Source organism: Dipteris shenzhenensis, chromosome 28, assembly GCF_047967505.1.
Source record: "Dipteris shenzhenensis isolate YYH24624 ecotype China chromosome 28, Dip_SZ_1.0, whole genome shotgun sequence".
In the NCBI taxonomy this organism is placed as follows: Eukaryota; Viridiplantae; Streptophyta; class Polypodiopsida; order Gleicheniales; family Dipteridaceae; genus Dipteris; species Dipteris shenzhenensis.
In genome coordinates, this window is record NC_141623.1 from 50,112,491 (window position 1) to 50,184,579 (window position 72,089).

Sequence of the window (72,089 nt, forward strand, 5' to 3'; positions counted from 1 at the left end):
GGGCAGTGTGTTGTTGGTTTAGATGACATTGATTTTAGTATGTACCATCCTCGAGGTGTCCAGCGTCACTTCGTGTATTATTGCTTGAGTCGTTTTCTACATCCGTGGTGGCAAAGAGTTACACAACGTTCTTTGTGGCGCTTCTTGCTGAGTGATGATGAGATCGGGCAATTTGTCGAGTAAGTTTGTGTTTGGTTTGTTTTATGGTTTTTGTTTTGTTGTTTTTTGTTTGTACTGATTGCTTTGTGGCAGGTACAATGAGTGGCTAAGCAAGAACTATAGTATTTCTTTGATGCGATACCAGAAGATGGATTTTCATCCTCCTGTTCGTGTTCACGAGGTGGATGTTGCAGTTGTCTTAGCATATGCCTGTGATTGAAGATGGTTGTGCAAACTTGAAGTACCTGCTTCTTCAGTGCAAAGAGAACTTTCGTTCGCATGTATTTTGTTTGCAGTTATTTTGTTTTTTCTATAGTTTTTGAATTGTCTTATATGTTATTTGGGTTTATTGTGTAGGTTGGTTCAACACTAATCGTGTGTGAGAAAATGCTGAGTAAGCTTGTAAAGTCAATGCTTGCTTCTGTTGTTCACTTGTCTGCTGGTGAGAGGATGAATCTGTGCGAGCATCTACTGTTACACGATTAAGCCTTTGTCAGGTTCCCGAGGAGGTTGGGCAGCTTGTTACTGGTCATCGTCAAGCTTCATCTTACATGAAGTATGATAAGAGTAATAGAATTAGAGTTGCTGCTGCGCAAGGAATTATTCTAATGTGCTAACTGAGAGTGTGAAGAAGTTCAGCGAAAAGGTTAATGGTGTTACTGTTTGTGGCGATGTTGGTAGTGGTCAAGATGTTATAATTTCAGGTAATTGTGTAATTTTGTTTTGTACTTTTATTTGTTGTTCGGGTGTTTTGTTTTATGTTAATGTTTCTTTGTTTTTTGCAGGTTTGAGTGTTGGTTGTGATCTAGTTGGTGGATCTATTGTGCCTTCTGTTGCGATTGCTTTTGGTGCAAGTTATTTTATACACTAGATTGTTTTTATAGTGTGAATATAGTTTGATGTTTGCTAGCAGCCCTCACTAAAAGCTAAGATTAATTCCTATTTTTTTTGTCTGTTTGTTGTGCAGTTGATCTGTCTGGTGGTGGAGTTCAGGATATTTTAAAGGATTGTCGTGGGGTAATTGCTACTTGTGGAGTTGAGGATTTGTCGAAGGAGTTGTTACTGGTGGCGGTGTTGCTAGTGGAGGCGGAGTTGGTGATGGTGCTTCTGTGAAGTTTGATGATGCTCTGAAGGTCAAGAGTTGTGGCGCTGGAGTTGATGCTGGTTTATCGCCGAAGAAATGTGTTGCTTCTGGTCTTGAAGACCCTGTGGTTGATTATGGATCTTTGTATGGTGGGGATGATGATGCATGGATATTTGAGGAGCTTACTCATTGGTCGCTAGTTGCTTGTGGTGCGTTGGGGTTGAAATATCATGGTGGAGATGCTCTGTGGCAATTATATGGGGCGCAGTTTTTAAGAACTACTGCATGTAGTTCATCAATAAGAGTTGATGTGTTCGTGGAGTGTGGAGCTTCTGCTGATGTCCGATGCATTTTCTTTCATAGTACCTGCTAATGTCTGAAGCGTGGAGCTTCTGCTGATGTTCGGGGAGCGTGTAGTTTCTATTCTTATGCTTATCCCGATTTTTGTGATTGGCATATTTTAAATGTTTTTCGGCAGTTAGTTTTTGTCGACGGAGTAGACTGTTGGCATATTTTTGCGGCATTGTAATGTTACCGGCTCGTCTGGTTTTTTTGTATATAGAACTTTATGGAATAAAATTTTAGTATTTTTGCCTTTGTTGGCATTATTTTGTAATTTTTATATGGCGTGTTAATTTTATGTGTCTAATTCTTATTGGTTTATTTTTCATTTAATAGTAGTTTTTAATTTACGTGGAATGCGTCATAATTTTGCCAGTCAATTGTTGTGGGGCATATTACGGTTCTGAAGATTTATTAATCGGACAGCTAGGATTGATCTTCCGTCGACCCTGGCCATTGACGGCAGAGCTGGGGGTTACGTTGACCTTGCCGGCAGTGATTTCTCTTGCAAAATGGCCACTTGCTATCCTAGAATGTGCTTCCTCTAATGCATCTAGGAACTCATCATCTCATATATGGAGACGCATAATACTATATTCTCCCATGACTATATAGATATCCACGACAATCAGTTGGTATGGTGCTTCATCCTTGATGATTTTTTATGCATTTTCCTTGTAAAGGGCTTTATATTTGGGTATACCATTGGCCAAGAAATGACCAATTCCCTCTATTCATTTGTGTATCAAATCAATAAGCAATAGTAGGCATCTAGAAGATTATCATCGACACTCATTGGTGGCTCTCTGTTGGAGATCTGAAGACATAATCTACCAAGATGTGGGTCTTGCCCTTGCAATTGGCAATACTGACGTAAAATTCCAATAATATTAACATCCACCATCTTGTGATGCACCCTATCATGCATGACTTGTTTACTAGGTATAGAAGATCTACAAAGAATTCAAATTTGTTTGCCAAACAAGTAGTGGCAAAACTTCTTGACAGTGTAAGCCATCACTAGGCCTTCTCGCTCCATAGTCATATAATTCATTTTGCATCATTGAGTTAATGACTTGCAAAATAGACTAGATAACCCAAATCATACTCACTTGGTTGCACCAATACACATCCTATTGCAATCTTTGAGGCATCAATGTGGACATGAAATATCAAATCCTAGTTCAATGCCCTTAAAATTGGTGCTAGTGCCAATGCAAGTTTAAGGGTTTCAAAGGCAATCTAGCACTCCTATGTCCATATAAAATCTAACAAAGCCTTGTACAAGGGATGAGTGATCTCTTCATAGCAAAATATAAATATTCTATAGTAGCCCATGTTCCTAATAAAGTGTTGTACACCCATTGGGTTAATGGGTGGTTGTAGCTCCAAAATGAGCTTGATCTTATCATAATCCATGGAGATCCCATTCTTGGACACAACATGCCCCAAGATCACTAACCCAAAATTGGCATTTGAGGGGGTTTAGGGATATTCAGTACAATCAACATCTTGCAAAAACTAGTCTTAGGTATTGAAGATGCTCATCCACTTTGAATGAATGCAAAGGTCATCCAAGAAGACATCTAAGAAGTCCCCTAGATATTCTTTAAAAGTTGTACTTATCAATTGTTGAAATGCAGTTGCAACATTGGTGAGCCAAAAAGGCATAACCTTGAATGTATATATTCCCCATTCGGTGGTAAATGCCATTTTGTGGTAGTCTTCCACTGTAATAATGACCAAATTGTAGCCAAAGAATCCATCAAGGAAACTATATGCTTCCATTCCAGCCACTCTTTCTAATACATGCTCAGTAAATAGTAGTGGTGGGTAGTGAATTGTGATAATGACAAGTGGCAACATTAACATTTTAAAGGTCTATGCATACTCAAATTATGCCATTATTTTTAATTATGATCAATGTTGGAGATACCCAGTCCCTATGTTAATATCACTATTGGAGATCAATATTGGAGATGCCCACTCCATATGTTCAATCTCATAAATGAATCCTACTTCGATTAGCTTTTGAATTTCTTCTTTCATGATTGTGGCATACTTAGTTTTCATGAGATATGTCCTCTATCGGGGACTAGTTTTACATTGTCTACCATTGGAATGGTGTGTTTCATTACTTTAGTGGCACACCCTTCATATTAGAGTATTTGCAAGCAAAAAATTCCTTATATTCACAAAGGAGTGGGATTAATTATCCCTCTTGTTCAGGCATAAGGTCGTCAGTGATGTAGACTACTTTAGGGCCTTCATTATCTCTTCATAGATTCTCCTCTTTGACCTTGGCAAGGACATAAAAACCTTGATGGTTACCTTCTATTATTAGCCTTTTGGCTTGATCAAAGAGTATCTTGTATCCTTAAATTGTGTATGCCTTGAAGTGTGGAGGGACTTGGTGTAGATCATCTTATGCCATCCTCATCATCTTCCAAGTTCTCTTTGGTAGCTATTTATTTGGTGGGAGCCCACTTGTTTTTTGCTCTAGTGATCTTGGCTTTTGGAGGTGGATCTTTTTTCCACTTTGAGGATCCTAGGGTACCATGACTCAGCTTAGTCTAGAGTCCCATTCAAGGAAAATTTATATGAGCATTGGTGGCCTCGACATACCTAAGCCAATGTAGGTTTGACTAGCCTAATTTATTAATTTGCACCTTCAAAACATTTGGTCATCTACCACCTTTGGGTCTGATGGCTCTTGAGTTGCTATCTGACCATTCATCCAATCAGAGAGGTCTCTCCAAAGAGTAGAGTTTCCTCTGAATAATGTAGCAATGGGCATTTTTACTTTGGTTGATAGGAATGCAGCCAATCTCGCCACGTTGTGGGGTTGTGTGATCGTTTCAAAGCTAGTTAACTGTGGCTCTTCAAATCCATAAAAGGAGATGTTGTCCTCTTCTTTTAATTAGTTCTAGGTAGGGTCTTACTTGGACATCTTATGCCTTAGCAGTGATACTCCTACCGATGAACTCAATGCACCTTTCTCTTCTACCCTTTCAAGCACATTTAAGGTCTTAGAGGCTCTATTGGATATGGTGCATAAGATGGCTAGTGTCAACTCCTTTACCAGCTTTGAGCCATTGTTTGAATTTCTTGGCACTCATGTACCGATTGTTGTGCCTTATCAAGGTGTTGTTTCTCCATGAGAGGATTGGGATACTCACCATGTCCCTTCAGCATTGTGGCCTAATTTTGACCCATGGGTCTTCTTGTATCTTTGAGCTCCACATGCGGGTGGATAGATCATCCCATCATTTAAGGACATGGTGCTCGAGGAGGTGGATGTTGACATAATAAAAGTGTCCTCATCTCAACCTCTTTGGATGATCACCTTATCGTGACATTTTCTCACTTTCATAGCACTTCTTTTCATGGCTACCCAATCTATAACATGCTAGGCTTATCTTTTTTCTAGTGCTTATGGAGTTTCCTACCAAAATCTTTGGCATGGGCCCTCATGATGGCATTCAAGGATACCAAATATGCTTGGCCTCTTTCAATTCTTAGCAAATTAAGACTAGCCTTATGATCAATGGCAAGTACAAGTGGCCTTGACATTGGAAAATCCTTGTAGAGGTGATCCACTCTACAGCCAGAGAGCACGATGGTGCAGTTATGTTGGAAGAAGTTGCGGCAAGGACAAATCCTTCAAGAAATGAGATCCTTGGCATTTTTAACAACCAACAGGTTGATTAGTCTACCCCTTGTATAGAGACTCATTGTCCCTATTAGGACCTTGACATGTATAGCACTGAATGGGTGATCTTCTTATCAAGGTATTCATATCTCTAGCCTTTTGATAGATAGGGGACATTTGGTATATTGGAATATGCTGATTGTCTTGCATGACATAATGACTTATAAATTGGATTGATTAACATCATTATCATATTGGGAATAGTCACTTCCACTGAGGGTAGGATCAAAACTCTTCCTAATCATTGGGTAGTCCTAACACTTGGTTTATAGGAGTGATTCATGGTGGAGGTTGTTGAGGTCCTAATATTGATAGGGATAACAAAAGTCTTTGAGCCATAAATTGCACTTAGTTGGTAGGTGTGGCTCCTTGTATTTCTCATTGTCCCTAGTTGGATGGATTAGGTGGTGCAAGGGAAGGTCAGTTGTAACCTTGGTTGGCACATGGGCTAGGGAATTACCTTGGGGTAATGGTATTGTGAAGTATCATGATTTCCCCAGCATGCACAATGGGCACAATATAGTGTCTACCTAGCCCTAATACGGGGGCCATCATTAGTGGGGTGGTTCCCTGCATAAATTCCACACCACGCATTATCACACCATAGAAATAGCTAAGGGTTAGTGGGATCTTCCTTCATTGCTCCCCCCCTTCCATAGTTGGCTCAATTGGTTTATTAGGTTGGAAGCCAATTCTTCCATGTTCATTCACTTAGAGGGCACAGTTGCCTCTTTAGCTTCATCTAGATTGGTGGCCTTCAAGGTTTGTGACACATCACATAACATGGATGAAGATTCTTCCCCTTAATCTTTCTCCTTCATATTATCGCTTTGGCGTACTGTAGTTTTGCTATACAGCTCAAACAATGTGGGATTCATTGTAAATAAATGGTCATGCAACTTAGAATCCCATCAACCTATGAGGAAGCATGGCAAAAATTGTGTGTCACTCATTCTCTTATGAGTTTTTCATTGTGAGTTTAGGTCCTTTATCCTAGCAATGTAGTCATGAAGGGATTTAGTCTCCTTTTATTTAAGTGTGTATAGATGATTAATTGGGCACCATTTGGGTCCACTAGGGGCAAACCAATCTACAATTGACTTCTGCAATGTGTCCCAATTAATTTTCTCCTCCAGATTTAGAGCCATGTGTTGGGGTAAAGGGCAGTGTGCCCACCCACTTGTACAGTGCCCATGTATACTCATATATATATGATAGAGGAATAAGCTGGAGTAGCTTTTGCTCCACCACTTTTTGGTGTCTCCTTATCTCTTCCTGAGTGCTCCCTTCTTCCCCCTCAACTGGTATCAGAGCCCACGGTGTTCAATCTACGAGGAGCTCTCTGAGCTTGGTAATGGAGCTGTCAGGAGGCTGATGGCCGTAGAGCACGAGCATGGAAGGAGCTATTTGTTGGCGATGAGTGGTGGCTATGGCGATGGCGGAGCTCGTGGCGATGGTGTTGGAGTTGCCGTGAGTAGTCCGTTGTGGGAGGAGGCTTATGCTCAATGAGCTACTTGGCTCATGGGACTTCGCTTGGCTTGTGAGCCCATTCGTGGCGATTGTGAGTCATGGTTGCTTTCAACGTGCCAAAAATGAGATGGTGTTGGACGATGCAAGCTGCATGGAGAGAAGAGTTGACGATGCCGAGGAGCCATTGTAGAGCTGTTTGCTCTATTGAGTCACCATCTTGAACGTGGCTGGGCCGAGAGGGCGCTTGGAGCATGTATTCCTGTGGAGGCTTCACATTGATGAAGCTGGAGCTGCCTCAGTCTTTGGAAGATGTTCCAGTCTTGGCATAGTTCTTTGCCATTGTCTCTAGCTCATCTGGGAGCTGTTGGGGAGCCTCTGGATTGCATGATTGATGCAGTTGAATGCTTGGGGGATAGCCGGTGTTGCATTTGAGGTCTTGGAGCTGAGCATTGGCTGATTTTGGTCTCTTTGCGGGACATTTTGTAGAAGTACGCCTTGTGGACATGTGTGGGATATGTGCTTGTGCACTATGCAGCTTCTTTTGGTTGCAGTTGAGCTTTGTTAGCTCGTGTTTTCCCGTGCATTTGGGTCCTTGTACGGACATACTCTGGTGCATCTTAGTCCTTGTAAACATTCCGTTACATTTAGTCAGTGGGTTGCATATCTTTTTTGCAGATACATCACTTTGGCAGTGGCAGTGACACATGCTTTGACAGTGGTACATGCCTGGTTGAGATGCATTGACAGTTTGTTGGATGCATGGTTATTTGCCTATGTTGGATACATACAGTGGTACGGTGATGTATTGAGATCCTGTCAGATTAGCATCATTTGGAGCACATTTTGGGGCTGTTTTGCCAGTGCTTTTGGGCTATTTAATTGCTGATCTATGAGCATTCTTGGGGCTGATTTGGTTGGGCATTGTACTTGCCATTTTGCTGGTGTTGCAGTTGACATACTGGGTGATCTGCTGGATGTATTTTGACCATTTTTGGGGCTGTTTTTTGCCGGAGCAGATGAGTGCTGTAAAGGGCAGCAAACATTCAAAGAAGCTGCTGTTGCTGTTTTGATGACAAAACAGTCATTTTCAGGACTGAATATCTCTTTCCTGGTGCGGAATTGCACTTTGTGCCGAACTGGAAAGTTGTAGTTCACAGAAAATACTACAACTTTGCTTTTGGAAGCAAGTTGATCCGGTATAAGCTGCATGAGTTACAGCCTCTGCAAGACCACAAAAAGTTGCAGTCTGCTGTCTATTTGTGACCAATGTGCAAGAAGCTGTTTTTCAGGTGAGAATATCTGAGAATCCAGAAGGATTTGGCTCTTAAGGTCAACTGAGAAGTTGTAGATCTTTCTACCAGATACAACTTTGCTGTTTACAGCTTTGGCATCCGATCTTTCAGTGAAAAGATATCGCTGTTCAAAAACAGGGACAGCGTGTTATTTTGCCCAAAGTGGCTGTGAGGTATTGTTGTAGGAATTTCTCTTGCACAACAGTGAATTGGGAACTCATAGTAAATTACAGAAAGTGATTGGAATCTCACTTCAGTCCAAGGGCATTATTGGCATTTTGGCAAGTCACTTTGGCACATTTGGCAAGTGGTGAATGCTTGATTTTGTTGCCAAACAATTGCGCGCTTGAGGTGATGCATTGGTGATGCAGTAAATGCCATTTCGATGCATTATGGATTTGCATTGGTGGATGCTGCACTGATGTTTATGGATAGTTGAGCTGAGCTCCTATTTCCATTGGTGTTGAGCAGGCATTGCTCATTTGGTTCAGTGCATTTCTTACTTGGATTGCTAGGCATTGGCAGGTTACTGGGCTGCATACATACTTGTTTATGCCTCTTTATGGCTGAGTGCTTTTGAGCATTGGATCAGCCAATTTATTTGAAGACCTGATTGGTCTGGACAACACTATATTTTTTGGTCATTTGGGTTGCCTATTGCACTATACTGCTCTTTTTTGGTTGTGACCTATTGTGCCACAGATATGGCATCTACAGCTGGTAGTGCCCTCTTTGATATTGAGAGGTTGGATGGTTCAAACTTCCAGTATTGGAAAGAGCAGATTTATGATGTGTTAGTGCAGAAGAGGCAGCATAAGCCCATTCAATGCAAAGGTGTCAAGCCTAATAGCATTAAACAGAGTGATTGGGATGACATGGATGAGCAAGCATGCTCTATCATTCAGTCATCACTCTCAAAGTCAGTCTACTTGCAGGTACAGGATGGTGTACAGGGTGTAGATTGCCATGCATATGAGTTCTATACTCGTATATGCCGGATGTATGACCATGATAGTGTTATGTTACAGCATGATGGGCTGAAATGTATTGATGGGCTGAATTATCACTCCAAAGGTAGATCTATTGGTAGAAACAGGTCATGTTCAAGGGGGAATTCCAGGAGCAAGTCTAGCTCTCGGACTTGTGTTAGATGTTTCTATTGTGGAAAGTATGGCCACATGAAAAAGTATTGCTGGAAATGGCTGAGAAAATACAAGAAGAAGAGCAAGGTTAAGAATGACATGAAGAAGGAGAAGAAGCATGTTGAGCTTCAAGGCGTGGATGCCAGGGTTTCCACTGACAGTAGCAGTGATGAAGGCATTCTTTTGTCTATGTCTGACACCTCCTTCTTGGCCACTGATGTACCCATTCTCGGCGATTGGATGTTAGATCCATGTGCTTCATGTCATATGACCCCTCATAGGTCATGGTTCAGTGCATATCAGGAATGCATTGTGGAGAGTGGTTTGATGGGCATTGATCATTCTATGGATGTCTATGGTTATGGCGATATCCACCTTGTTATGCCTAGTGGCTCTATTCTTGTTCTACAGAGGGTTAGACATATACCAAGACTTGCTACGAGCAAGATCAGTACTGGACAGTTGGTTGAGGCAGGTTATCATGTCTCTTTGGGTGATCATGCATGGAAGATTGCTAGAGGCAATCTGGTTATGGCTAGGGGATCACGGGTTGGATTCTCTTATGCATTGCATGTATCAGGTGTCCAGGATAAGATGCTTATGATTAGTAAGCAGCCATCAGCTAGTTTATGGTATGCCAGACTTGGACATATGTCTACTGCAGGTATGGAAGCCCTTACAACATTGAGATATATTCCTGTTATGGATGTCTCTCAAATTTTATGTCATGATTGTGATGATGGTCAGCAGTCAGGATCCTCCTTTGTGAGGAAGACAGTTAGTGAGAGGTATCTTGAGCCATTGCAGTTGGTTCATAGTGCAGTTTGTGGGCCTATGCCTACTGTTTCACTGGGTGGCGCCTCTTACTTTGTGACATTTATTGATGCTGCTACAAAGTACATATGGGTATATCCGATTCGGCAGAAGCATGATGTATATGATACATTTCAGCGCTTCTTGGGTAATGCTAAAAATCAGTCAAGAAAGAAGCTATTGAGCTTGATGACTGATGGTGATGCAGAGTTTACCTCTCCTAGATTTCAGCATCTATGTGATACACTTGGTATCAGGAGGGTGTTGACCACTCCTCATCTTTTTGCTCACGATGCCTTGGCAGAAGGCATAAATCGGATTCTATTGGACAGGATTGGTAGCATGCTACGGTATGCAAGTCTTACCGAATGCTATTGGGCTGAGGCATGTAAGACAGCTGCATACTTGCTTAACAGGTCACCCAGGAGATCTCTGAATGGTAGAGTGCCATTTGACTTCTTGACAGGCAGGGCACCATGTTATGAGCATTTACGTGTGTTTGGTTGCGAGGCTTATGCTCATGGTTCTCGATTGAGGAGGTGTATCTTTCTTGGATACAGTGAGTCCAGTAGGGACTACAGGTTATGGGATTCTTCAACTAGAGAGTTGATACGCAGCCATAATGTCTATTTTAGAGAGGATGCTATGTTTGGACAACCCAGGACTATGGATCGTAGGAGAGTGGTGTTCCAGGAGGGTGTAAGTGCACTGATACCTCCGAATTCTATTCAGGGACAGCCCATATCCATTGGAGTGGGAGGTTTTTCCCATGGTGAGCAGGTTATAAAGTTGGGACAGCCACGATTACTTCCTGATTTTGGTCAGAGACGGTCAGATGTCTCTAGTATTCCACAGGTTTATAGTCCTATGGAGATTGTTGATGCATCTTCTATGGACAGTTACAGTTTACTCCCAGGATGCGGAGTGCCTCTTGCAGATGAGGATGAGGCTATGCATGGTGAGGAGGATACCTTGGCTAATGATGCCCGGTATGATCCATTGGCTGGTTATGCCAGGACAAATGTGGTTTCTGCAGTTATTGACTCGGGTCATATTGCGCATGGGCAGGAATCATTGATATGTTTACTTCGTAAGTGCCTCCATGGCCAGAAGCAATCCCCTCGAGCTTGGCTTCATAGGTTTGATACCGTTATGAGAGCTCAGGATGTGATGCGCAGTGAGACAGGTTATGGTCTCAGTATTCAGGAGGTCGCTATCCTTCTGAAATTACTTGCCATATGGTTCCTTATGGACAGGGATGCTTTGCAGTGGGAGCTGCATGGTCTTGATGATGTTTCTCAGATACTTGGTTGTTTCAGTATGGAGAGGGGGAAGTTACTGAGTACTCCATTGCTTGTATTGGCTCCATACTTGAAACACAGTAGGTTTGACGATCACAGATCAGTTGAGCAGCAAGTTATGGTTGATATGGCAGTCATAGTACTTCATGCATCCATGACTGTGTTGAGACTTGGTTCTCACATGTTTGCCATTGGGGCTACACTTCCGGTTCTTGCTTCTGCTGCAATGGGAGTTGGTAGCATGATTATGGTAGATTTTGGCAGTAGGGAAGCAGTTGTGGACATCAGGTCCTTATGCTTCCAGGAGCAGCATGCAGGTGATGCAGGTTGGGTAGACCAGCAGAGGTCTATTGTAGGGCATGTGCTTATGGTCACAGGTGGTACAGAGACATTTTCTTTACACAGTGATAGTTCAAGTGCTATGGACTTAGCACAGGAGCACGTGGTGGTGAGAGTTCACTCTCCCAGTGAGATCTGGCATGAGATCTTGGTTGACAGGCATCTACAGCTTGTCATTTTCTATCCTGCAAACCTGATGTCTGCTAGCAGCTTATCCTCTATGCACTTTGCACATTGTAAAGTGCCGATGGGCATAGGATGATGGTGTGGTCATCTTGTTTTTCAGCCTATGGCTGATTGTATTATATGTGTACTATACTCCCTTAAAGGCACACTGCCTTTAAGTGGGAGGTTGTTGGGGTAAAGGGCAGTGTGCCCACCCACTTGTACAGTGCCCATGTATACTCATATATATATGATAGAGGAATAAGCTGGAGTAGCTTTTGCTCCACCACTTTTTGGTGTCTCCTTATCTCTTCCTGAGTGCTCCCTTCTTCCCCCTCACCATGAACCATTGTCTAGCCTTGACATCTAGTCTTAAACCAAAGGCATTGACCTTTTCTACGTCTCCAATATCATCAAAAATCTCAAAACTTTGTTCAAATCTTTCCACATGGGATACTGGATCTCCTTCACCTAAGAATTTTGTGATTAGCTTGGAGATTATGACTGCTTTACTCCTTCAAGGATTAGTCTCCCTTCCAATAAATGTTGGAGGCATGGCCCCCTTCCTAGTGCTTGCATTGAGAGTCTCATAGCCTCATGTGAAACTACCATCTATGTGGCTAGAGGATTTAGAGGAAAGGGCAACCTTGCTCCATACATTGGCAGTCAAATAGCAAGGTTCCTAGAGTTAGGCAGTTGAGAAAATGTGGGGTTTGTAGAACACGACCCACTGTGAGCATCGACATTGTACTTTAAGTCTGGTTAGGCCTACTTGGGATTGCATCAGAGGTCCCCTAAGAATCAGCATATTTACAATGATCATAGCTCTATAACGAGCAACCGATGGGGATAGGAAGTGCCTTCCATACCTCCTATCCAAGTTGGATATGGTGGGGCTTGGGACATTGGGAATCTGGGCCATGGGTTTTCTAGTGGCTTATTCAGGTCATCCATTTTCCCCACTTGGACCTGTGGTTGCTAGTCGTGATATTTTGGGGTCAAATGCACAATTAAATAGAGGTTCCTTTAAAGAAATGCTCTTTCTATTTCAGATTACTCATCGATAAGGTGGGGAATGGTGTGCTATGAATATCTTCCAACACAGATGAACCTTTGGCTCTATCAGTACTTTGATTGCCTTGCAAAGGGATTTGCCATATCAGCTTGTTCAATCAACCCAAATGTTCCCATCATATTTGAAAAGGTCTCTCATATGCAAATTATGTAGTGGAAGAAGTTGGAGACTGAGAACAAATTGAGATAGAGTTAGGAGCAATTAAGACTCCAACATTTGGGTTCTCACCCACTTCTTTGTCAAAGCTCATGGATTTCCTGGAGCTGGATATATCAACTTGGGATGGTTTGTGCATGGAGTGTGAGCTCAAGACTAGATTTTTGGAGTGGACCAATGCAAAGCTAGGTAGGTAGCTAGACAATATGTTATCTAAAGAAATATCCTCAGGTTCAAGCTCTCTAGCAAGAACTCTACCAAACCTAAGGTGAATGTATGTAAAGGGATGTATGTGAACGACCCAGATAGGCCCATGAGTCAAAATATATCAAAGTGTAGTTCCCCGTCTAATGCAGCCCGTGGGCGCTAAATTAGATGCTAAGTCCTTGGTCACGAAAATAGCAAACTCAGTGCACTAAATTGAGCTTATTTTAATAGGTGTCAAATTAGATCTTAATTCGATGTGGGATCCAATTATTAGTTCTTGATATTACAAGTGGTCCTTTTCTAGATTTTTGATGCTTAATTTAGTGATTACACTGATCCTAGCAATTCTTAGAAGCACTTAGATGCAAGTTCTTTCTCAAGTGAATGTTTCAATTAGATTTAGACAAATGACCTGACTTTCAATTCACCTTGGTATTGCAGTAACCCACTGTGGCACTAAATTAATCGTAAATGAGTGGGTGTTGGATCAAACTTTAACTCCTAGGTCATTGAATTAACCTCTAACTACGAGATCATTGAATTATCTCCTAATTTATGGTGGTTAACTTTTTCAATTGATGAGCCATCAAATTAAATGTGCCAGCTAGTAGTACGTAGATGTGTAAGAGCTAATTTAGTGCACTAAATTAGCTAATCCAATGGGCATTAAATCAGACCTTAATCTCGTGGGGGCTACGTTGCATAGCTTGTTGATGGAAGTTTGGTGATTCTCTTTAAAAAAATTGGCTTTGTGTAGAATTTTTTGGGCCTAGGTGGTGCTACACTACCTACTCTACCTAAATTAGAAAAGAAACAACATAAAACAACTCATTTACAAGCACAATGGGGGGTTTTTTCAAAATGTGATAGTCTTGTTATTCAAACCACTTTGAAATTTACAAGTAGCATCACTTTAAGTTTTTGATTGATTTTCACAATATCAATGCCTTAGTAATCATTGTAGCTACCTTTTTCTATGATTTGATAACTAAAAAACACTTCAAAATCACTCGAAATTGCTTAAAAACTCTTGCAAACACCTCTTTTCACTCACATACCTCCTATACTCTAGTTGTTCATAAGCTACTAAGCATTGGACAATTGGTAGATAATGAGAGAAGCAAATGCGCACAAAAATGTACCTTAAAACTCCTCGGCAATGTTGCCAAAAATGTGTGGTCCTCAATGGTGACTCACATATCGTGAGGATCTTGAACAAATGTTGTTGGAGTGCTCCACTCCAAGCTACCCTATAAGAGAAGCAATGCATGTAGATGCCATCCACAAATGTCACCTTTGTGGATATTGGGTTGTTGTTTAGTTGTGATTCCCTTAGAAGGAAATGGGATGTGGAGAGGGAAGTATAGGGAATGAGAAGGGGAGGGGGGATGGGATGAGAAGTGATGAAGGGGTAGAGAGTGGCAATCACAAGAGGGAAGAGAAGGAAATAAGGACACACCTCATGATGGAGAAGAGAGATTGTATTCGATAAACTTTTACATATATCAACAACTGAAGACCAAAGTCAATGTTCTTCACTTTTATACATGCCACCTTTTGAATAGAGGGGAACCCTATTCTCTTTTCCTACTCTCTACACTCCTACTCCTAGTTTTAACAACATTCTTGGGCCTAATCACTCTAAGGTAAAATCTTAATGCTATATATGTATGCAAATACATCAAAATATACCAAAATGTGGTGGTGTTAACCCCAAAAAGGTTAACACACACTCAAGGACAATACAAGATTTACGCCTCTCCAATTGGTGTAAGGACTTAAAGTAGTGATCCCACTGAATTTGTCATACCAAGCCTATGCATAGCAATCCAAGAATGCATGGGAGACCACGAGCCCCTCCAAGGAAGTCTATGTTGATCAATGGAGATAAGCTGAATAGCCTACCATGCCATGATAGCAAAATAACAAAGAAGAAAAGCATGGTTTGATAGAAACCTCAAAGATAAAGGAATTAAAAAGAATGACCTAGTTCTACTCTATAATGACAATGTCCACAAGGGCTAGCTCAAATATCTAAGTCAAGGGCCTTACATAGTCAAAAACATGAATCCTATTGGAGTTGTGCTACTAGAAACCCTTGATCAAGTCTAGTTCACCTCACCAATCAATGAGAGTATACTATAGCACTATTACATCAACACACAAGCAAACTAAAGCATTGCTAGATTAACATGGAAGGCATCCCAACAATTGCATATGATATGTATGGCTTGGTGATAGTCAAATAGATCAAGTTGCCAATGAGCTGTATGTACTATAGAGGATCTGAAGCTGGAGAATTGTCAAGTGGTGACAACTTGATATTGCATACCATAGGAGTAGGGAGTGGCTTGTAGTCATGTAGCTGAAACTGTTTAAGTACCTTTTAAGTGTACCTTCCCTGAGAAAGTGTGATGCCTGTGTCATCTCTCCATATTTCTATAACAAGAAAGTCATGGAGTTATCCCATAGCCTTCATGTCAAACTCTGAGGTGAGCTGACTCTTTGTTTATGAGATGAGATGTCCATTGGAGTCGGTGATGATCAAGTCATCAACATAGAGCACTACAAGAAGGATGTCTTCTGTAGTCTTTCTGATTTAAAGAGATGGATCTGAATTTGATGGCTGAAAACCAGATGTCAAAAAGTGATGATGAATCCTTGCATTCCATGAATGAGGAACTTTTTCATACCATAAAGTGATTTTTGCAACTTGCGGACCTTTTATTCCATCCCGGCGGTAATAGCATATCCTGGAGGTTGTATCATGTAGATTTCCTCATCTAGAAAACCATTGAGGAAGGCATTCTTCACATCCATCTAGTGGATGGGCCAATCAAAGTGAGCTACAAGAGCTATGGCTGTCTTGACAGTAGTCATCTTTGCAACTGGTCCAAAGGTCTCGTCATAATCTATACCATACTCTTGGGTGTATCCCTTGACTACCAACCTAGCCTTATATCTGTCAACCTCACCAGCTGTGTTGAGTTTGACTTTGTAAACCCATTTGCATCTTATGGGATTCTTCTCTGCTAGAAGATCTGTCAAGGTCTAAGTCTAGTCTTTGAGAAGAGCATTGTACTCTTCATCCATTGCATGTTGCCACTCAGGGACTTGCATTGCATCTTTGAAGGAGGTTGGCTCATCAAACTCCATCACTTTGGCCATGAATGCATAGTTTCTTGTAGGTCCACCTCTCATGTGTCTTTTGATCATGAGCAGATCTTCTGAGATTGGAAGTGGAACTTTCAAAATCTCGATGGTGACTGTGGTAGTTGTTGTATCCACTATGTCAAGAACCTTTTCTTTGCCTTTACTCTAAGTGGTCACTTTGGACTACATACTATCTGTCTCTTTGGCCAAAGAATTATGATATATCATTGGCACTGCTGGTTGAGGTGGAGTAGAAACTATAGTCGAACTGTCAAAGTATGATGAAGCCTCATCAATGATAACATCCCTAGGTATAATCAACTGAACTGCTTGGCCAGATCATAGAGTTGATACCCCTCCAACTCTGCAACATATCCAAGAAAAACACACTTGATTGATTTGACATCAAGTTTAGTCCTAAGTGTGTCAAGAACATGATCATAAGAAAGAGATCCAAATACTCTCAAGTGACCAATAGAGGACATAGTTCCTGTGAATGCCTCTTCTATTGTTATGTCTTGCAATGAAGCAGTGGGATTGATGTTCATCAAGTACACAGTTGTGTCACATGCCTTAGCCCAATACTATCTTGGAACGTTCAGGCTCATTGAGCATGCATCTAGATGACTCTTCAATCACCCTGTTCTTTTGTTCATCAACCTCATTTTGTTGAGGGGTATACATGCATGTGAACTGACATGTGATTCCATGCTGTCTGCAAATTTAGGCATTGAACTCTATGGACTTGCTAGTTTGCTTTTCTACCAAGGCTTTGAAGTCTTTGAAAGTGTTAAATGCATCAGACTTCTATTTCAGTAAGTAGATCCAAGTCTTCTGTGAGTAATCAACGATGAAGGTCATGAAGTACAAAGCCTTGCCGAGAGACAGTATCATAGTTGGACCCCATAGATCTGAATGAATGATCTGAAGAACATCGGTACTTTGAATCGAAGATGTTGGAAAGGGATGTCTGAGTTGCTTACACATGCAACAAGCCTCACATACATATTTTTGTAAGTACAACTATGGAAGCCCCTGTACCATGTTTGTCTTTTTTAGGGCTACAAGGCTTCTGAAGTTGAGGTGACCATACCTCTTGGGCCATAATGTACTCAAATAAGCATCCTAATTCTTCTCATGATGAGCTATTATGGCTCTCTAGATCGGAATGGCATAATGTACTCAAATAAGCATCCTAATTCTGATGATGAGCTATTAGGGTGCTCGGGATCCGAATGGCAGAAGAAATCTTCAACATTCTTCCAATCTTGACACCCTCAGCAATGATGGATTTAGGACTCTTGAACTCTCTCATGGTGCATCCATACTTGTTGAAGATGACTTCCATATAAATCTCAATCATCTGTCCAATAGAGAGAAGGTTATGTGCCATTGTGGGGACATAGAATGCATTTCCATTGCCCTGCGGTGCCTGCATTACTATGTAAGGCTATGCGGCCACCGACGATCCCTTCGATTTTGTGGGGTGTGTCATCCCCCATCACGACATTCTCTCTTGGGTTTCGGTTGTGGGACGAAGATCAGAGAACCATTCTTTCTCATGTGTCATGTGGTTGTTTGCACCAGACTCAAACCACCATGTGTCCTCATCTTTCTGTGTCTAAGATGTAGACTGCCATATGAGAACTTTGTGTTGATAGTCCTGAGAGTTGTCTACATCATAGGCACTTGATGAGGGTTGTGAGACCTATTTCACTAGACCACATTGGATAAATCCCTTTGTTTCTTTCTACATTCTGGCTCCCAATGGCTTGGAATGCCACAATAGTTGCAACTTCCCTCATGTCTAGGAATACTTCCTTGATTTCCTCCTCTTCTAGAGTTACCTCTACCCGGTCTGGGATCCATGTCCCCCTCTGAGATGGAGGACCCTTACTTTGAGTTGATGAAGATGGAGACTGTCTGCCATGGTACTGACCTCTGCCTTGATTGCTAGAGCATACAAAATTCTTGCCTTTTCCTCACCTCCTCTTACTGTGAAGGCTGTATCATGATTCTTCGAATCTGTTTTGAGACCACGTCTCAATTGCTCCTACATGAGCATGTCTAACATGAGTTGAAATGTTGGAGGTGCATCTCGAGTGACTAATGCAGTAACAACCTACCCATAATTTGATCCAAGTCCATTGATGGCAAACTTGACTAGTCTTTCTTGTTTGACCTCGTGTCCAAGTGATGTGAGCTGAGTAAGAAGTCAGCAGGACCTGATTTATTTGGAAGCTTTGCATTGTTGTTCAGTTGATTCTCTAGCAAGAGAATACAAGACATGTTCTTGGCATTGTACCTCTTTTGCAAGGCCTTCCAAGCAAGAGCAAGTAAGGTCTGCCCATGAAGAAGAGGGATCATCATATCCTTCACATTGAAGTTGATGATATTCAAGGCACTTTGAGCCTTGGTATCCCACTCTTTTTGTTGCTTTGTGAGCTCTAGTTGTTGATCTTCCATAAGAGGAGTTGCCAAAGTCATCTTGGGTCTCTTTTCATCTTCCATGACTATGTCCCACAAGTTCTTTAGCTGAAAAATGTTCAGCATTTTGAACTTCCAATTGACATAGTTATTATCAATCATTGTGCACCAAGAATCAAAACTTGTATACAAATAGCAACAAAGTGCCGGTGATAGCCAGAGGCTTTACAAGGCTTGAAGAAGTGGTGCAGAATCGAATGCCAAAATAGTCAACTAGTGACTTTACAAGGTGGCATGTGAGTGCAAAGATGCAACTATCTTGAATCGATAAACCAAAGTGCCAAGTGACTCAACAAGAGTGAATCTTCCCTTTGTCAAAGAATCCTCAAAGAATAGAACAAGTATCAAAATGTGAGGTGAATTCCGACGATAGGTGTCGTAGGGACCATGGGACCAACCAATAGTGACAACACAACACCACATTTTAAATCATACAACATAATCAACATTTTCAACAATTGTTAGAACTATTTGCTAGTATGGTGTCAAAAGAGCAAAAATGTAATGGAAAGGCAAATGATTCCATCACTCCAAACAAGGTGGCAGCCAGTAGAGATAAAGTCTCAAGACAAGAAAGGAGCTGCAATAAAATAAAAGACATTACCATTTGTATGGCCAAGAGTCTCCATGCTTGACATGTCAGTAGATGCATGCACATTCTTACTGTCCAAGGGATTAGAAGTATTGCTTGTGAAGTTTCAATCCCTCTTACCTACACCTATATGATAGAATACCTCACTCAATTCATGACATTATATCAAATTAGAGAGTTGAAGGTAGATAAATATGTCATAGTGATACATAATCAAAAGCCGACATATCCACCTAAGCATATCAATAGTGTAGAATGCCTTAAATTTGCAGACTTACTATGCAAAGTCCAATGAGGAAGCATGGTAGGAATTGTGCATCATTGATCCTCTCATGAGGCTCACAGCAAGAGTTCAAGTGTTCAATTCTAGCTATATAATTTCGAAGAGACTCAGTGTCTTTCTACTTGACCTCATATAGCTCATTGATAGGGCTCCATTTGGGACCGCTGGTGGCAAACCCCACTATAAAGGACTATCTGAGCATATCCCAGTTAATTTTCTCTTCAGGGTTCAATGCCCTATACCACTAGCCTACCTTGCCATCAAGGCTTAGTTCGGATGCATTGACCTTATCCAAGTCACCTATATCCCCCAAGGTCTCTCAAATTTACTTGAACCTCTCAATGTGGGACACTGGATCTCCTTCACCTAGGAATTTAGTAATAAGCATGGAGATGGTGACTAGTTTGCTCCTTGAAGAGTTGGTATCCCTTCTAATGCAAGTGTTGGTGGCACAACCCCCCTGGATAGTGCTTGCACTAGGATCTTCATAGCCTCATCAATGAGCACCATTTGTAGCACAAGAGGATTCTTTGGTGGGTAGGCACGGTGGTGGCACTAGAGGTGGATTATAAAAAGTTAGTGCCATACAAACATAGCATTGATCAGTTCTAGAAAACTCAGCCCTGGAACTGGCATTCACAGTGAGCTTGGCCTTGCTTGCTACACCAGTGATGGCTGAGGCATAGGCATACTCACATTAGGTATCAGTCTATAGGGTGTGTTTGTCGAGTAGGGAGTGTCTTCTGGGCCACCTATCCAAGTTGGGTACAAAGGGGGGTGGGGATCCATTGTTCATGGCAGTGTGTTCCCCCCAAAATCTATTTGTTCATTTCTTTGTGCCAGAGAATTTAATGGATGATTGCTAGTAAACCTTGGCTCGAAGATTCCAGTGAAGGATGGCTCTATGAATAGAACCAGAAATGCAGTCCCATAGGATTCTCTCATTCACTGATGTGGTGGGAATAGGAATACTCTACATGCTTCTTGCTATAGATGTTGTAGGAGGGCCCTGTGGCTCCTCAAGTGCTCTGATTATCCTTGCAAATGGGTTTACCATGTCAAGATTGGGTCAAAACTACCAAACCTCCCTATAATGTTGGAGATTGATTCTCTTATCCATGAGGCTATGGTTGAAGTTGTGGGGAACTAGGGTCTGACTAAATTGGAGTTAGGAGACATAGAGGCCTCGAGATTCATGTTTTCACCCATTTCTTCATCAAAGCTCATTGAGTCCTCTGAGCTAGAGATATCAGCTTGTGATGGAATTTGCAAAGATTATGAGCTTTAGGATGAGTTCCTAGATGGGGATAATGCTAAAGTGGGTAATTCATTAGATACAACATTATTGGAAGCACTATCCTTTGGCTTTGTGGTTTAGCTCCTAGGATTCACCCATACTTTAATTGCATGTATGTGGGTCAAGGTGAGTGGAACCTTAGCTAGCCACCTTCAGGTCAACAAATCCCCCTTCCAGTCAATTGGTTGACACACCGTGCACTAAGTTATTCACCGACATGCATTGCATTATATTAGAGCGTATGCTGTGTTACAATTATTGCAATGGGTTGCTAGTTTTGGTAGTTTCGGGGCTCCCAGCTTACTTGGTGAGATTTTGTTTTATGGCCTTTTTAGGGTTTTTTCTTGTGTTTATTTCATGCACACCCCCACCCTTGTGTCAATGGAGACTCCTACTCCTTGTTGTGAGAGCAATGCAAGCACATGTGGTCCAAGAGTGTCATGGCAATGGCTTTTGGAGTTGTAGCAATGTGAATCATCAAGAGAAGAAGGGGAGAGAAGAGAGTGAGGGGGGAGAAGGAGTGAAAGAAGAAGGAAGGGGAGTGGGAAGCATGAAGCAAGAAGAGTGAAGGGGGGTGAGAGGCATACAAAAAGTCAAGAGAAGGAGGTTGGTGATGGGCTTGCAGAAGGAGCTTCGTAGAGGTTTGTTCATGCATGCATCAAAATTTATTTGTAGATGTTTGATCATGTTAATGTGCTTTAGACTACCATGCTGATAGCATTTTTTTCATAGGTATGAGGTGGTGAATAAGGGTAGAGGTAGACCATGGAAGGTGGATGGTTCAACGATGGATAGTTCGAAGGTTCTTGAGGTGAGTGTGACGATTAGCATGGGATGTGCTGACATCGACATAGAAGTTATAGAGGGTGTGTAGGAGTTTCTTGATTTGTGTTGTCTACTGGGACTTTGTTTGGTCAAGAGGCGAGGCTCTCGTGTTGTTCACGAGGGTTCTCCCCCTAGTGTGAAGATAGACGGCCCAGTCAAAGTTCAAAAAGCTGAAATGTTTGGTAGGAGGCCAGGAAAGGAGCCTATGACGGAAGAGTCATTGGATAGTACCATTAGTACACGGTCTTGTGTTCCTACATATATTCCCCTGATCTGTGAAGGCCAATATGGGGGACACATATTGGATGAGTCTTGTGTTTTTGTAGCATTCATTCTTTTCTAAAAGGTTAATGTTGTTTCATCATATATTTACGTGATGAATACTATGCTCCCAAATATGAAAATTTTTGTATGAAAACGCTTATGTGCGCCCAAGTTTTGCATGAATATGCTTATTGGATTAAAGTATTTGGGAATTTCATCTTCAAAATTAGCTCATATTCACGATTGGTTGGATGTCAATCAACCTTTTATACATAGCACCTTTTGAAGGTAGGGCCAACCCTATTCCTCATACCACTCCCTCGATTCTCAATTTTTATAATTTGCTTGGGCCCATCTGGCAAGGCATGATGCTACCCTCTATCTTTGTGTCAGCTTCTTGCAGCTCCACTTCCGTTGTTGCTTTCCCACCTTTTATCAATGGCTTTGTGTTATCCGATTATGATTTGTCAAGCCAATCATGGCAGTATGCCATTTTATACCTTCTTGCAGTAGGCTGCACCCAAGCTGCCGGTCTTGGACAAGTTTCAAGAATGGCACTTCTGTTATCCTAACCCGGGCAACTCTTTTAAAGACTTGGGTAGCTATTTCAAAACCTGGGCAACTGTTTTGAAACCGCCCATCCCTTGTACAATGCTTGTTGGAAAAGGCATGATATAATGTGTACCCAATCCAAAAGCCCTAGATATCCATCCCACAACTGCATGGTTGGTTTAAGAGAACTCTAGAACTGGTTCCTTTGGTGACCATTGTGAGTCCCTTAACCCATGCGGTTAACACATCGGGTCATCTGATTTCCCCCACACAGTACAGAGGAGGCCAGATCAGCTCGGGGACCTTGGTATTTCAACTAGTTTTCACTAGTCTCATCACTTCCCATTGAGCCAAAAGAATTGGTCCCATCATTCTCCTATGGTTCTCTATGTACTATGAGAGAGAGGAGCAATTTGTCCTCATTTGACTAAGGAAAATATTTATGGAGTATCTTCAATATGCATAACTAGAGGAGTCTACTCTTGCTTCTCTTTGGGTAGGGGTTGGACACCAAGCCGGAGCCCTACCTCTAGTATTCTCATGTGCCAATTCAACACCTGGTACTGTCCTCAATTGCTCTTGGATTACAAGAATTCCAAAGTAGTTTGCAAAGATAGCACCTTTATTTTGAGGAGTAGAATGCACTCCAAACCATACACAAGGATGCACTTTATTTTGAGGGGTACAATGCACTCCAAACCATACACAAGAAACTATCAAAACTATGCCCACATAGCCTGTGGTAATCTTTCATCCCAGGCTCCATGTCAAATGTAAATAGCTTTTGTAGGATGGCTTGTAAGACTTTATTAGTACTTTCTACTTGGCCATTTGCCTTGGGGGTTATAAGGAGATACCGCCCAATGCACATAGACAATCTTTCCATGATTGATTCTGTTAACTTATTCTTGAAATGATTGCCTCAATCAGTTACTATCTGTTTAGGCTCTCAGAACTAGCCAAAAATTTGCTCAATAAAAACCTTTGCTATAGTGGTAGCATCATTCAATTAGTCAATGGCAACCAGGATATAACTTTTTCTTGAGGAGGAGGTAGGGACAATAGGATCAACAAAATCAAACCCCAAGTTCTAAAAATGTAAAAGAATCAAAATAGGGATCATGGATTGAGTTTGATTGTTTGACCTGTTTGCTTTTTGACATGCATCGCAAGTCTTAACATGTTCAAAGCTGTGTTTTTAACTAGCATTGGTGGCTAGTATGTAGCCAATTCCTCCTTTGAATTTGATTGTAATGACAAGTAACCCTGCCCGTTGCTAGGTATTCACCAATAATTTCATACCATCCAAGGACAATGTCAATTTTGAATAGATATTTGCCATGCCAAATTAGGTGTTTGCCTTCAAACTCCACGATCTCTTCTTGACCTCTAAATTGTCTAGAGTCAGATCATCATCGGTAACCCAACAATTGAGCATCAATTGAAATTTGAGTGGCTTGGTTCTTAACTCATTATTAAATTCTTCTAAATCAATAATCCAATTCATAAAACCATCTAGAGGCTACAACTTATTCATCATCAACTTGTATTCCTCTATCTCAACGAAGAAGATAACTTTGGATTTGAGATTGTAATTTCATAAGTACAAAAACAGAGGGTACCTTATGCAGCAAAAGACTAATAGATAACCCAAGAATTGACATTAAAGTGTTTAACTATGGAATGCAAAACTTCTTTACTCGTGTGTACTCAATATACATGTGAATGTGGAAGCCAGTAAATAGAAAATGCTCCAAGAGAGATATAGAGCCAACATAAGATATGTTTCTATCCAAAAAAGGACACAATACAAAAGAGTCCAGAGTCCCATCAAACTGCACTTCTCTATACTTACCAAAATTTTTCCTACTATCTTTGTGGCATTTCTAGATCCCTGAGCCCTCGTGCTCCTTGTCGAGATTTTGTAGACTTAGTCACTGCGCCTTGGTACCTATTCCTTGTTGCCCTAACTATCAACCTAGGTGTGCAGCGCCTTCTCAGCTTTGTCTATAGCTCTTTAGCCTTCTGTAGACCTCTTGGATGTAAGCCCTACTATTGCTGACCTACTGCTTCAATATATTGGACTTTTGCTACTCAAGTGGATAGATAATGAGTTTCTTTGGCTCCCCTTTTATTGGGGCTAGTAGCCCCCAAATCAACCGACCCTATAGAGGTGACTTGCAGCTTGTTTAACTTACCCAACTAGGTCTATAAAGCTGACCTAGTGGGATCTCTATTTGATGCCTCTATAGGATCTACCCAACCACATGGCAGGCTATCATTGGCTCAGGAAGTCCTACCCTAAATCTCGACCTGCATCCTTAGTTCTTCTTGGCTAGAACCTGCCCCAAAACATGTACAATTGTTCCCTACTGATCTGCCTTTGTTCCAAGCCATTGCCAAGCCTTGTATCTGGTCTTGTGCTTCTGTACAACTGCTGACATCAACACGGGTGTTCCATACTATATTCTATACAGATGCTGACATTGGCACTATTGTTCCATATGGTATTCCCTATAGAGATCTACTCCATCCAATCACTTGCAGGCACGTGGCAGGTCCATACAGATCCAAGTGTCCAAAGACCCTCTGACTTGCCAAGTATGACCTTGAATCTCCTGCCCATGAGGCGACACCATGCTTTCATGTTTTCTTCCTATGAGCTTGCTACCCACATGGCAGTTAAACTATTGCCCATGTGGCCTTTGGGACTGTGGATACCTAGAAGGGGATTGCTAGTCCCTTAAGCACCTTTATTCCTTCTTCCTTCTTCATGACTTAGCATATGGTGGCATACCTCTCTCTTTTGGGGCCTCACATCTTCTATGAGAGACATGACGAGTCTTCTTAGGAACTCTTAGTTTGATGATATTTGGTTGAATCATGTTCTTTGGATGATCTCCATTCTATATAGAGACTTGCAAATGCCTCTTTGGATACTCCTTGGGAGAGTTTAAAACATTTGGTTGAGTCATATTCTCTGGATGATGCTTGATTCTATATAGTGACTTGCACATGCGTTTATGGATACTCTCGGGGAGATTCAGGAAAAACCAAATAAGTATGCCATATTTGGAGATCAAGATGAACATAAGCATTGGATGTTTCACACGTTCACCCTGCACCACACTTTGGCTTCTATTTGGACACACCTTGATGGATGTTTGGATGAGCATTCAGGGATCTTCCCAATTCTTAGGAAGCTTCTACCAAGAGAATTGTCTTTCTTAGGGAGTGGAGTGGCTCTCGGGGTCCTCCACCACAAGGTTGAGGTAGCACTTTCAGCCTCAACCACCTTAGTTTTATTCTAGCTCTCTTGCATGATCTTGTTTTTGCCCTTTTGGATGTTTTTCTCATGCCTAGCACGATGTACTTATCGCTTGAGCTTTGCTCTTGGAGTATTGAATAAAATTCTTTTCTATGACAAAAAAGATAATCACTTTTTTGTCGATGGAAGTCACACTTTAAATTTATTTTATGAAGAATTCCAGAGGATCTATTAAAACTCCCCATCACCTCCCTCCATCTTATTGCCCTCCTGCTACCTCCTCCCTCCCTCCCTACTGCTCTGCCTCCCTCTCCTAGCCCTGCCTCCCTCTCCCCCAGCCCCGCCTCCCTCTCTTTGCTCCCCGCTGCCCCTTCCCTTCTCCCTACCTCCTATCCTTTTCCCCTGGTCTCACATTTCTACCCCCCAGCTTTTCTTCATTCACCACCGCCTACCTTTCATGTTCTCGTACTTGCAATTCTTGCCCCCCACCTCACCTTCTTGCCCCTCAACTTTCCTTTCCTACTCCCTGCTTGCTTTTCTTGCCCTTGCTTCCCATTCCTAACCCCCCACCCCTCATTCTCTACCCCCCGCCTCCCATTCCCTACCCCTTGCCTCCCATTCCATGTATCCAGCCCCTCCCCTCTCAGTCCCTCTCCTTCATCCTTCTCCCTAGTGATGATGGATTCTTATTTGTATTTGAGTCGACCTTTCACCTTTGATTAATGGATACCCATTCTACAATTCTTGATAGCTTCCGCTAGCCATGAGAACCTGCATATGTTCAAAATATGAGTTGTTGCACCTTCAAAAGGATGTGGAGTTTAAGTGGCCCACCACCCTCTTTGATGCATCGTTGAGTCCAGCGGTTCTAGATCATAGGCTAGGGATTGGGTGCTTGCGGCCTTACCAATAGACCTCACCCCCCACCTTTCCAATGTTCTATTATCGAGACAAGGCTTCTTCCAGGTGGCTTTCAATGCTCTTGGGGTAGTGAGCACAATAGTCAAGGCTAACCCCTTGGCACTTGTTCTAGGTGGGTTTTCCTTACACCGTTCATGTTGGGTTTTGACCTTGTAGAGGAGGACATATGGGTCACTTCACTCTTCATCACATTTTTCGATCTTCCATAGGTTTATCATCGACTCTTCGCCATTATTGGAACCTTTTTTGGGTAGGTCACAGAGACCCCCCTCCTTGGTTTACTCTCTCCACAACGGATGCGGTAGATTTGATGGGGTTTCCAAAGTTAGGATCATCGTGTTTGACCCTAACATTTCACATGACCATATTATGCTCAAGCGTTTGGATGGATCTCTTTGTTGATAGAGAGTCAAGCTCACAGACAGGCAAGATGAGTGCAAGATTTGCAACACCTTTGGGCATGTCGCTAGAGATTGCCCAAAGAAGAAGAAAAGCACAAAGAAGTCTTGTGGTGCAGCCCCTCCTTGTAGCACTCCTTTGATACCTCCTACACATGTCCAGCACCAATTCCATGTCACGCATGTGATGCCTCCCGTCGGGTCGTGGCTAGTGATATCTCATTTTTGGTTGCGGCCAGTGATGCAACTGACCCACTTCCAATCGCAGCCAATGTTGCCCCTAGCCCAATCTTAAGTGAGGCCAGTGATGATATTTATTGAAATACTTCTCATGGTCTCAACCTCCCATTCGAGCAACCCCCTTTCCTTTAGACCCCCAAAGCAAAGAATGTGGCTTTTGCCTCCTGAGCTCTTTTGCATGAGAGATCTTACGAACTCCGGCCATGCTTGGTTCAAAGGAACTCTTTCTCTCTTCTAGTTGATTTTGGAGAGGTAGATTTTTTTCTTTCTATTTTTAGTGATGTAGTTATTGTTTTTCATATCAACAAAGTGTCCTCCTCCATAGATGTGGGGTCTTTCTCCTATTGATTTTCCTCCTCTCTACTATTCTAGATCTTCTACATAGGAGGGAGATGTTTTGTGGTCACTAGATTAGGTAGGGTTTTCCAAACCTACTTCCTTTTACTACCGTGATGTGGATTGTTAGCTAGAACATTCAGGACCTTGTTGGTGTGCCTCATCATTGACAAAGGAAAATGATTCATAATCATCTACATCTAGGTGTTACTATGGGCCTATCAACATTCTTTTTATTCAAGAACACAAGCTGGATGCTAGAGATTATTATATAGTCATACCTTTTGGTCTCCAAATTTGGGCACTAAGGAAGAAACTTGCAGATTCTTTTGTTTCCCTAGTGGTTGGACATGATATCATTATACTCTCTAGAGCAAAATAGGTCATACTTTTGATTAGCAGATGAAAGGTTGGTCTGGTCAACCTATATGCCCCCAACAATAGAGGTAATCGTGTCCTTTCTTTAAAGAACTTTTCTCTTGGGCCCCAATTGAAGATTCATGGATTGTGGGAGGTGACTTTAACATGGTGGAGTTGCCTTCAGACAAAAATGGTGGAAGAGAAGGTGGCATTCTCTCTTGAGGAAAGGCTTGCTATGGCTTGCTATTTGCAATTTTTGCAATAAGCCTGGTCATTACATTGCAGAGTGCCAGAAACGGATCGCCAATGAGACAAAGAGGCAATGAACAAGTAGAATGATGTTGCACCAACTGAGAATGCAAATGCTTCGCCATCACATGCAAATTTTGCACGAGGGAAAGGATTTTGTATTTACTACATTTCAAGACAGATTTGGTGCCAGGGGGGATTCAGTTCCATATGATGCTTTTCATGCTTCATCTGGTGATTCTTCATTTGCTGCCATAGATACTTGGTATCCAGATAGTGATGCATCAAAGCACATGACTCACAGGAAAGAGTGGTTTGAAGAAATCAAACTCCTTTATGCGGCAAGCAGGTTACTCGTGCTAATGATGCATCTCAAGACATCACAGGAGTGGAAGATGTTCGCATCCTTCTGGATTCAGGAAAGAGAAAATATATACATGATGTCTGGTATGTTTTTGACTTGAGGAAAAATCTTATCTCAGTCACATGATCAACACATGCTTGTGGAATTTTAGGAGGATCAATGCAGGATCAAGGATCCAAAGAAAGGGCATGAGATTGTGGGTATAGGCTCTTATGAGGCCAACATGGGTCTTTACAAGCTTGATGATCAACCCTATAATTAGCAAGCTTTGGCTATCTCATATGCTACTCCTGGTGATTTATGGCATGCCAGGTTTGGTCATGCGCATCACAGTCTAACTTTGGCATATTTGCATAATAATAATATGGTTGAAGGTTTGCCATAATTACAGCAACCCTCTCAAGAGGTGTGCAAATCGTGTGCACTTGGAAAGTTATATCACCTGCATTTTGAAAAGGATGGTTCACGTGGCTCTTTCTCATGAAATGCAAATCTGAAGTCTTCAATTGGTTCAAGGAGTTCAAAGCATTGGCTAAGAATCAAACCAATTCTAGAATTGGAACACTCAATTCCGATAATGGAGGAGAGTTCAATTCAAATGCCTTCGAAGGGTACTTGAAAGAGAATGGGACAATGCATCACAAAATAGTGCCAGACACACCTCAACGTAATCCAATTGTAGAGAGGAAGAACAAGACTCTCATGGAGGTGACACAGTGTATGCTGAAATTTAAGAAAATGTCAAAAGCATTTTGAGGTCAAGCAATAGTTAGAGTCACGTATTCAGAATCGATGCCCTACACAAGCATTGGTTGACAGATGCCTTTGGAGGCATTTTATGGATAGAAGCCCAAGGTGAATCATTTCACAGTGTTTGGGTTTGTTGCATATGCTTTAGTACCAGCTCAAAATCAATCTAAGCTTGATGATAAGAGCAATAAATGCATCTTTGTGGGGTATAGCACTGAAAGTAGAGGCTTCAAGCTTTATGGTCCAGCCACAAGAAAAATAATCATAAGCAGGGATGTTTTATTTGATGAGCATGATAGCATGCAACCCATTAATGAGGATTTGCCTCCATATGATGATACACCTCTGGATATTGTTCAGTTTGAGGATGATGTTGATTTCAGCCCTTCAGTTGATTTGGGTTCTCCAGCTGATATTCCCTCTACCTCTCAGACTCAAGCTGAGTTGCCACATGTTGAGGGTGCTCCTCCCTCGAATGTTTCAGATTTGCAACCAGCTCATGGAGAGGGATAGCCCAATATTTGGAAGCATTATCAGCGTTGTGCAAAGGATGCAACTTTGGGTGCACTTCCAATTTCTATTCCCAATGGTATAGTTTGAGGATGATGTTGATTTCAGCCCTTCAGTTGATTTGGGTTCTCCAGTTGATATTCCCTCTACCTCTCAGACTCAAGCTGAGTTGCCACATGTTGAGGGTGCTCCTCCCTCGAATGTTTCGGATTTGCAACCAGCTCATGGAGAGGGATAGCCCAATATTTGGAAGCATTATCAGCGTTGTGCAAAGGATGCAACTTTGGGTGCACTTCCAATTTCTATTCCCAATGGTATAGGTGAAAAATCAGTTCCAAGATGGGCTAGGTTGACTCTTGCATATGCCAAAGATCCAGCCCACTTTAGGGAGAACCAGGGCCAACAAAAAAAGTGCTCAGAAGCAAGTCCATTTTGCCTTGATGACTACAATGATGGAAGCTGAAACTGAACCTCAGCATTTTGAGGATGCACATGGGCATCCCGCATGGCAAGAAGCCATGAAATCAGAAATAAGATCCATTGAGAAAAATGGTACATGGGATTTGGTTGATCCTCTCATAGGCAAGAATGTGGTTGGCACCAAATGGATCTAAAGGTCAAGTATCATGCATATGGCACAAGTGAAAAACACAAGCCCGTCTTGTTGCCAAGGGGTATGCTCAAGAAGAAGGAATTGACTATGAGGAGACCTTTGCTCCGGTAGACAAAATGACTACCATTCGATGTGTCATTTCCTTTGCTCCAGTAGCCAAAATTACTACCATTTGGAGGATGTCCCTGTCTCTCGCTCCAGACCAGTACATGTTGATGTGGATACCGCTTGGGAGATTCTTGCTAGTAGTACTACTTGCCAGATTTGAAGGGCTAGATGAACCAAGGCCTTAGACAGATCACAGGTCCACCCTTTGCACACCCTGGCCAGTATATGGGCTGATATAGTTCACACACTTATGGCCAACTGGATGAGCATGCAGGGGTCCTCTCAAGCATCCTCTGCCAAGAGGGATATATTCCTTAGGGAATGGAGGAGTTTCCCTTTTTTTTCAAAGACGAGAGCAAGATTGAGGTGGAATTTTCAGCATCAACCTTGGTTTCTTTCCAGCTCATTCTGAGCTTTCTTTTTCTCTTCATGCCTTGCATGATGTATTTCTGCTTTAAGCTCGCTCGCATGGGTTTCTTTCGTACTTAATAGAAGTCTTTTTCATGAAAAAGAAAAAATAAAATCCCTCAAGAATGGAAAAATCACTATGTTCTTTTGGCTTTTTATCCACGGAAGAACAGTAGTAGTGAACCAATGGAGGTCCATGTTTGGGACAACAGACTCTACTTGCCCTTGTTGCCTCTCTAATGAGGAGACAATACAACATTGTTAATGGGGAGTGAGCATCATCTGGAAGGGGATTTGCTAATCTATAGAGCACTTTTGTTCATTCTCCCTTCTGCGCGACCGCGAGCTTAGTGTCTTGGCTCTCTCTTTTGAGGCCTCAAGTATACGATATCTAGTTTACTCATGATCTTTGGATGATGTTCTAGGCTCTCCTTAGAGACCTACACATGCCTCGTGAGATACTACCCAGGAGATTCTGGTGAGCATTCCAGCATGGCATATGCAGATATCTAGATGCACAGAGGCTTTGGATGGCTCCCAAATCCACCCTTCACACACATTGGCTAGTATTGGACAAATATGTACACCCTATGTACAGAACTTGATGGCCATTTACGTGGGCATGCAAGGGCCTTCTCGAGTAACTTTTACTAGGACGACTATTTTTCTTAGGGAGTGGCTCCCCATTTTTCTTGTAGTCCTCCGTAGAGTTAAGGTGGCATATTCAGCCTCAACCTTGTATTTTTTTATGGCTCTCTTGGATGAGCATGATATTTGCCCTCTTAGGGTGTTTGACTTCTCATGCTTTGCATGTTGTATTTCTGCCATGAGCTTTGCTCTTAGTTTCTTTCATGCTTAGTAGAAGTCTTTTCTTTTTCTTTTTTTTGAATGACCACTTTATGTTGCAAAATGTCCACCAAACTAGTTGTTTTCATTGTGAGTGAATCTATCATTTTGGTCATCACTCCAAATTGACAATAAGAAATACACTCCAAATAACAAACAAATTCAAAAGACCAAATCCACTGACATACCTTAAATTGACAAAGCAGCCTAACTTTGAACGGTGCTAGTTTGTTAGCAACATACTATATTTTGATATACAACTTGGTAGCAGATTTCGCATCTTGATTTTGAAATGTTGCAACTTACTCTAAAGGTTTACAGGGATCAGCAATGAGAAAGCTCAAGTTTAATGGAGAAATGATGTCATAGAAGACTTCTTTCAATAAGAGAGAATTATGACTATATACCTACAATCATTATATGGATATACCAAGTCAACTCATCATTCGTCTTACTGCACTGAGTACTTGACAGCCACCTCGTCTCAAATACCTTTACTACTTTCCCACTGCAAAAGTTAAAGGACCAAATAATTGGCCTTTCAATCTATTATCATCTAGCAAATATGACTCACAAGTGACTATTGTACAATGACCATCACTTGTACCATTAAGAAATGTACTCACATGAAGAGCTTTTCTTGCATTCATTGAGCACATCCAAGTAAAATTGGCATTTCACAATGTCATTGCCATTTGAGGTGATACACTGCAAATCAAACAAAATTGTATAAACGAGTCCAAACAGTGCCCTTAGAAAACACTGAGCCAATGTACCAAACAAAAAAGAATCATATACAATTACAAACATATTTTAAATATCAAGTATGCCGGCATGATGTTAAGAGAGCTTACATCTTGGAGCGCGTTCATCTGTTGTGCACAGGAATCAGCCCCAACGGTGGAGACAAAGGATGTTGTAGGTATTGCAGCAGAAGCTCCCACACTAGCATGTTCATGTTGAACAACCCTAGGTCCCATTACTGCATCCACTGCTCTGTGTGCAACAGCACTTCCAGTACCAAAAGCCATTCCTGTTAGAACATGAAGTCAAGTTGAGTGTGTTTTAGTGTGTTCTACTAGGAGTTCTAGTAGAGTCTTATGTGTGAGTGCCACGTGTCATATTAGGAGATATCCCATATGCACTTTGGTATTCTATTGTGTGTGTATCCTATATATGATTGTACTTGTGTGTCACATCAAAACACATCAAGGAGTCAACATCAAGCTTATCAATGTGAGTCTTTTCATTTTGGTCTATTACCCATTTCCTTACACTTTCATTATGTTTCCATTTGAGTATTATCTTCTCTCTCCCTAGCCTACCCTCTCTCTCTCTCCGTGTCCCTCTCCACCATGTTCCTTCATGTGGTATCAAAGCCATCCTTCGCCGTCCCTTTGTTTCTTCCTCCATCCTTTCTCCTAATCCTTTCTCTCTTGCTCCTTGCTCTTCCAAGAGATTGAGGTGAGGTAGGCCAAGAAAGAGGAGCTACTCTCGCTCTTTTCCCTTGGAAGACAATCTGCTTCCTTCACTCTTAGCCTCTCCATGAGCTGCAGATTTTGCTGGACATTGGAGCTGATTTGTGGAGTTCGAGCTCCTGCATGATTTGCTACAGATTTGTGTTTAGATTTCGAGCAACTTGATTACCATTCTTGTGGGCATTAGCGGGTGTCTTCGTAGACGAAAAGATAGCTCGTTTTTTGCTCGAAAGTAGCCTGTCTTTTCCTCAAAGACAGCTCGTTTTTGCTGTTTTGGGAGCGTTTTTGTGAAGGAAGTAGTTGTTTACTGTTGCAGAGACGTTTCTACTATTGGTCATCCTAAAAACGACCTCATTTGGAGCCCATTTTTGAAGAAACGACCTACTTGAAGAGTACTACTTGCTGCTACTATTCACACCGCCTCTTCCCTCTCGGCCACCCCCTCTCAGCCTCCTTCTACCCTCTCCTCTTAGCCTCCTTTATTTCAGCCTTGTTAGTGATGGAAGGAGCTTTATCTGTGTTTGAGTCAGCCTCTCACCCTTGATTGAAAAATGGATATCCATTCAGTCCATCCTTGACTGCTTCCACCAGCTGTGAGAACGTGCATTGTTTCAAAAGATGAGTTGTAGCCACTCCAAAAGGATGTAGAGCTTGAAATCTCCATCACTCTTCTCGCATGCATTCATGGGTCCTACCCTTCTAGGTCATAGATCAGGGACTTAGTGCTTGCGACCTTACCTATAGAATTCACTCCCGACCTCTCCAATGTTAGATTATTGGGACATCGCTTCTTCTAGGTGTCTTTCAATTCTTGATAGGACATGAGCACAGGCTCAAGGCTAACCCCTTGGTGTTTATCTCTATGAGAATTTTCGATCCTGTAGAGAAGAACAGACAGGTCGCTTTTCTTTTTTTTCCATAATCATCGACTTCTTGCCACAATTGGAGATACTTTTGGTTTGGTCACAAAGATCACCCTTTCCTGCTTTACCTTCTTCCATAGCAGAGGCGCCTGGGTCATTATGTCTGACCTTAAAATCACAGATGACCATAGTATGCTTCAACATCTGGATGGCTCACTTTTCTGGCAGAGAGTTCAATTTGCAGGCAAGCAGGGCTAGTGCAAGATATGAAAGACCTTTGGGCATTTTGCTAGAGATTGTCCAAAGAAGAAGAATAGATGTCATGAGGACGTGAATTCTAACAATTGAGTTTACAAGTGAATACCTTGGACCTTGGTGGCACGGGAATTCCAAGAATCCTGGTACGTGTATCAGGCTCTTGGAATTATTTCCCAGTGACCCCAGGCGAATTGTGCACTTATTGGTGTATTAATTCCCAGTAATCCCATGCGAATTGTGTGCTGGCCAGTTGAAGGCTGGTTGTTGAGATTTTAGGCTGATTCCAGGCGGTGACTGCTTCAGGTGATTGTACGCAGGTGATTGTACGTTGAGATTACTCGTAATTGGTCAGCTAGTATGCCTATTGCACATTGCAATCCAAGGTTAGTCGAGGGGCACCGTAACAGCCAAGGTTTGAGTGCTGGCCTTGCTTTCCACAGGATTGATACCGTAACAGCTAGGTAGGGCTGAGATTGTTGGATGATCTCCACTGTGAGAGCTGGAGGCAGGTTGTCAGAAGGGTTTTTCCCAGGGATTGGATGCCTTTATGGTTATGATTGGCTGAGCTTGTTGGAAGTAGAGGTTTTGCCATGATCTGGATACCTACAGGGCTTGTTATAATCTATTTTCAGTGAAATAAATAATAAAGAAATTCCACAAGGAGCACCAACTAATTTGGGTATTCAAGCAAGAGCACTCTAGCTCCCCTTGTGTTTTCTGTCTTCTTTTTCTATGGGTGTGTTGCCAGTGGGATAATACTTGCGATTGCATGGTTCCGTTGCCGAGACATCACCAACTTTTGTAAGAGGTGGTGGCCAAGGTTGCTCGCAGGAATCATGGCACACAGTGATACTCAAGTGAGTAATGATTTGGAGGATGATGACCGAAAACAGGGTGATGAAGTCTCTAGTTTAAGCAATCCATTCATGAAGGAACTACTGCAGGTGAGCGACATGCGGATGAGCAGCGGGAAGTGAATCAACCCGGCTCTCACATGTCGCTATCAAAGTTGTCGAAGCAAGGAGGGGATGAGACAGATTCGGAGGCTTTGCTTCGAAAGCAAATGGTTATGATGATGGGATTCTTGACTCAGCTCACCCAAAATCCACGCTTTGCAGAATTCATGCAAGGCCAGTCAAGGTTAAGGGGCTGAAGGCCTCATCAAGGTGCTCATACCGGATATTTTGGGGGAGGATCCATGCTTCAGGCCATGGCTGGTCAAGTAGGAGAAGGCCCAGCTGTTTACAGTAATTATGCAATGGGTTTCCAGCCAGGTATGCAAGGCATGTTAGGGGGTATGCAGCCCAATATGATGTATGGCAATATTGGCATGCAGCCAGGGATGCAAGCAGGAATGCAAGGGATGATGGGAGAATCTACTGGTGTGCCAAATATGCTTAGTTTTGGGGCTGCCATGCCCATGATAAAGCTAGCCAGAATGTCAGTAATCCTACTTTGATTCCTTTGTTGAATCCCCCTATGTATGATAATTTGACTCCGAAAGAGAAAGCTAAGGATTTCAAAGAGGGAGGTTCAGCTGTCAAATTTGAGACTTTTAACGGTGTATAGGACATATTGAAAGCTCTAACTTTCTTGCAGCAATTTGCTGCAGCCTATTCAGGAGGGAACTTTACGGAGTCGTCCAAGATTAGAAAGGCTGCTACTTTCTTGAAAGGTAATGCGTTGCAATGGTGGACAAAGCTTTTGTTGCAAAACAGTGCACCTACCTCTTGGGTGGAGTTTAAACAGGTATTTTCAGCTTCCTGGTTGACCACTACCTTCGAGGTTGATGTTAAAACAGCCTGGCATAACTTAAATGCAGCCAGCTGCCATAATCTTGAAGAGTATAATAAAAAATTTTGGCAAGCATTGTTACCTGTTAACTCATATTGGCATATGCCACTGGCTGAGCAGATTGAGAAATATTGTTGTGGATTGTGCCTACGGAGATTCGTGATTATTGCACGAAGACATGGGTCACCAATATGTCACAATTGATTGAAAATGCCACAACAACTGATGCCTTATTGCAGGGAAAGTCTAGTGGATGGAAGGGTTCTAAGAAAGATGATGCAGGAAAGTCTAGAAAGACTAGAAAGACTGTTAAGGCTAATTTTGTTGCAGATAAAAGAACAGGCAAGGGCAATGATCCAAATATCAGGTGGATGAGTCCGAAGGAGAGACAAACTCTCAAGAATGCAAACAAATGCTCTCACTGTAAGGAAGAAGGGCATCTGTCTTGTGATTGCCCTAACAGGAAAAGGAAAGAATCTAATGATCATAAAGATGACCGAAGCCTTCTGTGGGGTTATTGCCGATGTGATAAGTGAGAAGCCACAGGAAGAGGATATAAAGTTATGCCGTACTTGGCGTAAAGTGAAAGATCAAACAGCTCCAATCTTCTTTGACCCCAGGAAAAAAGCTAGTTTCATCTCCCTTGAACCTGTAGCTAAGCTTGGAATTTGTGTGGAGGAGATGAGGCCCTTGTGCTAAGCCGGAATGGTGAATCCCGAACTCACTACACCGGTGACTCCGATTATTGGGAAGCCGCGATTGCATATGGACAGCAAAGAGTTCTACATTATGCCTTTATATGATTGTGATGTTTTGCTGGGCACACCATGGATGCATAAAATGGATGCTGTTATAGAAGCCCATAAGAGGAAGATTACTGTTACTCATTGAGGGGAGACTCATGTGATTGATGCCATATCGAAGGAAGAGTCAGTTCCTATTGTAAATGCTTCTGTCATTTCTATAGTAATGAAAAATAATCTTTCTGTGTACATGATTTTTTCTCAGGAATCTAATCCAATTGACAAAAAATTCAATGTTTCTAAATTGGATTAAGAGAAGGCAAGCTTTCTAAATCAATTTGCTGATTGCTTTTTTGATGCTTTTCCTGGTGCAATTCCACTTGAGAGGCCAGAGGATCATGGTATAGATATAGTGCCAGGTAGTAGCCCGCCCAATAAGCCACCATACCAGTGCGGCACAGCAGCAAGAAATAATGAGTCAGGTCAATGATCTTCTAGAGAAGGGGCTGATTCAGCCTAGTACATCTTCATACTTCTCACCAGTAACTGCTGGTTCTTGGCATATGTGTATTGATTGCCGCACCTTGAACAAGATCACCTTTAAGAATCGCTTCTCGATTCCCAGGATTGACGATATTTTGGATAGACTTGAGGGCTGGGCGGTATTCAGCCACATCGATGTGAAAAGTGGCTATCTTCAGATTCGGATATGCTCAGAGGATGACTATAAGACAGCATTCAGGCCTACTTTTGGCTTATATGAGATTTTGGTGATGCCCTTTGGGCTTACTAATGCTCTGGTCACATTCAATCGTATGATGGACATGATTTTTCGGGAGAACAGGTCTTTTGTTGGTACGTTCTTTGATGATATGATTGTGTTCTCGAAGAATGAGGAAGAGCATAGGAAGCACTTGGCCATTGTATTTGCCGAGTCCAGGAAACAAAAGTTGATTGTCAATCCGAAGAAAAGATTGTTTGGGACATATTGTTTCCAAGGATGGGATACGCATGGACCCAGCTAAGATCGGGGCAATCAAGAGTTGGCCCCAACCTAGGAATTTGCATGAGCTATGGAGCTTTCTCGAGCTATGTTCATACTATCGTTGTTTCATTCGTCACTTTGCCGAGATTGCCGGTCCACTACATGCTTTGCAAAAGAAGGAAACACCGTTTGTTTGGACTGAGAAGCAGAATGCCTCCTTTGAAACACTGAAGGAAAAGCTCACTTCAGGTCCGGTGCTGATTTTGCCCGATTACGTAAGGTTTTTCATGTTCAGGCAGATGCATGTGGCAAAAATGGTATCAGGGTGGTCCTGATGTAGGAAGGACGGGTTACTTGCTAAGTTGTGATTTTACTGCCCTTATTTTATCATAGGCCGGTTGCACTAGACCCAAGAGGTCTTCTGGTGTGAATCCCCCTCATAGCGCTCGTTTGGTACCTCTTGCACATCTAGCAACAGCGCGTGTCCCACTCATCTAACACTAGTAACGCACCAGCACCAATAGCGTGTACATGACCTGTGGTAGAGTTGCAGCTCCTCCACCACCTTCAGACTAGGAGGGTCCTTCTCTTGCCTCGGATCCTACACCCGTTGGGACAAACATTTTTCCAGTTTGAATGATATCAACTGCTGCCGAACCCTCTACAAGTATTCCTTCACACACAACCTCTACACTCAGGCTGACAAAAATTCATGTACCTCCTTTGTACCAACAAGGTTATCTTTCTTTGACTACCAAACCTTATTACTCGAGAAAGAAACCTGGAGGAGATGCAGAACACAAGAGAGGCAGGAAAGACTCACCATTTGGTGTTTGGGAGACTGCATGATTCCTCCCCTCACCCCCTTCCCCCGCCAAAGAACACTGCCTAGTTTGCAGTTCAAACCCCCAACATTCTAAGATACTAAAGTGATCTTGAACCTGAGAAGTGAAAGGGGAGTAACAGATAAAATCTTCCTCACATTCTTCCGATAGACTGGAATATAAAACAAAACAGCAGTCTTTAATTTCCAAAGGGGAAAGCTCAGTCCTGGCTTGCAATGAAGGGATCCAACTCAAGAGGCTCAGAATCTCACTGCCCATTCATCTTAGCTTGCAAGCCCCGAGTGCCCTGGGTATTTCCATAAAAGAGGTCATTGTACAAGACCCGATTAGAAAAGAAAACTACTGAGCAAGCAAAGCAATGCGTATGCTCTCAGCATTACCTTTGCATAAGTTGCCATTCAGGTTTCAAAAATTTCTAGAATTCAAAAATCTGTCACAATGCTTACTAAAATATGAAAAACAAGCACCCTCTATTAAGGGCATAAGAAATTCAAAATTTTCACACTAAGCCCATCTACAAACTTTTAGTGCACCGAAAGTCTTAAAAAAGAATGCACACCTTCAGCAATTGTGCCTGCAATGCCTCCTAGCATAGATCCACTCCCACCTGGTTGCAAGGGAGCAGGAGGAGGGGCATGACGATTTGCAGCTGCAAAAAGGTCATATGCATAAAACATTACTTGATGCATCATAACAGTGAACTCTGTGGTAACTCCAGACAAATTTAGGGTCTCTTGATGCAAGTCTAGCTCAGGAAATGATTGACTGATTTAATTATAGCATCTCACACAATGTATGGGAAGAAAACCACCTGGGGGAGGTGATGATGCATTATTCTCATGATTTGACTCTCGATGAGAGTCACCTGAAAGACGAGGAGCAGGTCTACCTGTGCATCAAATAGATGAGTCAAATCTGGACCCAATATAGACTATCAACTGAGTCCTGGATTGATATAAAACATCAAACTATCAGAAAAATCGTTCAAAAACTAATACAGACATAAAGCACTGGGGATCATTCATTTCAAGACAACCACATATCATTTATAGAGATATTTATTCAGAGAGAATTTGACAAAGATACTGACATGAAAGTCTGCTAGGATGACAGCCATACAAAGAAAAGCACCCAGAGACCAATTATCTCAGTTGCGTATTATCCGATGAGTAACAGCACAGTTTTGTGGGTTGATCCGGCACATTTATGACAATCAAAGAATGATTACTGGTGAATCAAACCAAAACTGTGTCAATTCAAACCAAAAAAAGCAATCGGCTCTTCATTACTATTCAATCACAATGCCTTGAATTGTATTTCATTTTTTTCAGGATGGTTTGAGTTTCTCCACCTATTCCTGGATGTTCAAGGGATCCTTCAGCAGTGTATACTGAACCCATTAACATACATTTCTATAACTCTGAACTCACTTTGAAAACTCACCAGCTGAGTATACATAGGGTATCCAGCAGACTGCATTGATCTCCACTCTTGACCTTCACTGACAAATATAATGCGTAATCTCTATGATTTTTCTCATAAAATGGAATATTAGATTCTTGCTAAATGCAATGCATGACTGATGAAGACTGACCAGGGACTCACCAATTATGTTAAGGCTCTGTAGCTGCATGTAAATGTCACAAAATCAGCTTCTGTGAGGCAAAGTGTAATTGTGCCCTTCCCACTATGCTTGCCTGTCACATAATATTCACACTCCATCTATTTCCGTTGCAAACTGTCCTAATAAAGAGCTCCTTTGTTATATCACCTGTAATCATAATGACAGTTTGGCTAAGTTGAACCTCAGAAAGGTACAGGTTAGGACCATGACTTGAGGGGGTCTGATTATTTGGTGAGAGCACTCTTTGAGCAAAAGGCCCCCGAGGTAGTTATGAGAGGACCTACGAGGGGGAACACTGACTTTTATGAAGGTGTGACTCCATATCATACATGCCGAGTTACCACATTTAGGCAATGCCAAGTGCCTCCTATATCAGAAGTTTCTAACCCTTCCCTACCATAAGAGAGGATAACGGAGACGACGTGTTAAAGGCTCCATCTGGGTGAAGAATTTGAGTGACTGTCAGTTTACAGTTTGAGTGTTCAGGACCAGTAAAATCATCTGTGTACTATATCTTAATAGCCATCCAATTTAAGGGACCTTAGTTGGCCATGACGTGATCACTTTGTTCCTGCTTTCACAATGAGTACTTGCCATGAAAGAGACCATGCTGAACAGAAAATAACTTTCTGTTTGGCTTATTTCCCCCTCATTTCCCCTCTACTAAAAGCTACTCCACCAGAAATAAGATCGCCTCAAAAACACCATCCTATTTTCTGCAGCAGCCAGACAGCAGCTTTTAATGCCTTAAGGTTATCACAAAACAACACGTTAGACAGTCACAAGCTTTCATGCCTTTAAGGTATCCAAAAAATTCCAATACAAAAGATTATTCCTGCGTTCGTTGGGAAGGTGTGCTGAGATTTACATCCAAAGACCTTCGAACAGATTGCAAGCCTCAAGTTTCTCTTTTCATAAATACGCTTCTGAAACAGTTTTGTCTTTCTACTGCTGAAGGGCATCACGGCCCCCATCCGAATGAACCTAATTTGACATATTTAAATGTTGATATAAGCCATTCTATTGAACCCTATAATGTAACCTTTGATCATGGTTAATTTATTGGCCTTCACAGATTTCAAAAAAGGTCTTGATGGACCCCAAAAAGATTACTGGCCCTTCTCCACCTTTTCCAAACAAACCTCAAACTCCAATTATTTTTTTTGACAGCATTGAATGGAAGACACTCTTCTACAAGTCTGAGGCCTTTCCTGCCTGCACCAACTTTGTATTCTTACCGTTTTTTTTTAAATGAGAGGAACTCACACACCTTGCAAACATCCACAATAGGGGGTTTGATATCCCGTTTCCACATATGGGCCACTTTTTTATTCAGGGTAGTACCACACCTTGGGACAGACAAGCAAGGTTAGCAGTCAACTTGAATGGTGGAAGAATGCCTTGCAAAACTGGTTAGAATTGCATTCTTGCCCAACGGTCAAAGCTTTAACCCAACTCTCAAGCGCCATCCCAAGCCAGACCGTGTGTCCTTGAAACTAGCCCTCCTCCAGCATTTTGTTCATCAGTGACGGAGTTGAAGATCCTAGTAGACGGATGCCGAAGCAGGTGTGATGAATGTCGATGTAACCCTGGCGTGTCCACCTGCACGCGAAACACCACCACATGAACAACTCCTCAAGAAGGGGAGGTGTCCCAACCCATTATGCCCCGGGGCATTCATATACACATCTTCCTGGTCGTGAGCCCAAAGCCTTACAAACCGGGAAACAACTGAAACATCTCTAATCCATATTTTTTCATAATGTAAACTGTAGCTGTCGTTTCCACTGAAACATCATTTGGGACTTTCATTGACAAGGTGGTTCTTTAATGTCTCTGTGTGGACATTTCACCACCTGATATTTCTATTGTGTTGTTCTCAAGTGTGCCTTGTATATCGTGGGTGCCGGTCGCAAAAGCTCTCAAATGTTTAAACGCACATTTGTCGACTAACACCCTCGTAGTCAAGCTAATGGCCAGCAGTAGGTACAAACACAACCGATTTGTCTCCTTCTGTAGACGACCAGAACTTCCACGAGACCACGACTGGATTAATTGAAACATGGTAGTGGGCGTGTTTTAAGGAGGCCTATGCCACTATGCAAACACTTTTTGTCAGATATATATACAATAATGTCAGCAGTCTCATCTGTCCGCGATCGGTCTCCCTAACGTTATGGTGTATTAATTTCTGATATATAGCGACACTTTTTGTCGGATGGGTACGCATTCTCATCTTCGTGACCCCTATGATTTCTTCGGTTCTGATGTCTGCCTCACGTGCTTACTTTCTGTGGTTTACATCGACGCTTCTTCTACGCCAATATTTAGTTCAGCTGGATCATCCTTGCGTTTCACATTCACAGCCACACTTCGCACTCTCCTGCCATCTTCTGCCCATTCAAGGCTCGTTCTTGATGAAGCCCATTGCACAAAGCAAGCTTACGCTGCCGTCGATTCGCGTACTCCACGTGCTGTTACGTGGGACAGATCCTCTCATACCATGGTAGAAATATCCGAGTAAAAGCAAGTTGAAATCGATGAAGGTCGAACCCGAATGACAGAATGATACAATCAATCGATTTGACGAATTACCCGAGTATATTCTATTAGGGGGAACAAATTCTTGGTGAGGACAGAATTACAAGAGAGGCATGCGATCAAGGGAAGCTGAGGGAGGAACAGGCCTGATTTCCTGCGAGGCATGGTGTGACTGCAACAGACAATGGCAACGAAATGACGCAAGCTTCTTCCAGTTTTTTTTCCTTTTTGTTTTCATGCCAACGGCAAAGCCTTAGAGTTTGTTTTGGGTTTTCTTCATAATCTGATTAATCCAAAAGCCTATTATTAATTAACGTATCTCCGCCTACTTCCCTCTCCATTCTTCATAATCTGATTAATCCAAAAGCCTATTATTAATTAACTACTAGAACTCTCCCCTCCGCCCCCTCTCCCCTGACTCTCCCTCCTACTTCCCTCTCCACTGCTCACACTTATCCCCTCCTGCTCACACTTATCCCCTCCTCCCCTGGAATGTTCTGAAACGAAAGCTTCCAGAGCCTACGCGCACCGCCATTTACTAGTGCCTAAATAAATCGGCCCCTTCCCTATCAATTATTACTTTAATTGACCATCACACCTCCCCCCCACACACAAACAAATTAATTAATAGCCAATTTTCCTCCTTGGGGCCCTATTCAGATTAACCTAATACGTAGATTGATTTTGTATTTGATTTGGGGCTTCCGCCTTCGCCCTCCCTTCACCACGATCAACCTCCCCACGAGCCTAGAGGGGGCCACAGAGTCAGAGAGAGAGGAAGGGAGGTCTCTCTCTCCTCACAATCTCTCTCCCTCACTATCTCACTCGCTGGCTGGTAGAGAGCAAGAAAAGGCATCCTTATATACACGACTGATGCCGTTGGAAGATTCACGAAGGTAGAACCTTCAAGAATGCGAAGCGCACCGATTTAATTCGAAGAACTCATTTGTGGGCTGGTGCTTAGCTTTTGCATATGCTAACTTTTCTACGTGCGTGGCGACTAATTGCTAATAGCCCATTTTCACCGACTGGGGGGCCCTATTACGAAAATTATGCAAGGTCCTTAAAAGAATGATATAATAGAAGGGTAACATGAGAGGGGCTTTAAGGCTTGTGATAACTTAAGGATGAGGGGTTGTCACTATAGGAACAAGAATGGAGAAGAGTTGTGAAAACAAGAGAACAAGAAGTGAACACAAGTGAACTCCAAGTGAAATGTTCAACCAAATGAAGTACAAGTACTTAGTATATATAGTCCAAGTACTAGAACACACTAAAAACCCAAAATAGACTAAGTCCTACTCTATCGTACACCACCATATCATTGTATATATCTCTACAAATCCCCCCTCAATGATATTGTTGAAATGCTCTGGAATGATCTCAGAAGCAGCTGAAGTACCTAAAGTACCATGGGTGTACAAATTCATCCACATGTGGATATAGCAACCTATGGGAGTACAAAAGAAAATAATGTCATTTTACAACCTCCCTTGACATTGTTTGAATGTCTCGTATGCCCAAGCCGTGTGAAGAGAGGCACTGATAGGCTTTTAGTGAAGATATTTGCCACATTGTCCTCAGTGGAACAAGATGTGAGATCAATGAAGCCATTTGTGATCCAATCCTGCACATCATGATACTGATTTTCTATGTGTTTCATGAGAGCATGAATTACAGGATTGTTTCCAATAGCAATGCAACTCTGGCTGATCTGAGTTGCGTCACCATTGTGAGCATGATGCAAGCCATGCAGAAGCTTCCGTCTTAGTGAGCCATGAGATGCACGTTGAGCCCAATGAGAAGCAATAGCCAGAAGTGGACTTGCGATCATCGATGTCCCCTGACTAATCTGAGTTGGTGAAGCCACTCAGAGAAATGTCACCATCTAAAGCATAATGCAGCCCATAGTTAAGTGTACCCTGTACATATCTGAGAACCCTCTTTGTTGCATTCCAATGCGTGACTGTGGGATAATGCATGAACTAGCTAATAAGCCATGTTGCATAGGCAATGTCTGGCTGTGTGGAGCATAAGTATCTCAAATTGCCGACCAATTGTCTGTACAATGTGCCATCAAACTTTTCAGTTGTATCATGCTTACTCAGCTTGATTCCCTTTTGCAATGGAGTGGCCACAGGCTTATAGTCTTCCATCTTAAATTTCTGAAACAACCCCTTCAAAAAAAAATTATGTGACATAGAAATCCCCTCTTGGGTTTACCAAAATTCAATGCCAAGACAGCAGTGTAGGGGCCCAAATTTGTCATGTCAAAAGTTTGACACAAGACGAACTGCACTGTTGTAATTTGCTGCAAATTACTATGAATGAGTATGATGTCATCGACATAAAGGACAAGCATGACCAACTTGATTTTTGTTGCAAAACATATAAATTTGGCTCTATATGAGTGTTGACAAAGCCCTGGGGCAACAAGAACTGATGTATCTTATGATACCATGCACGAGGCGCTTGCTTTAGCCCACACAAGGATTTCCTAAGCTTGCATACCTTCTGCTCTTGTCCTTGAACAATGAACCCCTAGGGCTGATGCACTTAGAACTCCTCCTTGAGATCCCCATTGAGGAAGGTGGTCTTGATATCCATCTAGTACACATACCAACCATAAAACGAAGGATTACCAAAAAGCGAGCGAGGTAAAGTGAGCGAACCAAAAAAAGCGAGCAAACCAAAAAAAATAATCAAAACAAAACAATAATAGATTGGCAAATCCCTTATTTTAGTAGCAAAATTGTCTAAGTTCTTCAAAAGTCCATGAGAGAGTTGGACCTATGGCATTGCCAAGGCATCATTATTAGTAAAGACACACCCTATCTTCGCTCACTTTTACTCATCCAATTTTTTGTAATCCTCCATAATCGAGTTCTCTCCCTCCACCAACATAAGTGAGATCACCAATAAAATCTTCCATACAAGTCAAAAGTTTCATAGGACTCCTTGAATGGAATAGTCCACATTACATGCATGAGTAAATGCTTGGTTTTTGAAACTCTGTTTACTCTTGGAACAAAACCGATGTTTTTCTGTTTGCAAAAAATCCCTCCCTAATGATCACTCTTACATCCTACCAATCCAACAAAGTTAAGTACATCCCTTTCTTTAAAATGAATTAAATTCCAAAACAAATCAATCTTTGCTTATCGAAGTCAATAGTAGAAGCCAAAATAGACAACATATTGACATGGTCCCGACGATTAGGTAAACTTTCCTCTAGATCCGATGCAACAAATCGGCTAAATGTTTATTAAATTCACATTTTGATGCATGAAATCTTACTAAATGGTACAAAAGGTCATGATAACCATCTAAATCATGCCTTGCCATTTGCTTTGATATGTAACATGACCCCGTTTGGATTTGTAAATCAAAAGATACAGGGCATCAAAATTCTCATCTTTTGGGCCAAAAGAGGGAGCACGTTAATGCGCTGCCTGTTTTGGCCCAAAAGATGAGAATTTAGGATGCACAATGTCATGTTACATATGAAAACGAATGGCAAGGCATGATTTAGATGATTATCATGACCTTTTGCACCATTTAGTGAGATTTCATGCATCAAAATGTGAATTTAATGGAATTTTTGCAAATTTCTTACACCAAATTTAGAGCAAGGCCACTTGTAATAGGAGCATGTTAGAACTCTATATATATATATATATATATATGGACAAAAACAATCAAATGTTTTCCATGCAAGTTCTTCTGATGAAAATATATAGAACATTTTTACCAAGGCAAACTTTCAATAACAAGTTATGATCATGTTCAATGTTGGAGTTTTTATTGAATGATGCACTTTAACTAGATACTACTTGTTGGTAGCCAAAGCATTTCTATGCAAGTTCATCTCATGGGAATAAATAGCACTATCACTAATGTAGACTTACAAGCTTATGTTATAATCATCTTCAAAATTATGAGTACATACATATAGTGAGGTTATGTTTTTCTGTGATGCACTTCAACTATATAATACCTGTTGTTGATAGCCAAACCATTTCTATATAAGCTCATCTCATAAAATACAAACACTATTACTAATGTGCACTTGCAATATTATGTTATAATCATGTTCAATGTTGAGAAAGCACTATAAATCTCTATTAATGATGAGTGCATACATACAATGAGATTATGTGTTTGTAGCCCAACCATTTCTGCTTTGCTTGCTTTTTCTCGCTCTCTTATTTGGTCTTGCTCGCTTGACATCGCTTGCTTGATCGACTGCCTCCATAAAATGCAGCAAGAGAGATGACAAAGCAAATGTAATCATCTTGGCTAGTGGAGCAAAAGTCTCCTCATAATCTATCCCCTCTTCTTGTGCATACCCCTTAGCAACTAAGCGAGCTTTGTACTTCTCAATTGTACCATCTACATGATACTTTATTGTGTAAATCCATTTGGTGCCAACCACATTCTTGCCAATCGGCGCATCAACCAAGTCCCATGTAGCATTTTTGTGAATGGATCTAATCTCGGCTTCCATGGCTTTCTGCCATGCCAGATTGCCATGAGCATCCTCAAAGCGTTGAGGCTCAGTTTCAACTTCCATCACTTAGGTCATGAGAGCAAAGTTCACTTGCTTCTTAGCATTCTAAGTGCCGAGCTCCTGGTTCTGGCTTTCCCTCCCCATGAGGTGGCTGCAAATCTAAAACATTCGAGGCAACAGAACCCTCAACATGTGGCAACCCTACTAGAGTTTGAGAGGTAGAGGGAACATCAACTGGAGAACCCAAATTAGCATCATCCTCAAACTAAATGATGTCGAGAGGTGAATCATCATATGGAGGCAGGTCCTCACTAATGGGTTGCATGCTATCATGCTCTGCAAACAAAACATCCTTGCTTATGATTACTTTCCTTGTGGTTGGACCATAAAGCCTAAAGCCTCGACTTTCAATGCTATACCCCAGAAAGATGCATTTAATGCTTTTATCATCAAGCTTGGATCGATTTTTAGTTGGTACCAAAGCATATGCAACATACCGAAACACTCTGAAATGATTCACCTTGGGGTTGTACCCATTGAATGCCTCAAAAGGTGTCTTGTCAACCAATGCTTGTGTAGGGCAGTGATTCTGAATATATGTGGCGGTAACAATTGCTTCACCCCAAAATACCTATATGACATTCTCTTAAATTTCGGCATACACCATGTCATCTCCATTAGATTCTTGTTCTTCTTCTCTACAATCGGATTATGTTGAGGTGTGTATGGCACTATTTTGTGATGCTTTATCCCGTGCTCTTTCAAGTATCCCTCAAAATCATGTAAAGTATACTCTCCCCCATTGTCAGAATTATGTTTTCCAATTCTATAATTGGTTTGGCTCTTGGCCAATGCTTTGAACTCCTTTAACCAATTGAACACTTCAGATTTTCTTTTCACAAGAAAAAGCCAAGTGAACCTAGAATAAGCATCAAGGAATGTGACAAATATCCATACCCTCTATGGGTTTTGACATTCATTGGTCCACAAACATCACTATGCACAATCCGTATGACATGTAAAAGTCAAATGCCTCTCCTGCCACTACTCTTCACACTGCTTCCACTAGTCATGTTCCCGCTTATACCATCCCTAACTTTGGAGAGTCTGGGAAGCTGGATGGGACAAATTAATCCATCTAGAAGGAAAGATCCGAAGTCACCTTGTGGCCCAAAAGCTATAGAACTCATGACGACAGGAGTAGATGCAAGGCGGGAGGATGTTGTAGATAACAAGGGCAGGATTTTGATGCCGATGGGGGACAAGGATGAAATTGAAGCATGGGAGGATAGAGATGCATAGGACTAGCTTCAGTCATAGGGACGATGGAGGACTTAGTGATTCCTCATATCCAGATGGCTAAAAAACATCAGTAGAGGTGTGGGCCACTCTGAAGGCTTGTACGAGATAGATAACACTTCTCGGATCTTGACTCTCCAGCACTAGGTTTTCAATATGGACATGGATGAGGGAGAGTTTACACATGACAATTTGACAAAAATCAAAGTGGTAAGAGACCAACTATCATTAGTTGGTTAGAAGGTGGACACCTATCATCTAGCATTACTGACACTTGGGATTTTACTGCACAGCTTCAATTGATCTGTCACCACTATGACAACAGGACAAAGGACCAAGCTTCTGACATTCAAAGAGATTGGGCCCTTGCTATTGCAAGAGGAAGCCTTGGAGAAGTTGTATAACAAGGATTATGATAAAGCACTTTTGGCAAAGGACAAACCCTAAAAGGCCACATCCAAGGACTCCAAATGGAAGGCCGATGACTCAAAGTAGAAAAAGAAGGTAAAATGATTCTATTGTGAAAATCTTGTTCATTATGTAAAAGACTGCCAAAAGAAGAAGGTGAATCAAAGAAAAAGATAGCAAGGAGGAGATAAGATAGACACAACCAACATCACTAATGCAGAGCTTTTCTCGGCAACAGAGCACTGCTCCCCTCATACAACAAGTGAACACGAGGAGGCTTGGTACATGGATGATGGCACCTCAAAACACATGTCCAACAAGAAGGACTGGTTCAAGACCATGGAGGGAACCCATACGAACTCAAAGGTGACCATGTGGGATACCTCAACATGCCCTATGAAGGGGGTTGGTAGTATTATCTTCATCACCATAGCGGGAGAAGACGAGGTAATATCGGGTGTGTTGTTTGTTCCAAGTCTACACAAGAATCTGTTCTCTATGAGTCAAATGGATAAGCACCGTCACTTCCGAGGGAAGATGGATAGGTGGGTGGGCCAGAGGTAGTCAATATAGCGAGCAAGAAAAAGCGAGCGGGCCGAATGAAGTGAGCGAGTTTTTCCACAATTCCTCTTATGAGAACAAATTTGAAACCCAACTTACTATAGCAAGATGTTGTCATAATAAGTATACCAATATTCAAACTTACAATCCACCCTATCTTTCAATTGAAGAACATAAACATTACTCAGTCTGGTAACATTGAACAATATCACTTCATCCATATGTCTAGAAAACTCTAGTCTCATTATAAAGCATCGGATAGCATCATACATAGAACAATGGTACCATATTCAAAACTAATTACTAAACTCATAACATAAATGACTATTGAAACACCACTTCACCCGCAAAATGTACCAAACTAACACTACCACTTTCCAAATGTGTCCAGGGTTCACCACAACAGTTATCAATCTATGAAAAAATTGGTGTTTAAAACCATGTTCTAATCCTCCTGACATTCATCATCAAGAAAGTAGTTGCGCGCACGTGGATTATCTAATTGGCACTCATCATATCTCGTGTCGGCTGACATGAATCTTGCCATTTTTTCTGCATAGTAGGCAACAAACTAGAGACAAACTACAACAAAACATACATTTCAAAGCAAAGTAAGTCAAAGTGGAACCATGAAAATAATTTCCAATAAGAAGAACTTGCCATCCTTAAATTCGCTACCAACAAAAAGAAAAAAAAATGCTAGATCAAGGCCTTACAAACAATATCCAAATGATCAAAATTTGTACTTTCTTAATTCAAAGGCATCCGTAAATGTTCACTATCTACCATATTATAAAGATGCTAAATAACATTTTCAAAGTCCTCAATTTCAGCATTCAAAATATATAGGAAAAAACCCAGGGCCAGTAGCATACTACTCATCAAATGGATCTGTGACAAGCTCCACTCTCTCTTCTTCCCCCTCTCCATCATGCTATGACCTGATCCGTTTTCTAGAATGATTTGCCACAAGTGGCTCAACAATGCTAGCCACAATACCACTGTCTGAATCAAATGAAAAACAAGGCCTGCCAGTGGCCTGACAAGCATGCATAAGAGGGGCTGTACCACAACCCATCTCTAGAACCAGCCCTCTAGGAACACAGAGAAGAGACATAATGCAACCTACAAAAAAACTACTCCTCTCTAGTCCACCTCGTGCTAGCTGAGAAGACATCAGCATGATTGTCCTTGCAGAGGGAGGTATGTAGTGAGTCTAGATATCTTCATGTGGATCAATCAATAGCTGTTGGAAAAGTGGAAAGCTCTCCTCCCAAAAAACTGTTGGATTCTTCTTTGCTCTACGTATGAGAGCTAATACCGAAGATTGCATCTCGGAACCACATGGAGAAAAACATGCACAATATATTGACTTCAACTAGCAAGCATTATAGCATGAAAGAAGGCACTTTCCCATCAACAAACTGTAAAGAAAAGGTGACTTATCCTTCCAAACATAGCATGCATAGGACTCACGAGGAGACATTTGTCAAAGACCCCAAAGGAGAAACAAAAAAGGACTCAATACAACTGACAAACATAGAATGCATGGAATGGTAGCTTACCTTAACACTTTTACCATGTTCTCTACAAAATCCATATGGAAGCTTGTCATGAATGATCACACGTCTAACAACCTCCAAGCCTTGGACATATGCAAACCGTTCCATCCAACCAATACATTGTCCTGCAAGCAATTACTTTTATTTAAAACTAGTAGAATGGAAACAAAAAATGTGAAATGTCACTTGTGGTATTGTGCCTTACCTGCCAAAGGACATATGCATGCCAACCAACCACTATCAGACAAAGAAACTGATGCAACTGCAAGCCCATGCCGCACATGGTCCTTGAGCAAGACATTCCAAGTAGGAGTCGGTCCTCTCTCATCAATTAGATAGCCAGATGGAAAATTGAGCAATATAAAATCTAAAGCCCACTTCACCTTCTTACTCATCCTCTTGTAGTCCTGATCTCGACTAGCCACTATAATGAAAAACTCATGCAAAATAGCATACTTATCATTTCTTTTAGAGTCAGCAAAGTCTTTGCCCATGGCAATGTAATCACCAACCGTACAAGCAAACAAAGGTGTGATGCCACGGGCCAAGGAAATGTCAGGTGACTATGATTGATGGAACACATATTGCTTCAAAAGTCTTGAGATTGATTCTCCACCTATATGCAAAAGCAAATCAATTACAAGCAAAACTAGTGATAAAAGAACAACTCCATAAGTAAAACACCACCACACCCTTACTTGCACTCTTTGTGTGATCGATTTCATGATGCATAGGACTAGATGGTCCCTCATCTAGAAAGAGAACAATCATAAACTTATTAACGCAATGTCAAAACGAATTGAAGAAAACAACAATAAACAATCATAGTGTATCTTCCTTACCTTTTTTTGTAGCATGTTCTTGTTTCTCTTTCTCTTTCTCTTTCTTATCTCTCCTTGAGCTTCCCTCCACTTTGTCCTTACTTGCTTCACTAGCTTTCTATGAAGCATAAGTGTTGTACAAGTCTCTTTCCCGCACCAGTACTTGTCCTTTAGAGAAATCTATCCACCAGGGGCAATGTGCTAATTCCCATTGAGAGAGACGATGCATTCCAGGTGGATACATGCATGCAGCATGACCAATCTCCACCCAACTCTTGCACAAATTTGGAATGTCAAAGATCCTTTTCTCTGTTGCTAAGTGGGAGAGATATCTATCAACCAAGAAACAAAAAAATTTTGGATGTCCCAAACCATTAAAAGGTCAAGAAATCAGGTGGAACAACCATCAATGATTGTGTAATTACATGAATCAATAGCACAAACATAGAGAAATAAAAAATAAACATTGGATTTGAATTGAAATCATACCTATAAAGCACCCTATGGGTAGCCATGTCCAACTCAGATAGTCCATCTCCTTTTTTTCCACCCTTATTCTCCATCTTTGTTTCCTTTTATCTTAGCACCACAAACATATGTTTTCTCCCCTCCAATTTTATATCCTCCATGTATTGCTGCAATGTGTAATCCTTAGGGGTATCCAAAGGAGTGCCCATTGTTGTGATCACCCTCAAATCTTCAAGCACTTTCAATGACTGTGTCTCCACCTTCTCCAAAAATATTTCTCTACTAATCCACCTAAACAGTAAAAGTTGATGTAATTTTATAATAAAAAATAAGAGTCATGCCATTGGTAAGAAACATACAAAAACCATGAAAGTTGGTTTGTATTGGTAGTAGAAACACACCCTTTGTACTCAAGGTTGCCCACAGGCATGAAGTACATGTCTCGCATAGGTTTAGTGGCTTCTAACAAAGAAAGGAATATATTTTTCTTTTCTAATCTCAAATCAGACTTTGCAATGAGTTGGAGCTTCTCCAATGTCACACAAGAGTCTGTACCATCAAAGCACAAGGCAAACAACTTTTCCAACCAAGCCTCTCCAAGACCAGGATCTATACAATTCAACACCTATCCAAAGATGACATGTTAGTCACTTAACTTCAAAATAAATGCAACAAAGTATAGAAAATTCAATTCACACCTTTCCCATCCTATCAGCAATTCTCTTTTGAATTATGGTACGTTGCTTTCCTTCTACCTCTCCCCTTTGATCTAAAGGTAGCTTTGTAGATATTTTGTCAATTGCCTTTTTAAGCTCTGTATTGTACTCCACCTACATCCATAAGTTCCAATTAGAGAAAGAAAAGGAGTGATAAAGAAATAAGAGTCAATATGAGTGTGATATTCTACCTGGAAGACAAGCCTTGCTAGATAACCTCTTGTCAATGGAAACCATGGCTTCTTCCCTTTACTCTCTTGAGCCCTCCAATTCTCTATTGATTTGATCTCACTCGAAGACAATGTTCTCATAAACACCAAAGGGTCACACTCACAAATGTTGTGTGCATTTATGAGTATGTCCCTCAGACTGGGTTTGATAATGGCATGTTCATTCATACTACAAAACAAAGAGCAAAGTACAACCCAATCAATAAATGCAAAGTAGCACAAAACACAAATGTCAAGAAGCTTCAAAGAGCACATGTACTTACGAATTCATTCATTGTAGCATTGCCAAGAGAGAAATCTCACTAATTTTCCTTGGGTCAATTATTGTGCATACCACTCGTACATGTCTTTTCTTGTTTGTAAAAAAGATGTCCTTGATAACACTCATCCATGCAGTGGTCCTATGATTGCCCTCCCAAACAAATAGCATCTTTCGTGACATAAAATGAAAGTCAGTGTTAGACATCACATCTTTCTCAAACTCTTCATCCACCTCTCTCCAAGTGGGAGATTAACTCTCCCTCATATCATCTGTCACAACTATCTCCTCTCCATCACTCTTGCAAACAGATACAATGAAAGACCCTTTCTTTGGGAGATAGCCCTCCACTTGGAATGTACTTTTGAGTGAAGATACATCATCACGAAGTCCTCTCACTCTTGCATAGGGTATCAACCTACACAATGGTATGCGAGGACACCGATCTGAATCAAGCATCCTACATTTGCCAATCACATCACCTCCTCCTCCCACCTGAACTTCATTGTCATCCAACTCATCCTCCTCCACTCTTGGACCTTCATCTCTTTGAGTTGATGATGTTTCAACCTCTAGACCCACCACGCTTTTTGGTTCTTCCATTCCACCTATTGATGATTCAACATTGTGATCTTCTTTTGTTCCTCTTGTTGCCTTTGTAGCATGTGCCACTTGAACTTTTCTTCCTTTCATATATCTACCAATGCAATTGATTTCCAGTTTAGGGAACATATATCCACTTATGTGCTAAAAGAAAAAGGTTCATCTCTCATGCACACACATTGAATTGATTGAAATAGAATTAACAGAATAAGGAATTCAATTGTTGATGCCAAGACATTAAGATTGCAATACAAATTTCTTGAAGATATTACATGTCCTTGATATAAATTGTTACAGATACACAAATACTTATAGACAAGTGCATTGATAGAAATACATATTATAGAAAAGAATTTCATAAGAAGGATATACGTGAAATTATATCTACAAGTACATGATTACATGCATTGTCAAGACTGAAGAAACAAGGGGTTAAGACTGAAGAATCAAGACAAAGCAATGCACATAGTGTATCAACTTGTAGTCCTATCTATACACTTGTATATATGGAATTGCAGTGGTATATATGCATTTCTATGCACTTGTATGCCTATCCCTTACCCTCATGAAAAGACACCCAAAGAGGACAAAAAGGACAGCGCGTTAACGCGCTGTCCTTTTTGTCCTCTTTGGGTGTCTTTTCATGAGGGGTTCATACTCTAGACACAAAACAAAGCCATGCACTAGTGTACATGCACTTGATTAATGCATTGTCCTTTTTGACCTCTCAAGGTGTCTTTTCATGAGGGGTTCAAACTCTAGACACAAAACAAAGACATGCACTAGTGTACATGCACTTGATCTTAAATGCAACAATTTGTAAGCAAGGAGGGGCTATTGGACTACCCGAGGGGCCAAAATAGACAGCGCGTTAACGCGCTGCCTATTTTGGTCCGTCATGCAATCCTAGAGCATATGCGGGATTGTCTTTGAATTTGACCTTCTTTACCATGCTCGCTAACGGCAGTGGAAGGTAGGTTAGGTGGATATGGAAACAACTATGCAGAATGGGTAGGTAGTACTTTGCATGTCGTTGTTTCACTACATCTACCCCTATTATTGCTTGAATATCTCGCATGGGGGGGAGGGCACTTGGACTGCTTGGGGTAGAAAAAGAACGCGCTGCCTCTTTTGCTACCCCAGGCAGTCCAAGAGTCCCTCCCTTGCATGGATTTTGTCCAAGAGTCCCTCCCCTGGAGGGGAGCGTGGGGGAGAAGCCGAGGCCTTTGACAAAGAAGGCATGGGTGAGCTTAGCAGAGGGGGAATTAGCAGCTTCTCGTCATCTGTTTGGTTGAATTCATAGGCACTGCCTCAACAACCAGCAATGGAGAGGAAAAATGATGCACATGAGAAGTCGAAAGACATACTCAAACATTCCTCCGGCGACCAAGTTGACTGGAATGGAGTTGAATGGAAACAGAGTTGAGGCATGGGGAAAAAAAGTGTCCAAGAGATGTTGAATGGCTTTCCAAGGATTTCTGTTGTCGCTTCAAAGACTCCCTTCAAAGACTCGTTCAAAGACTCGCTTCAAAGATTTTTGTCGTCCGCTTCAAAGACTCACTTCAAAGACTCATGGACGCCTAAAGCAAATTTCCACTTATATCATGAATGACAGGAAAGCACATCCTCTTATGCATTTCATCCTGAACACAAGAGCAAAAATTCCTGGCAGCCGCCGTGCGAGCCGCATTAGAGGTTGGCTATCATCATTAGAGGTTTGCGACGGGAGGATTTGTTTGTTACTTCTAAGGTTCTGTGCAAAATCTCACCACTGATGTGTATTTGAGGGACATGTTGAATGTATACTGTGCTAGGAACCGAAATGGGAATACAATCAAGCTTGCCCAAGCAATTTCGAAGCTTCTTCCTCCAATGCTAGTATTTTAGTTTCTCATATCCAATGCTAGTATTTTCAATATCACCAAGGCCATGATCGCTTGTATGCATAGCCATGATCGCTTGTATGGTGAGTTGATTGTCGTCCAAAACTTCCAGCAAAGCTTCAGGCCCTTCACTTTGCAACCTCCAGCAAAGCTTCAGGCCCTTCACTTTTGCAAGCCCCACCCTCAAGACGATTTTCCGTTTCAAATGCTTTCACTCCTGAATTACTCGTCGGCACGTCGCCCTCAGGATGCCTAGACGATAGTCGCCAAGAGCAAGACTGAAACGACCGCGCGGTTTCAACAATGGGAATGTAGAGAACGAAGAGTGTATTACAAACGTAGGTGATGAGGAAAGGGGAGACACCACTATCAACGATGGATTGAACTACGAAGCTAGCAACGATCCAGATGACGGCCACAGCGATGACGTAGAGCATGCTGACTATCCATTGCCATGTCTATGGCACAAGCAAGGGAGACTTGGCGAGCTATGGAGCAATTGGAGCAATTGGCACAGATCAGCTACAGAAATCAGCTCCTTGGCGTTGTTAATCAGCTACGGAAATCCTTCAACCGTCAAATGAAATGATCTTTACCTGGCATGATCTTACAAAGACTCGTTTTGCCTCCGCTCAATCTACAGCCTCCGTTCCATCACAGCCTCCCCCCAAAAACCTCTGCTCAATCTACAGTCTCGAGCACGCCATTCTACTCCACCTCGCAAAATTTCGCTACCAGCACGCCTTTCGTCTCTGCAACTTCCCCGTCTTTGCCATTCATGCTACCCGTCTCTGCAACTTCCACGCTTGCAACCCATCTTTTCGCTACCCGTCTCTGCAACTTCCATCTCTACCACGTCTCACCGCCATCTGCTTGATTTCTGCCCATTTTCCCCTATTATACTAAAAACCTTTGGATGCCTTTGGTGGCTTCCCATGCCAAAGGCACCACTCTCTACTAATACTCATGCAGCAGTCCATTCTGCCGTATCTCTTCATTATGGCAGGAGGTGACATTGCGTATGCTGAGCCTTCTGAATTGCACTTAGCGGCAAACTAGTTTTCTGTAACGGAGGCTTAAGACCATTTGAGCACTCACATGGGAGGGAGACTCTTGGACTGCCTGGGGCAGCAAAAGAGGCAGCGCGTTAACGCGCTGCCTCATTTGCTGCCCTCGGCTGTCCAAGTGCCCCTCCCTTGCATGGCTATGGTCATTGAAGTTCAGAAGAGAAAAGAGGTGTGCTTACCTCAGAATCTCTTTGCTCCTCGAAGTTCGTTGCTCGTTCAACCTTCTTCTGGTTACCTAGCTTTTGGATTATCAAAGCTCTTTCCTCTTTGAAGCTCTTTGCTCGTTGCCCAACTCCTGGAATATGGAAGCTCGCTAAAGCTCTTTGTTTGTTGCCGTTTGGACTTTCTTCTGGTTGCCTAGCTCCTAGATTACAGAAGCGAACAGAGGTAAAGGGACCTGCAGGCTAAACTGTTGAACGTTGACATCGCTTGGTCTTTGTGTTGGTGGGGAGGAAGGGATGGTTGAGGAAAAACGGCCTCCTTCTGACTCCGCCCTTCCTCATTATTAGAGCCGCTTTAATTCTGCCTTTCCTCAAGATTTTGCAAGATACCATGTTGATTTTGCAGTAATGATTTTGCAGGCGTGGCCTTTATAGAAACGATTCTCCAGTGATTCTCCAGTGATTTTGCTGTCAGGAGAAGACGTGGAGAATGCTAGCAACCGCATAAACCCATTGTACTGACTCATGATGTCAACCGCATAAACGGAAGGTGGGGGAATAGTAATATTGCTCGTTCATGCAAACGTGAAGTGAACTAACACATTTTAATAGTTTTAAATTTAGATATAGATTTGAGAAGACACACATTTTGATAGTTTTCAATTTAGGCATAGATTTGAAATACTACTCATTTAGTTGTATTTTTTGTGTTCAACTATTGTTTTGAGAAAAAAATTGTCCATCAATATTAGAAAAAGTGTTATATATTAATATAAAACTATTATGTATTAGTTCTTGTCTTATAATATGTGTTTCTATTCCTCTCTAACTATTGCTAGTAAAATATAATAAATATTAATATTTGATTTTTCAATACCAATATATAAATTTGAAAGTGACTTGTCTCTTTATTCATTTATATTAAATGTACACCCTTACTGAATGAAATGCATGGAGGCATCGTTCAAGTTACTATCTCCATGCTGGCATCTTGTTCAATGATTACCATTATTCTAAACAAATAAACACATATTGTTCAATAAAGACTTATAGTTAAACGACCACCTTGGATGCTAATAGTGGCAACTCTACAAACTTTTTAGTAGCAAGCCATTTGCATTTGACACATAGAGAGACAAACTTGCTCCATCTCTTCTCTCCCATAATCCCTTTCAGTGTCTCTTTCAACACTTCTCTCTACTCCATTCTCTTCGGTCTCAAACTCGTCTATTCCATTTCTTCTTTTGCCTCCCTGTCTCCAGAACCTTTGTGTAGCTAGATTTTTTCTTGTTCTCTAGTTGGTGTCGCCTAGTGCTACATCTTGTCTTTAGCATTTGAATCATGCCATTTTTAGTTTTCATTCGCTTTGGAGAACATGAATCATTGACCATTCGTTATGACACTCCTTTCCTGGAGGTTTTGTTGGTGGAGCTTAAGGAACACTTTCACATTGAGAATGAGGACATTGAGATGCATCAAGAAATCGGAATAGATGAGCTTGCCATTGTGCTTCCAGTGGTGAACTTAGAGGATGGTCATAAAGGGTTCAAGATTAGTGGCAGCCAACAATCAACTTTAAGAGTTCATGTGCTTGATAAGAGAGGTACTTATGGTGACTTTATGAATCCTGGGGTGAATAGTGTGGGTTCACTTATAGAGAGGATGCCTTTGAATAGTTCTCTTCATGTTGCACTCAAATCTGCAATTCGGGTGGAGAAGGTTACTAAGCTTCCTCTAACTTATGATGGATATATTGTCTTTGAACTTCCACCTATGCCTAAGGGTTCACCAATGTCTGGAATGGAACAGAATGCTGATGGCCATGTTTGGACAAAATATTCCACATGTTCGCAAGACTGCTTCAATGGTGTTGTGAGGATGAGTAGATGTTCAGGTTATTTGAGATGTTGTAATTTGGATTGTCCTTTCCTTGAACGAATGGAAGTTTTTAATGATACACAGTGGAAAGGAAAGCTTAGGAGGCCTCCTCTACCTGGTCCCATTGATCCAGCTTTGGGGTCACTTGTGTGCAAGCATTGTGATGCAATACCAAAGTGTGTTCACCTATGCAGTGCTATTATATATTATTGCTTTCCCCATGAACGAGTGAAGACAACAAGATGTGCAGTGCATGTGGGTTTCCATGACCATCCAGTTGAAAAAGGTAGAAGTCGAGCAAAGGAAATGCAAGTAGAGGATCTTCTTTCAATGCATGCTAAGTTGAATAGAAATTCATCTTGCAAAAATATCGAGGTGTTTGTGGAACAAGAGTTTGTGATGGATATGATGCTAGCAAAGGATGGGGTTGTTGTGGAGCCGCTAGATGATCAAATGTTTGAAGAAGTACTTGAAACCATTCCACCAATGCCCCAGAGATGGAGGCTTCAGAGAGTGGTGCAGAGAGCAAGAAGTGAGGCTAGAGGAGGGGATGGTGGAATGGATTCAGTACTTCATTTAAAGAGGAGATGTAGATATCCATACCTACAAAGTATCCTTTTTCTTGAACAATTGCAAGATGAACATTGCAAGATGAACAACAACCACATATCTTCAAAATGTCGACCATTGGTCTAGGATGAGGAGTTGATCTAGTAAATCACATGCAGCATGGTGGAAGCTTGGGATCACAATGGGTTCATTTTGACCATGTGCATCGAGTGAGGGGATGGTCAACAATGGATGCTCATGTGTATGACCCATCCATAAGGGAACTGTTAACTATAGCAATATGTGAATTCAAGGTGGAGGATAACCATGCTCAGGTTGAATTCTGGGAGCTACTGAGCAATACAATGGAGAAGAATGGTTTTGAAAAACCTCAATTCCGTGGATTCATGGTAGATGGAGTAGGAGCAAATTGGCTAGCTGTCCGCACTATTTACAATGGTGGACCTGAAAATGTGATGGATGGTAGATAAAGAACTTATGTTTTCCATTGGGAGATGAGCATGGTTGAGCACACCAAACGATGCATTAAGCCACAATTTCAAGAGGAGCATAAAGTTCTATGTCAGAAGTGGAGAGAGGCAACAACTTCAACTTTTGCAGACCGATGCAAACAAACATTGAATTTGTATTGGTCCCCCATTCATGTGAAGGAGGGTGAGCTACCAACATTGCATACGTGGCTAGCTTGGTGGGATGTTAGAGTCAACCAGTGGGGGGGAATGTTCTTATGGCAAGAAGAGCACTCTGGATTTGTTCCTACAGTGAACCTTTCAGAGACAACATTCTAGCATGAGAGCAACACATGAATATGAAAAACACATAACATTGTATGATGCTTGTGCAGCAGATCTTGCAATGAGTGTCCTTCAGAGTGCCCACTACAATGCCTTTATGAATGGAAAACACTTGGGTACAGGACCAAATTTGGATGCTCTACGTCGAAGAATACTAGGTGGTAGTGGGTCTGGTAAAGGGGACAGAAATAGGCTTGTGGATTTATCACACACAGTGATTGAAGAGTCCGGGATACAATCTCCTGAGATGCATAGACCAGTAACAGAACCGGTGAGCATAAGAAGAAAGAGGGGTTCAAAATGTTCGACATCGGTCCATGCAAATGATAGTCATCAACTAGAGTACATCACAGTGACAACAAGGAGAGTGATAGGAAAAAGAAGACACATTGATTTTAAAAGTCCATCACAGGATGGGGTTTGTAGAGAGATAGATATTCATGAAGCCAATTGGGCCATCAGGAGAACCGAACCACATAGCGTTGTCACATGCTTTGGCTACTTGGCAGAGAGTCGGAGATGATGTGGGGCACTAATCAATGCACTTGGTAGAACTACAAGTTATGGTGTGCCAGCCCCTTGTTTTAAGGGAAGAAGGCAACATTCTCATGGAGTGACAGAGCAGTTTGTATGGTTTTGTAATACTTTTGTCACCCATACATGGAATGTGGATAAATCCATTCAAGGTGTTCCTGGGGTCTCTCCAGGTGTATGGAAGGTTGCAAGTGGGACATCAATGACTATAGATGAGAGGGGTGCTCTTGTAAGGGCAGGGTTTGTATTTGATAGTGATGATTCTATTGGTGTGATGGGGCCTCCTTGTGCGCAGCAGATCCATACACCTAGCCATGTCCGCCCTTCTCGTTGTGATGGAAAGCTTGTTTCATGGAGAAGTAAGTTGAATAAAGATTTCAAGGAAAGGATACACAAGGTAGTTACGGAAAATGGGGAGGCGGTGAGAGAGAACATCATTATTCCACATGAGGTGCATGTATTCCATGTTCGTACAGCAGGATCAATGTCCAAGGGGCTAACATATAGTGTCTCGATTTCAGAGTTCCCACGTTGCACATTCCTTAATTTCATAGAAAGGGAAGCAAGAAAAAGTCCCTACATGCCTTGCAAGCACATATACTTTGTGTTTATTTGTGTCTTGGGCTTGGCTGAAACGGTGCATCAGTTTATGCAGCAGGCTGCAACGACAAAAGTTGAATTGTTTCAAGCTCTAGGTGGTAGAAGAAACCCATCAAGTATATAGTGTATGGCTTGGATGTCCTTTTTTTGCATTTCCTTCAGAAGCGGATAATATATGTAGGTGTGATTCCATGCATGAAGCTGCACTAAGTTGTATTTTTTGAAGGTGGAAGAAACCCATCAAGCATGTAGTGGGCAGCCTAGATGTACTTTTTTTATATTTCTTTTAGAAGTGGATGATATACATAGGTGTGCTTCCATGTTTTGGCAATGTACAAAAAACATTTTGTAAAATCATTCCAAGGGCTAGAAGATATTTTGAAGCATCAAAATTTTTACTCAATTTTTATGTTAAATTTTTTTTTGTATGACATATGTTTTTTGTGCTATGGAGTTAATAACTTTTAGAAAAAAGGTGTCTTGTGACAACATGAAGAGCATTTAATGTAATATGTTACTATATAGTCTCAGTATTGAAAGCATTCAATGTTTTATTTTCTCATTACTTTTTCATAGAAATGGAAACATTATTTGAACATGTACTTCCAGAAACATGGTAGCCAAGATGCAGGCAAGTGGGTAAGTTTTCTTTGAACATAAATTGTGATTATTGCATGGTAATTGGCTGTGTTGAATGAATATGATGTGGCTGTTATTAAACACATAACAATGTGCATTGTTGTTTGTCCACGCTCGCTTATTTGGCCTCGCTCGCTTTTCTTCGCTCGCTTTTTGGTAATCCCCGGTGGGCCAAGGTGTCAAGGAGGATGGCTTATACTAGTTACATGCTTTAGTTGTTCATGGGGACCATAGGCACTCCAAAATGTGGCATGAAAGGTTTGGTCATGTCAATTATAGTACTCTTATAGAAATGCAAAAGTCCAAAATGGTGGAGGGACTTCTACCTATTAGAAGTGCAAAGAAAGTCAGCTAGACTTGCTTGGAGGGCAAGCAACACCAACGATTCCCACATGAGGCTACACCGAGGGCTATGAGACCATTGGAGCTGATCCAATCTGACAATTGCGGACCAGTGTCAACCAACCTATTTGTGCTGAGTCCAGGTATACTCTTCTATTCGTGAATAACTTTGTTCGGATGACTTTGATATAGTGCTTGGCCAAGAAGTCTCGGGCATTTGAAAATTTCAAAGATTGGAAGGCTAAGGTAGAGAAGGAAATAGGAAGGATGTCAAAGCATTCTACACTAATCGAGGGGGGGAGTTCACCTCTAGATAATTCAACACATTTTGTAGGAAGCATGGGATCAAGCATCAGCTTACTTGTGCTCACACATCTTAGCAGAATGGAGTTGCGGAGTGAAAGCACCGAATGGTTATAAAGACGAGATTGACCATGATCAGAGGGAGAGATCTCTCAAAAGCTTATTGGTGGGGAAGCAATGAATACTGCAGTTCACATCCTCAATAGGACCAAGACCAAGGCCATTGCAAATATGATGCCTTATGAATCATATTATGGTAAGAATCCCACTATCTCTCATCTGAGGATTTTTGGACCTGATGCATTCATACATGTGCATAAAGATGGCATGACACAGCTAGATTCCAAGTATAGGAAGTGCGTTTTTATTTGGTACTGTGAGGAATCTAAGGGGTCCTCCTCTTTAACCCAGTGAAGAGACAGATATTGATCAGTAGGGACATGTTCTTTGAAGAAACAATGTCCCAAGCAGAAGAAGAGGTCATCAAAGTTTCCAAAGTTCTGACACCCAAGTTGACCAAAAGATCCTGAGCGGCAAGGAACCAAAGGAACTAGAGGAAGATCAAGATGAACCAGAGCCACTCCTAAAGTCAACTTTCAGAGATAACAATGATGTGGTATCCGAAGACTTTGCAGGATTCTTGGGTCATGGACATTCCCGAGTCAAGTTCAGGAGTTCAACGGTCACAACGCAATGTGCTTGCACCCTTGGACAACTTTGCTTTGGTGGCTCAGCTCCACAAGCCGTGGACCTTTGAGGAGGCGAAAGATATTCTGGAAGGGCAGGCTACCATGAAGGCAAAGATGGACGCCATTATGAAGAATGAAACCTAGGACTTGGTGCCCAAACCCTACAAATGGAAGGTCATAGGTCCAGTCGATTGGTTGGCCAACATCCTGGCCAACCTATAGGTTCAAAGCTAGCTAGGAAGGGGTTGTAAGAACCCCTATATAAAGCCCTCCCCTCCACTCTATTTTGCATCTCAGTCCATTGAAGCCTCTTTATCCAAGGCAGCTTTGAGTGAGGTAGAGTTGCAGTTTTGGCAGAGAGTTCTCTACTATTATTATGCCACCCCCTTTGTTGGATAGTTTGTGCTCAGTGTGAGTTGTGTTTTACCCATTGTTTGATGGAATAATATATTCAAAGTTCTCTCTCTCTTCCTCTATTCTATTTGTTGTTCATGTTCACTAGTGAGATGTACAACACAAAGAGATCATTTTGTGAGTATCCTAGCTAAGTGTTATCCACATTGAATGTGAGCTTGAATGTGAGCTTAGAGAGATTCTTCCCTCCATTTCCAACAACTTTGTATCACATATGGTTGATAATAAATAGACGTTTGAGCTTTTGGTCATTCTTGTGGTCCTATCTCACACTTATCTTCTTTGCTCTCCTTGCTCCATGGTCCTTCCATTGTGGACTCTTTGACTTTGTGAGACCTTTGTGGGTCAATGCCTTCTAGCTTGGCAAGGGCTGAGGTCACCAAGAAATAGATCCTGAATGTTACATCTCAGCCCATTCAAAACCTATCTAATTCAATATACCCCCAGTCAGATCCCACCAGGAAAAGCCACTAATAATAAAACAAAACACCACACAAACATTGATAGTGATAGCACTCTAAAATATAAACTAACAACTAAGCATTTTCAGCTAAACAATAGCAGACTTGACAATTATGAAACACATGAACAAAACTATATTCTAGCTTTATAAAGATCCACTGGTTAAAAATCGATACTACAAAAATATATCATGAAAAAGATGATTAAATTGATTACACTACTTTTGCTTTGAAAAACCCGTGCATCTAGACTTTTTATACAAGCTTTGATGTTTCCTTGTAAGCACCACAGTTCTAGATTTTCTAGATGGGCCCTAGATCCAGTGTTTCTAAACACAAATCCAATGTTTCCAAATAGCCCCAATGTTTCCCCAAATTGTTCTTTTCAAGGAATGCACCCAAAATTTGGTAGATCTACTAAACTAGTGTTTCTAGGCAAGGCCCAGATCTACTTATGGATTTATATTCAATGGTTCCAATTAGGACCAGATTTGGCATTTCCAAATAGCATGCAAATTTAGTGTTTCAAACTCGTTTCAAACCAAGGCCTAATCTACCAAACTACCACATCCACCACTTATTTCCATGTGGTGATTGCCAAACACCTCATTGCCTCCCTTGAACCTCAATGATTGAGAAAAGATCGGGATCGCTTTTAGCCTAGATTCAATTATCTAATGTTTCTAGACAGGGCTTGAATGTGAATCTAGTGTTTCCAATAAGACCAAATCAACCAAACCACCACATCCACCACCTATCATCGCATGTTAGTCCCCCCCCCCCCATGCCATGTGCGGTCCTTTCCCTACAACCCTTTCCTACATATTTATCTCCTAATCTCTCCACCCATTGCGTCCTCTATATTTTCCAACCTCTCTAACCACGACTTTCTAACATATTCATTGCCCCCCAATCTCCCTTAGCTCTCACTCAACAACTTCCCTACCTTCTCCAACCTCTCCAACTAGTGCCACTAACCCTAGCCTTGATATATATAGTCACTTGCAAATCTGTACATCAAGGATGCTATAATAGATGAGGATTACATGGATTATTTTCCATGTACCTTAATAAAAAATGCCCAGAGATGGTTTGATCAGTTTTCAATTCGATATTTTCCCGATTGGTATGCAACATCTGAAGCAATCCTACGAAGGTTCAAGCCAAAAATCAATGAAGAAGATGTTCAAACAAAGTTGAGGGAGCCGAAGAAGAACAAAGGAGATTCCATCCAAAACTTTGTACTTAGGATGCGAGCTCTAATCAATCAATTGAGTATGGTTTGAGATGACAAGTCTATGCAAGCCTAGCTGATCACGGATTGCACCCAAGTAGACTTGCACAAGCCAAAGATTGTCAATCGAAATAGAACCTATGAAGAGTTGCTAGACCAAGCTATTTCTTTGGAGAAGAGTGAAGGCTCAAAGAACAAGGCAAAGAAGAAATATGCTGCCATTGACACAGAGTAGACACTAGCAAAGAAAGACAAGCTCAAAACTGAGATGAAGAAGGCCTTAAAATAACTGAGCATTCAAGGGAATCCAGGAAGCAATGAGATGGTGTAACAATTGTTCTATATGTGGACATGTGGAAGAGGAATTCAAGAATAAGTATTTTAGGAATTGTGGATTAGGTCGGGTCTATTTTCCTTCAATATGATACTAGGAAAGGAACTGTATTGGTTTGTGTGAGAAACTTTGTTTACAAAACTTGCAGATAAAAAAGAAATCAGGAGCCATTGCACATGCCTTTGGTCATCTTCTTGAGCTTCTTATGTTGCACTTTGGTGACCACAAGGTTTTTAGAAAACCTTTCTTTCTTGTCACAAAGACCAAGGTAATGTAGTTCTTTCTTTGGAAGTTGTGTATTTGCACTTGTGCATGACATTGAGCAAGAAACAAAGGATGATTCATAGGAGTGTTAGATGAAGCGATAACAGAGAAGTAAGAGCTTTACACTCCAAATCTTTGACATGAGGAAAGAGAGTGGAAGCTAGGAAGAAAGAGTGCACTAGAACAAAGCACAAACAAAACTTGACAATGAAGGTAGCGTGCAATCACTGATGCAATTGTGCGAGAGGATAGAAATGGAGTATCCTCTTGGCTAAGCCACCCTCCCTGGCCATTCTCCAAAGACTATTACGGCGATCAGATTTGTCCTACCCTCTGCTTGATCGACCATCCAATCTTTTCTCTTTTGTAGCTTTACAATGATCTCTATCTCTATTGATTTCTCTCTTCTCCCACTCCCTCCACAAAAGCCTTCAAAACAAGATGAATTACATTTATTAGGCCTGCAAGTTTGGGATGTTTATTTTTGTATAAATGAGTGACTGGTCTGTCCAATAAATAAAGTTTGTGCCGTGTATGTAGTGACCTTGAGGTTTATTTGTCCAAATATGGTATATTAGTAGAACCGTGTACTGTAGTTGGTTATTTGATCAATTGTGTCATATTCCACTTGGACATGAATGCGGTGAGTTCTTTTGTTCTATTGTTGGAATTGTGGTAGTTGATGTTAAAGTCTTTGATAATGCAATTTTAGTGGATTTTTCTTTATCAATTAGTAGTGTATGAAGGCAGAAGTTAAGTGTTTTGGTTGATGTTGAAGAGGAATTGTATACATTGATGATAGCGATTTCTTCATTTGTTTTAGTTGAGAAAATTGCAAGTAGGCATTCACAATGTTGTTTTTGGATATATTGTTGTCTTATCAAATGGATTTCTTTTTTATAATATGTTGCAATTCCAATGCCAGATTAAAGAGGGATCAAATGCTAGTGAGTCCATGGATAGTAGGCCTTGAGAATGGTGGATTGTCCTTGCAGCAGCTGGTTGTATCAAAAATTGTGTTCAGGAGACTGTATTCAAGTGGTTTTTCTCAATTTGAAATTCACGAGTGATCGGATGTATTGGTGTCCAAGTGGACGGGATTTTGTCGTTGTAGATACGTTTGTTGTTTATGCGTGCCATTTTGCCGATGTTGTTTTTTTTGAAGAGGACCCAAAGAACTTGAGGTTCCTTATTTTCACTTGAGTCTTTGAAAATTCCATCTGCACCATTGACCAAGCCATCTAAAATGTCTAAATTTCCAGAACATATTTCGGCTATCATTCCAGGCTTCAAGTGCAACAATTTATGCAATCCACCTATGTTCTTTGGGTCAAGTGGAACTGCTATTTTTTTGCTACATGCTTTGTGTTTTTTGTCACTTGCTTGAATGATGTATGGACTTTTGTAACATTCAAAAACTTCTTTGTTGTTGTGAATGTCTTTTGCTGCATTTGTGTAGAAAAGGTGAGGTATGTCTTGTTTTTGCAAAGGTTTGCAAAAGTAAATTTGATTTATGTATGTAATGTCATCTAGAGTTTGTTCTCCCACACTTATTTTATTTAGCACTTGAATATATTTTTGATTTGTTTGACGCATTGTTGTGGTTAGCTCATAGAGGAGCACATTTTCTTCCCAGTAGTTAGAAACTTTTTAATTGTTTGTTAATTTTTCCATAAAAATCCATGAATCTTTTGTGGGGCCAGCTTGGCATAGGTCTCCACACAAGTATGTCTACTCCACCATATGGTTGCATGTGGTTGTGCTTGATCTCTCTTAGGCACATATCTGCAGAGCGACAAGCGTGCTATGACCAATCTAGAGATACTTCGTTAAAGACCATGAGTTCGAGGTCTTTGTATAGTTGTGATAGTTCTTGGAGCTTCTGTGCTCAGAGGCTTGTGTAGTGGGATGCCATTAGAGGCAAATGGAGAGCCGAGTCAATAGTTGTTCCTCCAATATTAAACGTTGCCTTGCCAATGTAAGCAAGTAACAAAACCTTCAACAAGTTAATATTTGTTGTTTGTTTGTGTGAGTAATACCTTAGAAGTGCTTGGACAATGACTAGCAATGTGAAAGTTTTCCCGGTGCCTGTGTTGTCAGTCAAAGAAAGATGTATCTTGTTTTCTGGTTCCTCTTTTTTGAAGCAAGAGGTCATTCACAACTAGTCGTTGTTCTTTATTTAGTTGTCTAAACGTCGTGTAATGCTCATTTTGTGGAAGTAGCTTATGTGTTAAGAGGTTTGATTGTGGTGTTGAGTTTTTTTGTTTTGTTTTTGGCATATCAACGACAATGTCATGCATATTCAAATTTTGTACATGGTATTGGGTTGTGGTTGTTGTAGTACTAGACACATTTTAATTTGGTGATAGTGACTGTGTAATTTTGTTAAAATGTGCCTTGTTTTTGTCTATTATCTCTTTGTTATCCAAGTATTTATCATGCCATGTAGTATGCAAGTCATCTAGTTCAGGTTTGACTTTGTGGTATGGCATGAACAAAGTGCATAGCTCTCTATAGTGGTTCTCAGAATCAGCGCTACACTGTAGTAGTTGTACCGTATAACTCTTTCTTTTTTTCATTTTTTTGGCGTTGTTCCTGAGAGGGTGTATTGACTGGCAAAGCTTGCTAGAGGCAAATTTGGTGGAGTTATGGGGTACTTCAAGTATTTAGTAATGATATTATTGAAGAAAATATTTGTATTATTTGGGTCTAGTTGCTCTAGCTGTTGTCGTCGCTTTAATAGCAATGTACGTTTTTCTGGTGGACTTGTGTTTATGTATTAAAATCACCTAGAGGATGTTGAAAGAGGTAACAACAAGGTCAAGTAAACTGCTTGTTGGGAAGTTATATGTTGAGTATTTAAAATTGCATTGCCTATTCTTCTGATACATTCATTGGGTTGAGCATTTGTTGCCATACTATGTGACATAGTCGCTTTAACTGCTTCAGTAGTCTCTTTATCTATTTTTGTCATGTACAATGTGCAATACGCAGTAGCTCCATGTGGATTTAGTATGAATTGCACATCCATGTTTGCTCCCCATAAATTAGACAACGTTGGATTGAAGTTATTTGTATATATGTCTTTAGGATCTCTTTTCAAGAAAATTGTTGGTTGTGAAATAGAAGAACGCAAGCTTTGAATGTATTCGTGTTGTGATAGCTTTAGTTTTGCCACGAACGAAGTATAGTCTAGAGACAAAGTTGTTTCTTCTAGTAGCATTAGCTTGATTGTTTTCAAAGATGTGTGCCTGTGAAGCCATGTGCTGAGGTGGCGACTGTGTAACCTAACCAAAGGTTAACCTAACCTGGGATTTGGATTAACCAACCCTATGCTTTTTTTTACTAGGGTTACTATACCCAGGTTAAGTTGACCTTGGTGATGTGGTTGGACTGTTGATGTGGCAGGTAGCTACCACGTGTCAGATAAGGATGACGAGGCTCTAGGATAAGTTGATGATGTGGCACCCGAGGGTGATGTGGTAGATAAGGTCTACCACGTGTCAGCTTTGTGGCTAAGCCCCAAGGATAGGCTTACCCTACCACATGTCAATTTTTGGGGCACCGAAATCTACTAGAGATTCCGTCGAAGATGTCGATTCCGTCAAAGATACCGGAACCTGTAGCAGGCTATCTAGGAGGCTGTCTAAGAGGCACAGCTAAGAGTGCGCGTCGCTGGTTATAGGTGCACTGGAAGGACGAGGACGTTGCAGTTCGTTGAAGCGCTAGTTGTGTGGCATTGCGTGTGCTATTTGTCTGATTGCCTTGAGCGTGGAGGCTGTCGTGTGCAGCGTTGTGTGACTTGGAGAGGCCCATGAGCCTTTTCGATGGCTGAGCGTTAGAGGTAGTCAACTGTCGTTGCTAGAGGATTTCAGGAGCCGTGAGGCTTGGAGGTGCATCAATGGTTGGACGCAACTACTAGAGCTTGATGACGTAGCGGCATTGTGTTCATGGAGGCTAGGAGTCGATGGCTTGTAGTGGCTGCACGTTGGTCATCGTGGAGGGTCGATGAAGCTTGGGCTTCGCTGTTGCAGGTAAGAGTCAATTGTGAGGCTTGGGAGGTGGACTGTTGGCGCTGGTTGATAAGGGAATTGCCATTGGAGAGGCTCACTTGACGGAAGCTTGTAACTATAGTATAGAGCAATGAGGCTGCTTGGAGGAATTCTAAAACACCCGACGCAGATTCCAGCCATCTTGAAGCTCAAGGTCGCAGCGATGTAATTACAAAGGCAAATACCCAAAGATCCAGACTTGGTGTTTTGTTATACTATGCTGCAGAGGGTCTCTCGAAGTTTCACCATTGTGATTCTACAAGGAGTTCGAGCAGGGCCACATGAGCCCACAATGTAGGAGGCTATCTAGCCTTGGATTGTCGAAGAGGCGGTTGCCTCTTGAGCTTCAAGCAAGACAGCTTTGTGAAGGGTCTCTCTTTCTCTCTGAGATGGAGGCTCTTTCTTCTAATCTCTCAGAGTCCTCTATTCATCACACAAATTCTCACACTATCTCTAAGAATGAATGGATTTCAATCTCTCTCTCTCAAAGAACGAAGAAATCTCTCTCTCTCAAGGATGAAACTCTCTCAAGCAAGAATGAACGGAAATTTCCTTCACTCAACGAATTGAATTTTCTCTCATCAACGGAATGAAAGAATGAAAAACACTCGATCGCTCAATCTCTCAATCAATCTCAATCTTGGCGGGAGTTGCTACCGGTGCACTGGATGGTCGAAGCATAGCCCATTGACATACTCCCATTTGTCTTGACATACTAGAATGTTCTCCATTCGTTATTTTCATGTGCCATAATTAGAGTTGTCTAACTTAGTAGATGCCTCCAAATTGAGGTTGCTAGTGGTAGACATGATGTAAGAAATGTACTCAAAGTACTTATAAAAATGCTATTTGAATCAAGTGTAATTTGAACTATCAGTGAAGATAGAACTACAATATATATCAATCTATTACAAGGCTTGTGTGGCAAATGATACCAGGAATAGCCAAGAGATGTCACAAGGTTTAAAATAATGTGCACAAATGCTATAAAATATACAATAAGACTTTACAGTGGTAGCATGTGAGTGCAAAATGAAATGATGTGCATTTGACCTACTAAACAATCTTCCAACATCTCTGAAAACTCTAGAATCTACTCACCAATGTGTAGATGATCGAGTTTTAGAACATGTGATGATGTGAAACTACATCTAAGCATACGGGCTGCCTCTGAGTAGGAACAAGTTGACAATTTTTGGGCATGGCCTTGACTGGTTGTTT

At 41.5% G+C, this 72,089-nt stretch overlaps 2 protein-coding genes across 4 annotated transcripts; both read right to left on the reverse strand.

The window, feature by feature from the left end:
- Window positions 1-32,401: 32,401 nt before the first annotated feature.
- On the reverse strand, window positions 32,402-43,479 carry LOC147883681 (uncharacterized). Of its 3 annotated transcripts, none has more exons than XM_087399577.1 (6): window positions 42,612-42,791; window positions 39,859-39,936; window positions 39,607-39,696; window positions 32,936-33,114; window positions 32,689-32,789; window positions 32,402-32,589 (listed from the first exon to the last, which is right to left on the reverse strand). In XM_087399577.1, exons 1-5 carry the CDS (start codon window positions 42,733-42,735, stop codon window positions 32,691-32,693), a joined length of 570 nt encoding a protein of 189 aa, XP_087255703.1. In that variant the 5' UTR covers window positions 42,736-42,791; the 3' UTR covers window positions 32,402-32,589; window positions 32,689-32,690. The 3 variants fall into 3 exon arrangements, with proteins under 3 accessions (XP_087255703.1, XP_087255704.1, XP_087255705.1); XM_087399578.1 differs by having other exon boundaries at window positions 32,403-32,589; window positions 32,708-32,789; window positions 42,612-42,788; XM_087399579.1 differs by lacking the exon at window positions 42,612-42,791 and adding an exon at window positions 43,359-43,479 and having other exon boundaries at window positions 32,405-32,789.
- A 9,446-nt stretch (window positions 43,480-52,925) lies between these two features.
- Window positions 52,926-53,945, reverse strand: LOC147883682 (uncharacterized). The gene is made up of 4 exons (XM_087399222.1): window positions 53,749-53,945; window positions 53,540-53,671; window positions 53,397-53,450; window positions 52,926-53,132 (listed from the first exon to the last, which is right to left on the reverse strand). The coding sequence occupies exons 1-4, from the start codon at window positions 53,866-53,868 to the stop codon at window positions 53,124-53,126; spliced, it is 315 nt and encodes a 104-aa protein (XP_087255348.1). The 5' UTR covers window positions 53,869-53,945; the 3' UTR covers window positions 52,926-53,123.
- Window positions 53,946-72,089: the final 18,144 nt, after the last annotated feature.

What these genes read in the sequence shown, in the direction of transcription:
- LOC147883681 (XM_087399577.1), bottom strand. Translation starts at nt 42,735, where the DNA reads ATGTTTCAATTAATCCAGTCGTGGTCTCGTGGAAGTTCTGGTCGTCTA. An exon ending in TGCATCATCACCTCCCCCAG is followed by an intron (nt 39,697 to 39,858) that starts GTGGTTTTCTTC and finishes ACCTTTTTGCAG; the next exon opens with CTGCAAATCGTCATGCCCCT. An exon ending in AGATGAACGCGCTCCAAGAT is followed by an intron (nt 32,790 to 32,935) that starts GTAAGCTCTCTT and finishes TTTGATTTGCAG; the next exon opens with TGTATCACCTCAAATGGCAA.
- LOC147883682 (XM_087399222.1), bottom strand. Translation starts at nt 53,868, where the DNA reads ATGAGAACATTGTCTTCGAGTGAGATCAAATCAATAGAGAATTGGAGG. An exon ending in TAGCAAGGCTTGTCTTCCAG is followed by an intron (nt 53,672 to 53,748) that starts GTAGAATATCAC and finishes TTATGGATGTAG; the next exon opens with GTGGAGTACAATACAGAGCT. An exon ending in TTGCTGATAGGATGGGAAAG is followed by an intron (nt 53,451 to 53,539) that starts GTGTGAATTGAA and finishes TGAATTGTATAG; the next exon opens with ATCCTGGTCTTGGAGAGGCT.